The sequence below is a fragment of the Haliotis cracherodii genome, unplaced genomic scaffold, assembly GCF_022045235.1.
Source record: "Haliotis cracherodii isolate W230 unplaced genomic scaffold, xgHalCrac1.p SCAF_5, whole genome shotgun sequence".
Lineage (NCBI taxonomy): Eukaryota > Metazoa > Mollusca > Gastropoda > Lepetellida > Haliotidae > Haliotis > Haliotis cracherodii.
In genome coordinates, this window is record NW_027266308.1 from 29,260,792 (window position 1) to 29,332,880 (window position 72,089).

General features: G+C 39.7%; 4 protein-coding genes across 4 annotated transcripts in view; 3 read left to right on the forward strand and 1 right to left on the reverse strand.

The window, feature by feature from the left end:
• The first annotated feature begins 3,450 nt into the window (after positions 1–3,450).
• LOC139443089 (uncharacterized) lies at positions 3,451–19,497 on the forward strand. The gene is made up of 6 exons (XM_071224020.1): positions 3,451–3,539; positions 6,101–6,331; positions 9,635–9,774; positions 10,711–10,826; positions 13,130–13,362; positions 14,775–19,497. Exons 2-6 carry the CDS (start codon positions 6,145–6,147, stop codon positions 15,608–15,610), a joined length of 1,512 nt encoding a protein of 503 aa, XP_071080121.1. The 5' UTR covers positions 3,451–3,539; positions 6,101–6,144; the 3' UTR covers positions 15,611–19,497.
• Positions 19,498–26,242: 6,745 nt separating this feature from the next.
• On the reverse strand, positions 26,243–44,770 carry LOC139444287 (leucine-rich repeat-containing protein 74A-like). The gene is made up of 14 exons (XM_071225220.1): positions 44,284–44,770; positions 39,408–39,619; positions 38,276–38,383; positions 37,619–37,712; positions 36,738–36,787; positions 35,544–35,625; positions 34,575–34,660; positions 34,225–34,419; positions 33,378–33,470; positions 32,631–32,748; positions 32,048–32,059; positions 30,564–30,700; positions 27,656–27,741; positions 26,243–26,742 (listed from the first exon to the last, which is right to left on the reverse strand). Exons 1-14 carry the CDS (start codon positions 44,768–44,770, stop codon positions 26,256–26,258), a joined length of 2,247 nt encoding a protein of 748 aa, XP_071081321.1. The 3' UTR covers positions 26,243–26,255.
• Positions 44,771–55,066: 10,296 nt separating this feature from the next.
• On the forward strand, positions 55,067–55,921 carry LOC139442007 (uncharacterized). Its single transcript, XM_071222761.1, has one exon. It carries the CDS (start codon positions 55,067–55,069, stop codon positions 55,919–55,921), a length of 855 nt encoding a protein of 284 aa, XP_071078862.1.
• An 11,582-nt stretch (positions 55,922–67,503) lies between these two features.
• Positions 67,504–72,089, forward strand: part of LOC139442777 (N-acetylgalactosaminyltransferase 7-like) — a 22,342-nt gene continuing 17,756 nt past the window's right edge. Inside the window, exon 1 of the mRNA XM_071223669.1 lies at positions 67,504–67,666. The gene's annotated coding sequence lies outside the window, so the exon portion shown is untranslated. The remainder of the gene's footprint in view (positions 67,667–72,089) is intronic.

The window sequence follows — 72,089 nt, forward strand, 5'->3', positions numbered from 1 at the left end:
GCTTTCCTCTGGCATTAAGCACGCTGTGATATACCATGAAAACTGTTCAAAGGGTGTTAAACCTCTGTAAGCAACCCTGCCTTGGAGCATTTTTTTATTATAAGATTTTATTTGAAACTTTATTGTGAAAACTGGAATTGACTCCTAGCTGGTATATCTTTGTTTATTTGTTGTTTAACGCCGCTCTCAGCAATATTCCAGCTATATGACGGCTGTCTGTAAATAATCGAGTCTGGACCAGACATTCCAGTGATTGACATCATGAGCATCGATCCACGCAATTGGGAAACGATGACATGCATTAAGCAAGTCAGCGAGCCTGACCACCCGATCCCGTTAGTCGCCCCTTACAACAAGCATAGTCTTTACGGCAAGCATGGGTTACTGAAGACCTATCCCACCCCAGATCTTCACGGGTCGCTGGTATATGTTCTAGGTGTCGTAAGGGGTCACGCAGATAAGAGATAACAGTATTTAAAAACGTTCAATTTCAACTTCCAAGAGTGCAGTTCAGTCGCAGCTGGAATGAACCATTTAATAACCACTTTGACTGTTACCATCCATGTGTTGCGCGGACATAGGCTAAACCACTGCTTGCGTTCAGGCGTGTGTTTTGGGTAGCTCTTTCCATAACCTTCAGTCTTTTCATTGCTTTTAATAGTTCTCTATGTTTTCCAGTTTCATAAAACATCCAATCAGAAGTGGAGTTAACTGACTATTAATCTCATTAAAATCAGATCTTAGTTCTCGCTATGCTGAACAAAGATCTGAGGACATCCCATTAAGGGTTACGTCAGAACGACCTTTCATCCAGCCACTCAGAGCGTCGCTTACCAGATCATGAAAGTGACAGTCGGAATGTGTTTTTTAATCATGCAACCACGAAATTTTTAACACGGTGTATTCCGACCGACTGTTACGGGTTTTATGATTATATCCATACAATCTAGTCAATCTATGAGCCATTCCAGAATGATCTTGCCAGTTTTATGTTTTTTTTAATCGAGAATACGTCAGAATATGTTTCGAAGCGTAGTCGCCAGTTAGTGTCGTAAAGCTCGAGAAAGCTGCCTTCTGATTGGCTAATGTCGATTTCTTGTCAGTCATTTCATTACTTGGTTAAAATTCGCGAAAGGGCGTTCTGACGTGACCCGTAATGGGATGTCCTCAAATCTTTGTTCAGCGGTAGCGAAAACTAAGAACTGATTTTAATGAGATTGACTGACTATAAACTGGACTTTTATAGTCCGTTAACACTCTTGCCTCGGGATGATGGTGTGACATACCAACATGTTCTTTAACTATTAATCACATTGTCAACATACTCAGCCCTATTGACGGCATATGTTCTTGTTTGACACCCTGCATACCTCGGTGACCCTTCAATAATGACGCGGAGTATAGTATAAAGTCAAAATTCCATACCCAGCTTTGGTTCGGATCAAGTTTTGGCAAATAGAATCTGTTATCTGTTTTTATCTACATGTTATCGCGTGCCATATGTGTGCGAGTACACTGGATCACATCTTATATCAGGGGACATGAAGTTCAATGACCAATAGGGCATTCGGTTTGTATATGTTCCTGCTTAGTATGATTTGTGTAAAGAAACTACTGGTGGAACACTTTTAAAACAAATAACACAACCAAAGCCTTCACATTGTCAGAGAAATTGAAGAGTAATTTATTAGAGGCAGGACTCTGCAATACCAGGGCGGCCTTAATAAACGAGTCCCGATCAGACAAATCAGTTGTTTATATTATGAGCCACGGGGTAGGATGTGACACGCATTCAATCGAATCACTGAGCCTGACGGGGTGGTGGGGTAGCAAAGTGTTTAAAGCGTTCGCTCGTCACGCCGAAAGCCCGGTTCGATTCCCACATGAGTACAATGCGTGAAACCCATATCTGGTATCCCCCGCAGTGCTGTTGTGGGAATATTGATAAAAACGGCGTAAAACTTTACTCACTCACTGAGCCAGACCATGGTTGGACGAGTAGTAGAGTGTCCGGTACAAATTCTAAAAAGCGTGTTTCCGCATGGCCAAGTGGAAGAAAAGCACTGCCCTGTACGGTATATCGCAACATACAAGTTGAGATGAAATTCTCCATTTATCCGACAATACAAACTCTACGTGTTATTTCAGCATGTTGCAATGACACTATGGTGTTCAGACTATGATTACTAAGCGAATACATAAGAACTACATAACAGTTGGCTTTACTGCTCATAAAACCTGTTAACCTGATCTGACGACTTGATAAAGAGTAGTTAGCGAGTGAGTATGGTTTTACGCCACTTTTAGCAATATTCTAGCAATATCACGGCGGGGCACACCAGAAATAGGCTTCAGACATTGTACCCTTGTCGGGAATCGAACCCGGGTCTTCGGCGTGACGAGCGAACGCGCTAACCACTAGGCTACCCGATCGCCCTGATACATAGTAAAACTGGTAAAGATTTTACTATATATTTAAAAAAAGTTTTGATCAATAGTAAAACTAGTAAACGTTATGTCATAGCTAAACTGTACACGGGTAAAGTTGAATGCTACTTTAATTGACTGCTTCAGATAATTGCACTCGTTTACATGTTCAGTCAGCCCTCGACAAACAATGTTGGCAATTCCAAATTATCATTGTCGACCTAAGCCTCATCATTAATCGACCGGAGCGGTATTACTTTTATAAAGATCTATGTTAAAGTATGGGAATTACGACTGCTCCATTACGAAAGGGGACCACTGGTAGAAAAAAAAGTTACTATTCATAAGAAAAATACCTTTAAGGTCCTTAGTTGGAATTTGTTTTTCACCAATCCTGAGTTGTTTAAAAGTTGCCATGTTTCACAATAGACAACGTAAACACGTTAACACGAAAACGGGGTATTCCGAACGACAGTTACGGCCCGTACGACTGGTTCCTTCAAAATTATCGTCTATCTCTCGCTTCCTTGGGATAAACATTGGAACGGAGGAAGCGAGTTGCACAGTATTTGGAAAGCACTGCCATACAATCACAACCTTATACTGGACATTCTGGAATGTTCGTTTGTTCCGTTTTCAAAACTTGTAATCGAGAACTGTGTCCAGGGACACGTTCCACAAAGCAATCTCAGCACTAAGTCGATCGTAACTCCCATTCTTTAACACTGACCTACGACAGTCGTAGCGCTAAGATCGCTTTGTGGAACGGGTCCCAGCTGTGTAAAGCTCGACGAGGCACAAAAGAATGGACCCACACAACGTGCTCATGTTGGGAAACAGAACCGCTTTAACCATTTTAACAATTAGGATACCCCATCACCCCTTAGTGCGGATTCAAGAGATTTCATGTCCCTGAAGACATGAGTAAGTCTAGAAAGCAACTTGATGGCAAGAGTTGTTTCCCTTAGTTCTCCAACAGGTGGCAGTTTCTACATCCGTGCATTGCTACTTCCTGTATGTTGAGAGCTGCTAAAGTAAACATGGAATGGAGCTGTGTATTCGGAGGCAATTATATGTGAAATATGTTAAGTTAGTGATTACGTGGAATGCAGGTAACGTTAACTATTGATGTGTGTGTATGGATAACTGGAAATGTTGCAAGAAATCCATTTGTAGGAAAGGAAAACCAGTTGTAGTTCAAGCATTAATTCGTGGTGTAAGACTATTCACTTTCAACATTTGTTATTTCATCATGTTCATGCTTACTGAAATCAGGTTCAGAGGTTCTCTCTTAAGTGAAATCCATATGTTAATTTTATAAAACATGCATAAGATCACCTGTTTCACCCACTGACAAGCACACTTCAGGCGACTGACAGCTTGGTGGCACATCACAGAGCTGTCACTTGTCAGTAAAACACTCAAAGTAGAAAATCATGGATGCAGTTTAATTCTAAACAAAACAAATTTGAACGCACAAATTTCAGTGAATAAGGACCAAAATCATTACATATGCATTATCATGATAATAAACAGACATCCTGCAAACATTGAAATGACCTTATAAGGAATACATGTATTTGTAGAAAGCTCCAAATTAGCTCATTTGGAGATAAACACACTGTGTTTTCAAAGCAGAACTAGGTTATTTGTATCTTTTTAACTCTCTTAATTTAAATTTTGAATTGAACATATTTCAAATAGTAAATTTATCATGTTTAAATCTACAGGTCCCAAGCTCTACATAGAAACACAGTATGTTAATCTCCATTCTACCATGACAAAATTAAATGTTAACTCTTTGGTGTAAGCTAAGATATTGAGTGAAGCAGCATGGGTCAGGTCCAATGTTTTCTGTGGATTGCCTATCTGAACTAAGGAAACACTGATATTAAATAACCTGAAAAAAATGTTTTGTTCTCTCATTCGATTTCTATTATCAGATTATGTTTTCTGTCCAAAATAAATTCTCACGCATGCATACTTTAAATATTGCAGTAATTGCAACCTTGCATTTTTCAACCTGTAATTGTACATATAATTATTTTAAAATGCCAACTGACACTGGCTGAGAAAGAAGTATTTTTCTATAATTATTAGCTTCAGCTGTGAACCGGCCATCCTATTGCCTGCTCAGTCAGAGATATGTTTGTGATTGGATGCCTCTGACTAATAAGTAATGAAAACTTACTTTATAACTTATGCACATTTTAATCAAACTTGATCTGATGATAAGTTTGCATCAGAACAATTGTATGCACTGAAAATCGGCTGCTGTTTGTAAACTTCCTGTCTGTAATTTCATGTGACTGATGATGTTGTGCATCTATATTTAACTTGACTGTCATGGACGGGCTTGAAATCAGGTGATGGTAACAAGATGGCCCTGATTGACTCATCTCGCTTATTATTGCCCAATTAGCTGTATCAGCATGATTAGAGTATATATGAATGTTACACAGCAGCTGTGTGTGTGAATGAATACATATAGCTTATGCATATGCTACTTTGGATAACTACTTACTGTATTTCCCTGCAAAAATACCCAAATACATTAGTCATTCTTGGCCATCTTCCCGAGCCAAGGGAGTTAACTGACTCTAAAAGTCCAATTTCCACCCTTGCCGAACTATGCTGGAAGTTCAGGGCTTGATCAATGTGCCACCAGTGGCTATTATGAGTTATGTCCTTTCTATGCCCCTCCTTTTGACCAATCAGATCCCACCTCTCATATCACTTGCATTTGCTTCAAACAAAATGGCGGCTCCCAGTCAAGACTATCTGATCCATGGTCAAAACATATATTGTGTAATAAAACAGGTCTTACTTCAAGAAGAGCATCAAATCATGTGAGTGTCTTGATTATAAACATGAAAAGATTTGGAAAATATCTGTTGAAGTCCAGTTGGCTGTACACATCTTTTGCAAATCCTGCAGTTGATCGAAATCTGCACATTGAAATCCATGTTAAACCTGATGTTGATTTTGTTACGCGGTTTTGATTGCACCATGCATAGACTCATTAGTCCAGCCAAAATATAACTCTATAATTACAGCCTATTTCGGCAAGCATGGAAACTGGACTTTTGCAATCAGTTAACTAACTTGACAGGGGTAGAAACTAACATTTTTAGTCCACTAGTCCTTATGATGATAACATACAGGAAAACCCTTAAAAATGGCAAATTTCTACTAGTCCTTAGGATACCTTAACTATTGGGCAGTTTGGCAAGGAATACAGGACTAGTGTCAATTTCTACCGCTGCTTGACTAGTCCCAGTGAAATGTTTTTTAGCCTCAGGGTAAACAGCATAGTCTAGGTGCAGCACACTGTAGAGATTCACTGTCCCCATGGTCCCTGCAGACCTGTTTAATATTGTTCAATCCAAAGGAACACCCATGAAGACTATGTTAGGCGACTAAAGGGATCAGGTGGTCAGGTTGCTGACTTGGTTGATGCATGTTATTGTATCCCTATCGTATTGATGCTCATGATGTCAATCACTGGATTGTCTGGTTCAGACTTGATTACTTACAGCCCACTGTCATATCGTTGGATTATTGCTGAGTGCTGTGTTAAACAACAAACAAACAAACAATCACATAGGAAAGAAGATATAAAAGTTTAGCTATGTTCCACTTACATGTTCCTTATCCTCTTGTCATGTTGCAGTCTGAGACCACCTTGGTGTAGAATGTTACCCCTCTGACTCACCGATGAGCACCATGTTCCATTCGTCTCACATCCACGTGCCTCGCAGCCGGCGACCAAATGCACTTCGGACATTCGTCACATCCTCATCATTTGGGCCCACTGAGACCAAGGAGCCACTGAGGCGGGGGATTATGTTCACAACGGTCGCCAGTGTTCTCCTACTTGTGGGGAGCATCCTCACATGGCTGGGTAAGACATTACACATCGCACACTGGTGCAGCAGGGTAGGCTAATGTTTGAGGTGTTGAGTCAGTACGTCAAAGTCCAGTTTTGATTCCCCATCTGTTTACAATGTGTGAAATCCATGATGTTCAGTGCTTTCATATGGCTGTATGAATGCTAAAAGTGACAAAAAGTGAGCTAATTCTCAAATCTTTGAGAGGATGAGAATTCATTTAGTACTAGATCCACCCCAGTAACCTTCGTAACTAGCATTTTTCCGTCTCTCAATATATAGCTATGCCACAAGTTAAAATCTCTCCTTTCCCCTGCCATGAGTTGAGAGAAACATATTTCACTCGACACATAAATTATCCTATTTATTATATACTTTGTAGTGTATTTGTCTACCGGAAAATCTAGTTATATCATTGCAGATGTAAAACCTTGAAACGTAAATTCTCCCTACCTCATACACAGGAACGGTTCACCAACCCTTGTATTTTGCGACTAAAAGGTAGGTTCGTGTTTGCAAAATCTTCAAAAATATTAACAAAAGTAACAAAAATATTTAGGGTCACAAAAATTCTGTATCCTACATATAGATATGATTATATGCAAAACCAACTTTAGCCAAAAATATTCTTGAAAATTTCGAGATCACTGTTGGAAGCGAAAGAATACATGCTGGTCAAGTAACCAAAATGACCTGTGCGAAATGAACGGTCTTGATTGACGAGAAATTTACTGTGTATAAAGAAACATTTTCAAGAGAATAACAAACGGCATGAAGCTATATTAACTCCAGAAATGACCATTTGTCATTATTTTGCCTTGTCAATGTGGACATGGTGGAACTTATGTTAAAAGGAAGTCAACAGATTGTGTACGGGCCAGAGACTCAGGAGATAGGGAGACAATTTAAGGGGAGGTCATTCTTGTATGACAATAGTTCAGTTAAAGTGTTATGTTCGCTGCAGTAAAATATCATGTGTTATGCTCACTGCAATGACAATATCTCTCTTCCTAACTTTGGAAAACTCAAGTCTTTCACACTGAAGTATGTAATAAATACATTACACAGAGGAAGGGTAAATTGTCAGGACCCTTGCTGTGTCAGCACCATATCTTTTCTCCTTGGTTTCACTTTCACCAAGCTTTACAGTATTTGCCCTGTGTAACTGACAAGTTGTTTCTCCTACATAAACATGATAGAGCTGAAACAGTTATGGCTAGACCTTTTTGGGTCATCTCCTGAAATACTTTGTGAACTTATGTTATTGTAAGTTGTCCACAAAGCATTCGTAGCATTACGATCATCGTAACTGTATAGTTTGTCATAGGCTTATGAACGTCGTAGCGCTACAAACTCTTTCACCCAGAGCTGAAATTTTGTGTGGGTGTTTGTTACTTTAACATGTTTAAGGTGGTTCAAGTTTGTTTGAGGATTCAAAATTGAATTTTTAACATGGCCTCAGGTAGGCAGCCATCTTTGATGTAATGATTTATGGAACATATATTCAAAATCTTCTCGAAAACGTAACAATGCTTAAAAGGGCTAAAGTGTGAATCTTGGTAGGTGAGACTGTCACCATGGTCACCATATGTAGTTCCAAGCTTGTTACCTGCTCACCTCTCTGTGTGCATATGATGTCTTCGTATTGGTTTGAAGACCCTCCTATGGATGTTGTGGATCATTCCTCTTCTACACGATTTCATTATGTTACATCCGACTACTGTAAGGCATGTAAAGGGGTCCCATCGCCTATTATGGTGTTTTTACTAGGGCTGGGACCTGTCCAAATTTACTACCCGGGTACCCACGGTAGGTCTCAAGAGTTGAGTATAAAATGTCTGATTGGGAATAGTTTAACTGTAGCCCTGACAAAATGTATTTAGATACACCTAAAAACGATCTGGTCATCCATACACTTTGACTGAAGTTTTATCTTTATTTAAACCTTTTAAGGTCTCAAGTCAGAAAGAAATACCAACATTAGTGACTTGTAGTGTAATCATAGAGTTCTAGATAATTTTTGTCATGAAACTATATATCATGTGACAAACCTCGGGTCCGGGTAGTCCTGTGGGTACCCGGGTCCTTCTCAGTACAGACCCTACCCGAGCACCCGAGTTACCTGTCCCAGCCCTAGCTTTACCCATATACAAGTTCATGTCATTATGACACTAGGCAGTGTTATAGCTTATTGTTTATATAACTGTTTAGCACCAGCTTTCTTCATTCATCACCACTCGCCCCTTTCCGTAACATGCAGGAATACTCGTCCCCCTATCAATGAATGTTATGTACGAAAATACGACAAACCAATCAGAATGCGCGTATGATTTCAAGTTCTTTGTCAAAGAATCCCTCAGAAATAATTTCTGTTTTTACATATGTCTTGCATCTAAAAATATAACCAAGACACAGTTAAATGTGTTCAATCATGCTGTATAATTTCGCATGTCATGACGTGCTTTGAATTGCATCTGAAATATAAATAATATATCTGGATATATATGGCAATGAGTTGACAATTGTTTAGGTATGCCCGTTTGCGCTAAGACGGAACCTGGTTGCAAAAATGGCCACAAGAGGGGCAACGAGTTGCTATTTGGCTTGTGCGGGAATAACATGAGTTGGTCATGAATGCAGCTTTCTTGTGTATATCTCAGGGTTGTAGTCTACGCAGGCCAGGGTACCTGTGCTCCACATGGTGGAATAAATGCATAGTGTCAGATAGGATAAGTTTAAACATTTTTAAGTTTTACATGAAATTGTATATTGATACACTTGTCCTATCTCACATGCCATATCATCATGCCCTCCCAGTCATCCCCGCATCACAGCTCTTCTACCCTGTCAATGAAAGAGATTGATGTGGCCGGGGTAGTCAGGTGAGATCACACGCATGGGATTACAGTGTGTTACCCATTTATTAGGGCAGTGACCATGGTGATGCTGGGATGTGTTCAGGTGATATGTTTTTAGAAGCTGGAAACTTTGTTCGAGCACGTTTCCACTTAAGGATCAAAAGAAAAAGGAAGAAATTGTGTGACATAGGATTAGTATATAAACATGATAAATATACAATTTGATGTAACATTCACAACTTTAATTTGTTACCAGCGCTATATATTTCTATTCTGTTACAGTACAGTTTAGTTGATGCCAAAATTTTTAAGATTATATCAATTATCAAAATGAGTATTTTCTGTCAGTGGCATTAAAAACTTGCAACAATACCTATTTTTTTATTTTTAAGGTTGGCAGATTTTGTGAACAGAGACCATAATACTGGATGGAATGCTATTTGATATTTGTTCTTTCAGGGTTCAGTGATGTGTTTGGTGACAAGGTGTCAATGACAGGACCACTGCTGATAGCGTTGGCTCTCCTACTTCTTCTGTTGTCTATGAGGCAGTTTGTTATAGCTCGGAAACGGAATAATTCCACCAGGAATGGACTACAGGTCTGTGCAAACAAAGAACTAACTATTCACATGGTTATCAGAATGAAAGATTGTGTCTCCAATGAGTTCATTAACATAGTCAGGAGTGTATTACCGATAGTCTTTTTACTTTGTAAGAAGATGAAAAAACTAAAGTTTTCTGGTCACATTAAGCAATGATAAGAGACATTAGAGAAGTTATTCTATTGTGGGTTGACTTTACCCAGTACATCAGCTTAAAAAAATGAAAGAATTGGTTCTCAGACAATGACTTTTCAAAATATAGTGTGGGTGGGCGGTGATTTTTTTTTGGGGGGGGGGCTTGTTCAAATTGGTATGTAACCAATTAACTGTTACTAATCAGTTGTGTACCATCAACCTGGGAAAGGGCCTCCCTACATAAACAAGCATACAAACTCCTATTGCGTCATGACCATAACACAAGATGCACAATGAACATGGTTAACATGGTTAAGCTGTGCTCATGTAAAGGGGAAGTAACTGTGCTATATTGGATTGCATTGTTTTTAAGTATTAGGTATTTTTATACAATTTGAAAATGGAAATAAAAACTAAATGGCAGTGGACTTTATGATAATGCTGGTGGAGCCTGAGAACCAAGACTAATATTTTTTTAGCCTAATATCTTCAAATCCTGATTTGTTCTGATTATGTATCTTGTTTTTTTGGAACCGTACCTGTGTTTGTGCTTGTGGGTTTCACCTTAGTGGTAAACAACTAAACATGCATGAATGCTAGACCTACATCACTTTGGGCTTTCCTCCCACATCAAGCTGATATGCCATGATATTGCTGAAATACGGTTCAGAACGGCGTTAAACATGGTAAACCCACTCACGCACTTAGATTCTTGCTTTGTATACTTAGTCAGCAATGGTACATTTTTTCAAGAGTAATACAGTTATTGATGATTTAATCAGCTATTATTTCCACCAGCTGGGACAGATGGGGCGTGGCACGGTAACAGCAGTGGTAGTGGATCGTAATGATGGCCTGGGTGCTGTCACTGTCATCATGGATGCTCTGAATGTCACCCCTGACACCCAAATGAGGTAGGATTTGTTAGCTCATTAGCCAGGTCAGAATAGGTACCCAGTACCCATTATTGCATTATCTTTTACATTATTACATCAGGAAGGTCAGCATATATATATAGTGTAGGGTAACATTCACTCTTTTTCACTCAGCCTAACACCAAAATCCCTACATAGAGACAGTGTCACATTTCACTTGCAAGTCACACATTACAAGGTCTAGTGGCATTGGACTATTTTGCATCATACCTCTTTAACATTGTTAGGATCATCATGTTGTGAGGCATCGTCCCAGGGCAAGCGTGTCCACTAGCCTATATCAAAGCCTAGTTTATACCCTTGCCACATCAAGTTGACTTTTCTTGTCTCGACCCTGGTGCCACTTCACATGGATCCCGAGTTGTGCCCCTTGTAATGAAAACGCCATATCCAATCAGCTCGCTGTTCTTATCTTGTATAGCTTCACAAAGATGGTGACTACTATAGGCGATCAGATAACAAAAATTTCACAATTTCATCCCCGACACAAAAACATAGGCAATTTTTGGGTGGTTTAAGGATGAAAGATTTGTGTCAGCAAAGACAGGAGCGGTAAAATCACTTTCATACGAAGGTGTACCAGTCGTGGATGTTGATTTTGCGAAACATTCTCTGATTGGATTATTGATATGTGCGATAGTCCAATCATATTTAGCGCAGGAAAGTGGGCTTAATGTGGCAAGGGTGGAAACGACTTTGATAAAAAGGCCAGCGGACGCTCTTGCCTCAGGAATATAGTTGTGAGGCTACACTGAAGGGTGTAGTAATATGACAGACATCATACTTATTTCTTTATTTATTGTTTTACTGTTAATTAGATCTTTTAACAATGTTTAAGTTGTAGTGTCATATCAAATAGGTGTAATGAGGTTCCGTTTACCCAACATGATGGTTTATCACTGATGGAAGCATCTGTAAAATCATATACTGTGGACCTATTTAAAAAGGTATCAAAATTTGCATGAAGTATTTTCTGTCTGCATCCATTAAAAACTGATATAATGTCTTAACACTCAGTTGTTAAATGATAACATATAGGGAATCTATCAGTTACCACACAGGTAAAACATGTTTTTGCTTAACATAATCAATACAATACTTAACAAGCTTAAAACATAAGAAAATCAACAAATGTGATGACCAACCATGAGATGACGGACCTAAACGTTGAAAGCTCACATTTTGACTTCCTCACATATCTTGAATTGAAACTACAGTATATGTATGTTAGGACCATTAAAATACAATTCACAAGCTTCAGTTCATCTGTATTACTTAGACGGGCATCGGTGGCCCAGTCGTCTGAGGCGCCACGATTCGCTGTTCAGAGTTGCGTCCCTTGGGCAAGCCAGAAACCTATGATTGTGGGTTCGAATCCCGGTTCGCCCCAATTATGTTTCTAGGTTTGTCAGCACCATACCCATGCTCGTGGGTTTCACCGAAGTGATAAAGGTCTGAGACCTGCATCACTTCGGGCTCTCCTCCCACATTAAGCTGACATGCCGTGATATAACTGGAATAATGTTAAAAGCGGCGTTAAACCCAACTCACTCACTCACTCACTCACTCACTGACTCACTCACTCACTCACTCACTCACTCACTGACTCACTCACTCACTCACTCACTCACTCACTCACTCACTCACTCACTTACTTACTTACTTAGATGCATCTTGATGCATGTCATTTAACATTTGGACTCATTTTCAGAATTCTAACCAGAAAGTAGGTTGACATCAAACATCTTCCTTTATGATACCACAGCACAATTATATTCTTGCACCCATAAGGTCCCCTTCTCCTGGTGGGTCACACATAAAGAAACATGCTTGCCATGCTTAGGCCTATGACAGTTTCATAGTTTAAGTTGCCTTGAACATTTGCCTTGAACATAGACCAAAACCATTGCAACACATCACAGTGCATTTCAGATTGATAAATTTTGTTAAAGTGTCCAGTATTTGATTTTTTTAAAAACATATTAACCACATTGACATTGGATATTGATACTACCACCATTGAAAGAAACATAGACACAATACCTTTGACATGAGCATGATTACGATAATTCTTGGCTAGTAGGCAAGAGCTGTGTAAGTTTTTCCCTAAGAATGGCTAGGTGTAATTATGACTCATGACTGGGGTTCGATTCTCCACACCAGTACAATCTGTGAAGCCCTGTGAACCGAGACACTGTTTAAAGTGGTGTTAAACGCACTCACTATTGAATGAAAAAGGCTTCTAATGGTCATTATACTCACATTGTTCCTCTATGTTGCAGAAGCTATGCATCGTCCACAGGGGAAGACTGTGCACCTCCATCATATAGTGAGGTTACACAGGAAAATACCAGTACAATCCCCCCTGGCCACCATCACCCGGATCAGGATGAACCACCACCTCCATACGAGGAGGCTGTTGGGGTAGAATTGTCCTCATCCACACTCAATCGCTCTTCTCTTCACAATCACACTGACGAAACTACACTGCCAGCTTATACATCATGGACACCAGGTAGGCTATATTGCTTGTATACATCATGGACACCAGGTAGGCTATATTGCTTGTATACATCATGGACACCAGGTAGGCTATATATCTTGTATACATCATGGGCACCAGGTAGGCTATATATCTTGTATACATCATGGGCACCAGGTAGGCTATATTACTTGTATACATCATGGACACCAGGTAGGCTATATTACTTGTATACATCATGAACACCAGGTAGGCTATATATCTTGTATACATCATGGACACCAGGTAGGCTGTATTGCTTGTTAACATCATGGACACCAGGTAGGCTATATATCTTGTATACATCATGAGCACCAGGTAGGCTATATTTCTTGTATACATCATGGACACCAGGTAGGCTATATTGCTTGTATACATCATGGACACCAGGCAGGCTGTATTGCTTGTATACATCATAGGCACCAGGTAGACTATATATCTTGTATACATCATGGGCACCAGGTAGACCATATATCTTGTATAGATCATGGGCACCAGGTAGGCTATTGCTTGTATACATCATAGGCACCAGGTAGACCATATATCTTGTATTCATCATGGGCACCAGGTAGGCTCTATTGCTTGTATACAACATAGGCACCAGGTAGACCATATATCTTGTATTCATCATGGGCACCAGGTAGGCTATATTGACTGTATACATCATGGGCACCAGGTAGGCTATATTGCCTGTATACATCATGGGACCAGTTAGGCAGTATTGTCTGTATACATCATGGGCACCAGGTAGGCTATATATCTTGTATACATCATGGGCACCAGTTTAGCTATATTGTCTGTATACATCATGGGCACCAGGTAGGCTATATATCTTGCATACATCATGGGCACCAGGTAGGCTATATATCATGTATACACCATGGGCACCAGGTAGGCTGTATTGTTTGTATACATCATGGGCACCGGGTAGACCATATATCTTGTATACATCATAGGCCCCAGGTAGGCTATATATCTTGTATACATCATGGGCACCAGGTAGGCTATATATCTTGCATACATCATGGGCACCAGGTAGGCTATATATCTTGTATACATCCTGGGCACCAGGTAGGCTGTATTGTTTGTATACATCATGGGCACCAGGCAGACCATATATCTTGTATACATCATAGGCCCCAGGTAGGCTATATATCTTGTATACATCAAAGGGACAAGATAGGCCAAATATCTCACTGCTATACAGGGTATAGAGAGTACTTTGCTATGTAGCCCTTTGTACAAATTATGCAACACTTTCAGCGTCAAAAATTTATCCTGCATCAACTACTTTATCACAATGAGCCACTAATTACTTATGTTCCAGTTTGATTACACTTTCTTGCTGTAGGATTGCTAACTGTGACATTAAACCCAATTAACAAACATTTTTGGTTCCCCAACAGGCTGTAATGTAGACACCCCCAGCAATACACTGACTATCCCAGGGCAGGTGGCCCAGTGTTACCGTCGCTGCACATTCCCTACACAGCCCGGAATAGAAACCAGTGGTGGAGGACACCAGCTCACATCTCTCGCAACAGGCCAGACACTTACTACAGCAGAGCTCACTCAGGGCGCTAATGGACCTTGGTCTTCTTCAGGAAGGTTTTTTCTAATTCCACATTTTCTAGGAGTTTTAGCCAATAGGAGAGGAGACCCTGCAGCGAGTATGACCGGGGAGCTACCCCCAGCCTACCAGGCAGTGGACACAACTGGTAGCTCCCCTCTCACCTACCTTCAAGCCATGAGTGTAGGCAACCAGCATGGGCCCCCACAAGATCACCTAGGGGTACAGAGTCCCCATGAGTCCCGCTCTCTTGCTCATCCAATGGTACCAGACCACCCTGTCGATACCTACCATCTGCCTCCTATGGAGAGCAACCAACAGGGAGTGGTCCCAAACTCCAGCTTCCCGAACTCCAGTCTCACCACCTGCAGTCTCCCTGGCTCTGCTGAGACACCATCAAGTCAAGTCTGCTGCGTGACGTCATCCAGTCTGCCCAACTCCAGCATGGCGGCCTCCAGTCTGACGGGTATTGGTGTCACAGGTTCGAATATGAAGACCTCCACCACACCCATGCCTAGTATTGCGGGCTGCAATTCTCCTCCCAGGGTTCATCACGGAGGAGTGAGCAGCCATCCCAGCAGCACCACCAGCCCCTCTGCTGCAGCACGCTTCCTGCAGGCTCCACGCAACCCCAACTCTCCCATCATAGATGAACTAGAAGAGGTGGTATAGTCGTAGGGCACAGCTGCATTGCACATGTATGCTAGTTATGTTATGATACAGGAGGTATGATGTTGTATTGCAGTACACAGCTACTCATGTCAAACATTGATTAGTTGGGGTTGAGTTGTGATACAAATGATACGTAAAAATAATTTTTATCTTTTTTACTGAATGTATATCCAGGCAAGACCAATATAATTACTTGTTTTGATGACCTATTATAAAAAAATACCTAAAGCAGGAGGGAAAAAAATATGGAAAAATTCCCATTTTTTATTAAAAATATCAGACTAAATTTGATACCAAATGGTGACTATATTGTGCCTATTGCCTATGGTTACATATAATTTACTGCAGTGTAAATAGGAGTTTTGAGATAAAGAAGTTACTGACACAATTGTTTTCTTTATGGACATTTTGGGGAAATAGCTAAAAGGTCACACAGGTCTGTAAACCAAGTAATTAAGTTGGTCTTGCTTTATTATGTGGAATTTGTTTTATAAAATAATATCAAACTGATATGAACAAATATCCTGCTTTAATTACTTTGGAATTTTGGACAGCCAGATAATGTGCATGAAACAGAAAATAGTCACCCATTCAAACAAATTTACAAGAGTAATTCAAAGAGCAATTCAAATTCAAAAGTAATTTTGTAAACCCTTAAATATCTATATATGTATTGTGACATATATATCATAAATAATTTAAGAATATCGTATATTTCGTATGGCGCCCCATGTAGTTTCACATCACGGATGTATACACTCAGAATACGGTCAGTACGAGTCATAGCCAACTCTTGCATTTTATAGGGTTGGAGGTTTGGGACATGTAAATTGTATTTCTACATCTTCCCAAGTTCTGTTTCCGCCCTGGCATTACTAGGCTGCAATGATGGAGTTATTTTGGTTGTACTAACGATGCATAGTCCAATCAAAATCGCGTAATGCAATCAACATCCGGTTCATAGTCTGCCATGCAGATTTCGGTCGTTTGAAGGATTTGCAATGCATGTGTACCGTCTACTTACAGATATTTTCAAAATTTTCATGTTTTAATCAAGGTGCTCACAAGATTTGATGCACTTCATGAAGTAAGACCCGTTTCATTACATCATAGGTTTTGATTATCTATCTGATCGTCTTGACTGCGCACGGCCATTTTGTTTGAAGCAATAGCATGTGATGTCAGAAGTGAATCTGATTGGTCAATAGGAGGAACATAGAAGGGACATAACTCGTAATAGCCACTGGTGCTGCTACAATCAATCCCAGAAATTCCAGCCTAGTTAGGCAAGGGTGGTAACTGGACTTTTTGAATGCTCGATTTAGTCCCAACCTTATGAAGATAAGTGACCCTTAGGGTATTTTCCTAGCATGTTCTTGATACATCCTCAGCAAGCTCAGTTATTGCTTCCCACAGTGACTTTGTGCCCATGTTTTCCTACTGAGATAAATGCTGTAGACAGCTGGTTTCTTTTGGACATTGGAGAGTTGTAATCAAATTCAGCACCAATTCACACACAAGGGCGGATCCAAGATTTTGACAAAGGGGAATGCACATTGTACCCAAGTCACAAAGTGACTTGTCCGAAGGAGCAGATAACATGTACTGGAATGCCAGAATAAGCTGAATTGTGACCGACAATTAACCCTGTATGACTATGTATGAGGTCCTTCCACTAGCGCGTACCATTGTGAAGAAAGGGTCATGAGCGATAATTTCTGCCCTGATAGAGCATAGATACAGACCAGTGGCAATGCTATCTTCTGACAATGCTTGAGATTTATTTTTACATTCGTTATCCATGTAATTTATGACGTTAAAGGCCAATTTCCGAGCCTGATAATGTATGATTTAATCATGCTTACCTAGCTGTGACATGTATAATTGTTTCTAAGTAACTTCTATCAAACGACTTTTAGGGAATTCTGGTATCAGTTTTGTCACACCGACCTCTTAGTAGTCTCGTGTGTCCATGGGAGCATTGTCAATTTCATTGTAATGACCTGCACGTGCACAACATTAACCTTCTCTACCTGTAACAGACCAAATATGTTTGCCAAAATTCTGCTCTCTGCTATTTGTTTGAACACGTTTTGTGAGTTGGTTCAACTTATCCTGGATTACCAGTAAGGTGTCTGAAAAAAGCTGGAACCGCCAGTGACACAACCTTTGACATGGCATTCTAACAAGCACTTTTGTATGATTAGAGCAATTTGGGTGCCAGGTATGTTGACTATGTAACCTGTTGTATGTGAGGTGTAGTAACTTTGGTCATCAGAAATGTGAATAACACCATGGAAATGCATCACCAACATATTCTGTATCTAGCACAGAAGCATCATAAGAACTGCTTCAGGGCACCTTCAAAGGGAAGTAACTCCAAATTATTGTCTTCATCAGCAGTTTGTCTGAGGTTTGGTTAGGCGCCAATGAGATAAAATTTTGTTAATTTTCAGTAAATGTATCTGCCCTAATGCTAAGCAGTATGTAAAATAGGTTCCATTAACTAGAATTTTTTACTATTTGCCATTTGAAATCTTTCAACAATTTTGAAAAATGGCCTTTGAACTTACTGTTTACATCATTTGTCATGATCAAGTCTAGATCAAGTGTCAGCAGTTACAGGCGGACAACACTAGGGTTTCTGTCACTTTTTGGTTCTCAGTCAAAACATGATCAGAAAATTAGAAGTTTAAGGCTCATGACACTGAAGACGAATTCTTAGGGCTACGACAGATTGATTGTGTACAATGTTGGGACCAGACGTAGGTTGATTGTGGAGAAATATACCATGGTTATTGTTACGAGATAGAACCCGGTAATATTTTCTGTGTGTTTCAGCACTTCCTCAGAGGAGAAGTTTTATTTCAGACACAGCTTTTGGCTAGCTACCATGCCTAATTGCTGTGGCAAAACAGCCAAAATGAATCACTTGCTTTTACCTGTCAAGTCGGTTTTGCAGTAATTTCATAAGAAGACATTCATGGGTAACTTGAAATGTATGCTGAGTTCTTCGTGGCTCGTTTCTTGACAATGAATTTGCATGTTACACTACACTGAAAAATGTGTTATTGGGTCATAAGATCTGAAGATCGAACTAACATCTAGTTCAAACTGAACCCGGTTGTCGCACAGTTGGAAAGGAAGATGCTGTATGTTGCCTATGATTATGCAGCATATTGTTACCATGGTAACACAATATGGTCGTCACACTTACACATTTTACCATTATGGGGTATTAAGGCTGATATCAAGGTTGCACAGTGCTATTTTGTGATAATGTATCTGCTTTTGATATTACTGGTGTGTGATTTTGCAGGTCTGTGAGCAGTGGATGTGTGAAAGATGTATGACAGATGGTCGAGACAATTTGTATATTTGGGTCATGGATGATGACTGATTACCTCAGCTTGAGTTCACTGAAACTTCCTACATCAAATGGCGACCTCAGCGTGTGTCACATTGATAAAATGGCATATTGTTCTGGGATACTTTCATACTGAGGCTCAAGGTTTCATAATTTTGAAATATACAACTCAAAATAAGTTAGGGACCACTTGATTCTTTCATATTAATGTTGTGATATGAATAAATTGGGTGGTCTTTGAATTCTTGTGCTAAGAATATATACTATATACAGATATACACGAGAACACCCTGATATGAGATTTTATATTGTGTACATTAGGGCCAAATTCGTATTTGGATTCACTGTATTTGAAATCTCAAATTCAATACATATTTGATGGTATTATACAACATTGGTTGTTTCAGATCGGTTATAGTCACACATTTTTACAATTATTGGCTGTTTGGTTAAACTTTTGCACAATCTCATTAAAATCAGATCTGAGTTCTCACTGCTGCTGAACAAAGATCTGAGGACATCACATTACGGGTCACGTCAGAACGACCTTTTGCGAACTTTGACTGACTACTGAAATGACTAACAAGAGGTCCATTTCAGCCAATTAGAAAGCAGTTTTCTCTAGCTTTATGGCACTCGTTTCAACCTGGCGACTTCCATTTCAGACTACGCTTGAAAAATATGTCGTCATAGTTCTCGATTAAAATTTTGAAAACTGAACAAACGAACATTCCGGAATGTCTAATATATGGTTGAGATGTATGGCAGTGCTTCCCACGTACTTTGCAACACCTCCTCCGTTGAAATGTTTATCCCACGGTAGCGAGAGACAGACAATAATTTTGACGGAATCAGTCTCACGGGCCTTAACTGTTGTTCGGAATACCCTGTGTTAACGCTTTTGTGGTTGCAAAATTAGGAAATACATTCTGACTGTCACTTTCACGATCTGGTAAGCGACACTTTGATTGGTCAGATCAAACGTTGTCTGACGTGACCCATAATGGCATGTCCTCAGATCTCTGTTTAGCAGTAGTGAGAACTAAGATCTGATTTAAATGAGATTGAACTTTTGCAGTGGATTGCACATTATTTTTGCAGCATGTGGATTCTTTGAAAAGAAAACACTTTTTACAATGACATCCCCATGTCTCATAAATTGCTCAATGATTTTGATATGAATTGTTTTTGTTTTGCATTTTTGTCAATGTTATTTCATGATATTGCATCTGGCTGTTTTGTCAATGTGTTTATGATTTGTTGTCATATGTTCACAGTTTACAGTTAGTTTTGCTGAAAAATTGGCAGATTATATATTAGCTTTTTTAGCATGTTATGTATGACTTTTTATATCTTTTGTTTTGTTATAACCATTCACACTTGAATAAAGGCTTGTAGTAATCCAGCTTTGTCCCTAGCTGACTTAATAATATTTTGAATTGTCTTTGGCCAGTAAATTGTCCACTATTACATAGAAAAATAATTTTTATTCAGAATAAAACATCATGAAAGTTTTTTTTATCTTTCCAGACAAAAATTGAAAAATATGGCCCCCATGTATCACATATTTTGTAAAATGTAACAGCAGACATGAATATTTTTCAAAAGTTTTTGTCACTATACCTTTTTAATGCTTTTACCATTTTGTCAGCAGTTTAAGAGAGCACCTTTCCCAGTTAATTATTAGCATTTGTTTTGGCAATTGCTGCCATTTGTTAAAAGATTTGGAAATCTAGTTTGTTTTTGTTTTGAGTAGATATTATGAGGTATACACACGCCCTTATGTTTCTCGTATCTTTCAGTTACCATGGTTACAGCTCAGTATTTATTTCCACCATCATGTATTAGTGAAAACATTAGTACTAGACTATAATGTATGTCAGTATCTGGTGCCATTGGCCCTTCTTGTTCATATGATCCGGTTCTTACAGCAAAAAACTGAATGGAAGCATGTATAATCGGGACATCTGTCTGTTTCGTGAAATATCTCTGAGGGTTACTATCAATATGTGTGATATGTTAACAATAAGAATATCTTATGCCAAAAATTGTCACTTTGTGAAGAAGTGTATATCAGGTATGACATTTAGGGACTGATATAATTGGTGTGAATGAAAATAAGCAAACAATAACTGAATGTGAAATATATATGATCACTGTTGTATGTACATGGTGAGTGTTCTGTTACATGAATTGTGTACATGTATCTGATATAGTGTGGTTGTTGGGTCCGAATGCTCTGTGATCTGTGTTGGTGTAACCAATAGCATTTTTGTATTATTTCATATACATATAAATACTTAAGAATATTTAATTATTTCCTATGAATGACATTGTCGATTGGATTTCTTTACACTTTTGAGAAGAATCAGTTTAAAAGTATTGTGATATTTTATTATTTATTTATATAAAATATGAATTTGTAAGTAATGATTAAATGGTATGCTGTACATGAATAATACATTCTTCAAATGTTTAGATTTACGAAAAGACCTCTTGTATCATTTTTTCTGTTTTTTATTTGTAAATTACAAATACAGCTAATGAATAAATATTTTTCCTGTTAATATGAATTGATCAGCTATTGTTCTTGGAGAAACAGTCAAATCCAGATATTATGTGTCCGAAAAACTTCCATACCATGTAGTATATTAATTTCATTAGACTTGTTTTCTAATGATGGAATTCAACACTGTTGATATTCTCTAATTTCTTCTGAAGTTTGGACATTTGTACATGAGAAATAATTTTTGTAATTGTGCTTTTGAATGATCCCATATTAATGGGATACATTTCAGTGTGAATGTGATCATCTGTGAATCTCAAGAGTAGTATTTGAAGAGGTTTTTTTAATATACTTTGTGCTTTGTGAGAATGTTCAATTCTTAATGACTCAGTTTTGATCTTGGTACATATGGTGAGATGTGTGGATGGGAAAGTGATATTTATATACACACACTTTTAATTGTAGTGACAGAGGTCTTGTGCCAAAATTCTCCCAATTTTACAAATTAATGTTTTGAGTACTGTGAGATGACACATGATTTTATATGCATAAATTTTGATAAAATAACAACAATATTACTGTGACTAAAGCTTGTAGCCTAAGGTGTTGTAGTGGTTGCTTTTGAATACTAGTCATGTTAATAACCTCCAGTTGTGACATGTGACAAGGACAGACTCATCAGCTTGTAGGTTTCAGAAGATATTCTAACAGTGAAAAAGGTTATTTCACTAAAATATTATCAGATTTTTTATTTGGCCAGACCATTTTAAATACTTGTTTTAAGCTTTTACCATTTAAAAAAACATATATTAAATGCGAAAACGTGTATCAGGAAGTATTAAATTTGTTGTTAATATTGAAAAGGTTGTTAGATTGATAGTTTGACAATGTTAGTTCTCTGCCACTTGCTAGAACAAAGATTTCACCTTTAGACAATCGACAGCATTTTCACCCTAAAATATTGGTGGTATTACACATAAAATACTGTAATAGGCACAATGAATTAAGGTATGCTATTATCAGTTTTCTTATTTTTTGAAGGAGATTGTTTTCCCTTCCTGTTTTCAGGTATTTTGGGCAAAAAGATCCAGAAGAGAAAAACAGTTTGGCCTGGTCTTAACAAAGATATGTTAGGGTATGGCTTAAGTCTTTTGTATTCAGTACCAGTTTGTAATGTCATTCAAATATCTTAATTGTTCATGGTAGAACATATCATAAAGTTTTCACCTTTTTTTGGTTTTAATTAGTGAATTTGTTTCACAGTAATGGAAGAAAAAATCTCTGCTTTCACAATGAATTTTTAGCAATAATTAATATTGAATTATTTGTATCATATTCGAGCTTTGAATATCCTAATACAGACCATACATATATTTACTAAGCTGTATCCCACTGCTAAAATATATGCTGGAAATATGTCACTATACAACTACACGACACAGAGGTGTTTGAATCGGCCACAATCACTTAGTGTTTTGAGTAGCGTGGTGTATTTGAAGGGCAGTTAGGCTTGTCCTTGTCACATGTTCAATAATGAGGTCATTTGGAACCTCCCTTTATGCACACTGTTCTGTGATTGGTTGATTTGTTGTTAATGTCAAGGTCAAGGCCACCTCCCTGACCATTATGTCATGGTCAAGGCCAGGTCACTGACTGTAAGTCAGCAGTATAGGTCTTGGAGCAAGTGTATGTTATGCTTTGCATATTGGATAATGGAAGCACTTTGTTCACAATAAAGTCTTATAATTGTGTTAATCTCTTTGACAATTTTGGAATATAAATGCTTCTAAATAAAACAACCACTTCCTGTTAATTACTGTTGTTTATAATTATGTTGAAATGACTATCAAGTTAACTCTGTTGTGATCATGACAATATGACATTTTTGAATATTTTATTATTTGTTTTGTTGATGCTCATTATTGTTGTAGGAAACGACATTCTAACATGCATATTAGGCCAGAAAAATATTTTACTCAGCTCATTGATAAGCCAGCCAAAATATTACACAAGTAAAATAATAATAATACTGGTAAATGAAATGCTCTTTTAACTTTAATTTCAAGTGGAAAATAAGCTTTAAGTTTAGTCTGACAACTTACTGGCGTTCACTTTCTTTCATAAATGAACAGGAAAAACTGGAAAGACAATGGGTCGAAGAAATTTGGGATAGGTCCAGACCTTGGTTTAAAGATTTTTTTGTTAAATTATCCTAATCAGTAGGTTTAGACAAAAGTGAAAAAATCGAAACTTTCTATATAGATCAGTCCTATTGGTGGGGAACTGGTGCCTTTTGATGATTTGGGCTTTTTTGGGGGGCATGACAAGATGGACTTAAACTGAAAATGAGGGAAGTGCTCGTTTCTGGAGCAGAACTCCAAAACCATTCAACAATTCCAGACGAAACTTGCTACATAGATCAGTCTAGCGGTGGACTGGTGTCTTTTTCATGATTTGGGATGTAAATTGTATATATATTTTTTATGTTTTCATGATAATAAGTTGGACTTTAAATGAGGGTAGTGCTTCTTTCCTGAGCAGAACTCCAAACCCGTGGCTGAAACTTGCTATACAGATAGGCCTAGTGGTGAACTGGTGCCTTTTGATGATTTTGGATTTAGAAAAATACTGAACAGCATTATATTTTTCTTCACTGAACTGATGGTATCCAATGGCAATGAACCAAAAGTGGGGTAGCCAAAAAAGTAGCCAAACTCCATTTCTGAATTGCACCAGACCTGGAAGATATATCATCTCCTGATGACTATTGTTTCAAAAAACGTGATCTGCCTCTGACACAGCAACATTGTTTTTTAGTTCACGATGAGAGAAAACTGTCGGAAGAATTCAAATAATAAGTTCTGTGATCTTTGATAACATTAAGTGATAATTGAAGAAAGTTTAAGTTTTTATTGGTCTGGAGATGTGAATGAGAATAGACGGTAAAACATTACCACAGTTTTGCACGGTTTAGACTCGAGTTTAGGAAGAGTGTTTACACTTGTAATCAGTTGTAATATTTTCTAGCATTGCTGGCAACAATGTTTCAGATGACCTTGGAAGTGTAGGCTTTAGAAAGCTGTTTCTTACATGTATACAGACAAGTTGTGAAAGAGATTATATATTTAAAACACTGTCAATGTTGTGTTTTTGTGAAGTATATGTTGAGATGGAAATATTTATTTTTAAACCCAAATTGTCTATTTATAACATGTTTGACACTTATGTTCTTGTGGTATTTGTAGCTGGACTTGTCAAGCAAGTTGGATGATACTTGCAATGCAATAAATTGATGTTTATCGTACATTGCCTTGGTGTGTTTGTAAGCCCCATTGAGACACAGGGGCTGAGTGATCAGTTAGTAGCCCACTCTTGTCTCAAGATCGACCGCCTCCGTGGTCTAATGGTAGAGCGGTCGCCCAGAGAGCAGAAGGTCCGGGGTTCGATCCCCAGCCGCATCATACCAAAAGACGTTAAAAGATGGTACTTGTTGTTACCCTGTCTGGCGCTCAGCATTAACATGATTAAGGGGCTAAAACAAGGATTGGTCAGCTCGGAGTCAGTATACTGTGTCTGAGTGGGGTATCTCAGTGTGCTAGCACTATCAATCGACATCAGTCCGGACTAGTACAAGCAGCAACACACACACACATACACGTGCATGCACGTCGCTATATAAGTGCAATAATCTTGGACGCAACGTTAAACCCCATTTACCTCACCTCACACCTTGTCTCAAGATCCAAGTAATAAGGATTGGATGAGTAAGATGTGGGACTGGGTGCTTGCGTGTCTGTGATTGCAGACGCTTGTTTGTCTGTGATTGCAACAGCTTGTGTGTCTGTGATTGCAGATCTTGGCTCATGCTGTCGACCAACGGTTTGCTTTGTCTAGACTTGATAAGTTACTTGCCTTTGTTGATTTATTCAAAGAATACTGTGTTTGAGTGGCATGTACAATACATGTTAAAATGCGGAATGGTGTCTCAGTGGGCTAGCACTTAATATGTGAATTAGTCTGGACTAGTAACACCCCCCAGCAACCCCCCCCCCCCCCCCAAACACTATGATTATGAGTGCAATAAACAAGCCCTTAAACCACAATTTCACCTCACCTACACTGTGTTAATCCCAATCCTGGAAAGGTGACCTAAACTCATACTTAAAATGATAGTTCACCCTTATTTAGTTAAAACGATAGATGGTATCTCATTGAATAAGAGTGTCTGGTCCAGACTTGATTATTAACAGGCCACTGTCAAAGAGGTGCACTACTGCTGAGTGCCCTGCTTAATAACAAACAAACATCACTGAATATACTCTTAAAACTATAAAAAAAACCATGAACAGTTTCTGTTGAACAATTTTTTTAATATGAGTATCACATATACAGTTCATAACCTCTCCTTAGTCAAAAGAAGTTTATTAATGCTGATCACAGACAGGAATCGAAAATCTAAACATCAAAGTCCTTGTGGTATTCATGTTTCTATCTTTGCCACATATCTAAATAGAGTCACATATTGATGAAGCCCCAAACCCAGGAATCTTTGTCCACAAACAATGACACCAGGTGTCTGCGAAAAATGGAGAGCTCATCTTGCTTTACCGGAAGCACCTGAACTGAGTCAGATCAAGGTCTGTACAGTTGAACAAAAACTGTTCTAGTTCACCCCAGACGGAATATCCGATGACAGAGGCGATAGCTGGGAGGGTTCAGTGTTGATCAGGTTGTTCTCAAAGACTCTTGGTCCAGTGGCAGGTACCAGACATTCAGGGACTATCATGTCTGAGATTGAGACTAGACAATGGCGGCAGGTATCCACCACCACTACTTCCACTCATTTCTGACTTGGTTGATTTCTGACTTGTCACCGACTTCGACCGGGTCCTCTTTTTCTTGTTTATCCTCATTGTCTCGGCAGGTGTTTGGCGGAGGGATTCGGTCTCGCTCACAGCGATCAGACTTCGAGGACTTTCCGAGTAGATTTTGGGCAAGAAGCTTCCAGGAGTTGTAACGTTGGCAAAGGAGTTCTGTCTGCTGAGGCTGGAAGTGCCCTCCGTAGGGCGTCCAATAAACCGCGTGCCATAGATGTTGTACATTGAAGGGAAGTAGTAGCCAGACTCAGGCGCAGAAATGATGGCATCTGACTGTAAGATGCGCCGTCGTTCATCACGGCGTTTCCGTTCCAACGCTTCCTGTCTCATATCTTCCTTTCGCTCGTCACGAATGTGCTTCCTTACACCTGCAGCGAGTAACCTTCAACAGACAGACAGGTGAGTAAGTGATTGGTTAATTCATGTTTCACGCCGCAGTACTAAAAAATCCAGCTATATCACCGCGGCCTGTAAATAATAAATCAGGCAAACCAACAGAAATAGCCGCAATCAAACTTGATAAAACTGCCAATTGACCTGAGCCAATGTCCCTTTAAAGGAAGACTATAGGCTCTGCGGTGAGGTGCCCTACCCAGACATGTCAAGGGGCATCGGTCGCCCAGTTGTCTGAGGCGCGGCAATTCTCTGTGTACAGCAGCGTCCCCCCGATTATCTTTCCAGGTTTGTCAGCACAATACCCGTAGTTTTCACCATAGTGGTAAACGTCTGAGACCTGCATCACTTCAGGCGTTCATCCCACATTAAGCTGACACGCCGTGATGTAACTTGAATACTGTTAAAAGTGGTGTTAAACCGAACTCACTGTTGTAATAAGTACTACTTGCACTACTACTACTACTACTACTACTACTACTACTACTACTACTACCACTACTACTACTACCACTACCACTACTACTACTATTACCACAGATCCGGGGTAGAATAGGTCTGCAGCAACCTGTCCTTGCCGTAATGGCGACTATACTTGTCATAAGAGGCGACCTACGGGATCGGGTGGTCAGGCTCGCATGGTTGATGCATGTCATCGTATCCCAATTGCATGGATCGACTGGAATATTGCTGAGAGCGGCGTTTAACAACAAACTAACTACTACTACGACTACTACTACTACTGAATTTATGTAGCTCCTAATAACCATCAATAGGTACTAAGTAGCGCTGTAATTATAATAAACACATGTTAAAAGTCAGATTACGTTGTCAAATGCTTGGTGGAACCGATGGGTTTTTAGTCGTGTCTTAAACTGGGACTCAGATGACGATGTACGTACTGGTAGTTTATCTGCCCTCCCTTGCTCATCCCGATCCTCTTCACAACTGCCTGCATTTCTTCTTCGTCTAAGGGCGCTCGTACACGCTGCAATATAATAGTCAACCTGTGTTGTGTTGTCTGATTTCAACCACTGTATAATGGCTGGATACAAATACACTTTCTCGAGTAATAATGAACTGTCCAGCGATTTTGTTGATACCACACGAACCATCAACGCTCATCCTGGCAAGACGTAGTGAGAAGCTCTTTGTTGCAAGGTGTGCGGAACAGACACATTGTACAGAAACAGAAATCCGATGCCACCACCCATCCCTTCAACTTGTAATCGAGCTATTACCTAGTGTGTCAGAAATCGAAGACAAACTCATAAACTTTTGCGATTGATCTACATATGTTTCAGCCATGACCATGTTTAGTGGCATGAATGTAACTCATTTCCCCCAATTGAACAGAACGTAAAACCTGAGTATGATAATGATGATGATGGTGATGATGATGATGATGATGATGATGATGATGATGATTTATAAGCCGAATAGTCACCATCTAGGTAAAACGCTATTCAATGACTATGTTACGTCTATAGGGAATAGACAGTAGAACTTCAATACACATGTACCAACTGTATATAACGGTATCCAGTGATTATGCAACATACTTAAAACGCTTCATAGAAACGATAGAACAATCCAAATAGATCGGCATGTGTATAAATGTATCTTTGCCCAATTCATTTGTTACGCAACACAATTCTTACTGAAAGTCTGTCTTGGTGCTGTCCTATTCCCTAGAAAGAACATAAAGCAAAACTAGACTACGGGCTCTTACTTGATGTAACAAAGTCCAATACAAACTGACCGCCTCCGTGGTCTTGTGGTAGAGCGTCCGCCCAGAGAGCCCCGGCCGCGTCATACCAAAAGACGTTAAAAGATGGTACTTGTTGTTGCCCTGTCTGGCGCTCGGCATTAAGGGGCTAAAACAAGGACTGCTCGGCTCGGAGTCAGTATACTGTGTCTGAGTGGGGTATTCATGTTAAACTGCTGCATGGTATCTCAGTGTGCTAGCACTATAAATCGGCATCAGTCCGGACCAGTACAAGCAGCCACACACACACGTGCATGCACGTCGCTATATAAGTGCAATAATCTTGGATGCGACGTTAAACCCAATTTCACCTCACCTCACCAATACAAACTATACAACATATTCGCCAGGCTTTTTGAAAGGTCGTGTAAACCTGATTACGTTTACTATCTTGGTATAATGAATCCCAATTTTTGTGCAACCTCGTTACTAGAACTATGCTTTCAAGAATAGAGGACCGCCCCCAATCTCCCGGATAGAGCGGAAGGTCGGTAGTTCGATCCCCGGCCGCGGTCATGCCAAAAGACGTTAAAATATGGTACTTGTTACCGTGCCTGGCGCTCGGCAGTAAGGGGCTTAAACGAGGATTTGTCGGCTCGGATTCAGTATACTGAGTGTGGTATTAATGTTGAACTGAGGCATGGTATGTCAGTGGGCTAGCACTTAAAACGGGCTTTAGTCTGGACTATTGCTGAGTGCCCTGCTAAACAACAATGGGGTATCCATGTTAAACCGCGGCATAGTATCTCAATTGGCTATCATCACAAAATCGGAATTAGTCAGGGCAAGTACAAGCAGCTGCAGCTACACATACGTGCATGCACGTCGCCATTTCAGTCCAATAATCTTGAACGTGACGTTAAACCCAATTTTACCTCATCTTCAAGAATACCAACTAGATCTTTTGACACCCAATTATTGTGCACCATCTATACTATGCTTTTCCAAAAACGTCAACTAATAGTATTACGAATGTTAAGAGACTTTTCAAATCAACTGAATGTTAAAAATGGCGAGTGAGTTGGGTTTAACGCCTCTTTCAACAGTTTTTCTGTTATATCACAGCGTGTCAGCTTCATGTGGGAGGAAAACCCGAAGTGATGCAGGTCTCAGACGTTTACCACTCTGGTGAAACCCACGAGCACGGTATGGTGCTGACAAATCTAGAAACATAATTGGGGTAAACAGAAATTCGAACCCACAATCATAGGTTTCTGGCGTGTCCATGGGACGCAACTCTGCACAGCGAATTGCGGCGCCTTACACGACTGGGCCACTCGTGCCTGCAGGAACATCAACGACTGTTTTAGGGTAAAGTTGATTTAAGTTTCTTGGGCCTAATAAGATCTTCTCACATGTTAACTTGACTACTCTGCGTTCACGGAAACTTGGGACGTGTCACGTTATATTTTACCCTTTCCCCCAAATGCATTCCAGAACACACTGAATAGAAACTGATCTTTGTCAGGGATTCTATATGTAGATGGTGTTAGAGGATGTTCACCCAGGAGAGGAGGTTTTAGACTTTTGTAGAATTTTTTCTGATATGTTTTGTATCTAAAGACACATAGGGAAGGTCCTATTCGTCTTTCAATTTTATCGTTTATCATTGAGCAAGATGTTTATGAAAAATTTGCTTTTTGTAGGAAATACATTATCGAATCTCACTAACCTAACACCTCCTGTTACATTTAAATGGCAACACGTTTTTAAAATGTCAAAACCTTTTTTGTTACTGCTACAAGATGTTTGTATTTTGATGATTTTAATAAAAAAAGTAGACATCAAAGATTGTACTAGGCAGCCAATCAAAATTTATATAAAAAATACTTCAACGAAAATATTAGAAAATAACGTATACTATCTCCCGGGGAATCCAGTTTTACAATTAAATGGGGTTCACGTAGTCCATTTTTTGTCAATATATGCCTTTGACAAACTTAACTGTGTTAACAACAGTATGTGAAGTTAGAATACCCACTGTATTAGACTACTTCCCTATATTTTAGTCATGAAAGAATGCAGTGAAACAACGCGCTTACCTTAAGCCCTCGGATAAACTTTTCTTTCGACACGTAAAACCTATTTTCCGTATCGAACATTCGAAACAGATCGACGACTCGGATCCCAATTGTGCCTAAATATCTTGTGAGCAGCGACATGGGGTCTTGGCGCTTCACTGAAAGGCAGTCAGTATTACAATTTAGAAATTTACAAGCATTAAATGATTTCACACAAGATTTTACGGGAAAAAAACCAAGCATTTGAACAACAACCAAAACAGCGCCAAAGAAAAATAAATGCATTCCCATGCCAAAAACACTGCACTCGAGATAAAATAGGGGATAAAATCACAAGTGACAACCAAGCATTCCTTCACTGCCTTCAGTTGTGTGGAAAACAGCATCGCAGTTATTTGGTACGTATATAAATGTATACCATGCCATATGCTAAGCGCAGTTTTACGTTTTGCCTTAGATGACAGTTTGCAATTCAACGTTTTTTATACATCAAAGATTATTTTTGTAGTGTACATAGTAGTGACATTTCTTTTCTTAAATATGAAATTGAAAACTCAAAACACTTGATTTATCTCCTTTAAAAAAACAATTAAATCTAATAATTCATTTAATTTAAATAAATTACAACAAGTTTTTGATAGACAATAGGTTTTTGTTGTCATATTTATCAATGATTCTACCTTTCCACATCCTTTAAAACGTCCCGTTTCCGTGCCGGAATATATTGCTGAGTTCGGTGTGAAACCATACTCTCTCTGACTTATCAACTCGACTTATGGGGTAGTCTAGTTGTTCAAGTATAGGCTCGTCACGCCGGAGGTCCGAGTTTGATACATGATACGTGAAGCCTATTGCTGGTGTTCCAACAGTCATATTGAGGGATTATTTCTTAGAACGGCGTGAAACCATACTCACTCACTCACAACATGATGTGAACATGTAATTCTTTATTCCTGTTTGATCATCACAAACTACTCGATCACAGAATCCTTAAAATCATGCAATTTATTTTCATAAGCATCGCCTTGCCATAATATTGTTAAAGTCTCTTCATAAACTTTGATACCGCCTCTGCGGTCTAGTGGTGGAGCGTCTGCCTGGAGGCTGGGGGTTCGATCCCCTTTTGTCATAAGCATCGCCTTGCCGTAATATTGTTACGGAGTCTTCATAAACTTTTAGACCGCCTCCCTGGTCTAATGATAGTGCGTCCGCCTGGAGAGCGGAAGGTCGGGGGTTCGAACCCCGGCCGCGTCATACCAAAAAACGTTAAAAGATGGTACTTGTTGTTACCTAGCCTGGCGCTCGGCATTAAGGGGCTAAAACAAGGACTTGTCGCCTCGGAGTCAGTATACTGTGGAGTATTCATGTATGTCAGTGGGCTAGCACTATAAAATCGGGAGTAGTTCGGTCTAGTACAAGCAGCCACACACACTCACAATTCATAATAATATTAATATAAATAATATCATTCCTGTCACATCTATTGTTAACAAATCCAAACGTACCTTCCTTCAGGTCTTTTTGTAGTAGGAAAGAAGACATTATCAATATTGGACATAAAAATAATTGTTTTGCAGTTAAGTATTAATCGGTTCATGTAACACACACTCATTACAGCCAATATAGAAACCTTCTGTATCAGTGACATTTTCCATTTGTAGATTAACAATGTGGAGCCTTCACAAAGCCATTTAAAATATATTCCACCTCACCCAACCCCACCACGCTTAATGTGTCCATGGCCTTATAAGAAGTGTAGGTCTCTCTGTTGTGCGCTATATACCAGCTCGTAGCAATGATAATGCTTGTTAATGGATCCGACATGTATTCATCTTTGTTAACAAACTGATATCATTAGTCATAGATTAGATTTTTAAAATGAGACAAAATGTTGATCATAACTCATTTACAGTAACATTTTTGTTATTCTTGTGCAGTTTTAACAATTTATCAGTACTGTAAGAATAATTCTAATGTTAAAATTTCTAACCTTATGGCGAACGATAAATATGTCAAAGGAAAGGGTTCACAAATACGTGATAAATGGCTCTATTTGAGCGTAACGATGACGGTGGCAACAACCCTCACCTCTCTGAATGCCGATGATGTCGTGAGTGCTGAGGATGCCCCCGTGATGAAGAGTGAACTTCCGGGTGCGGGAGATCTCCGTTGCACTGAAGGCAACCTTGGAGTTGATTGGTATGTTCTGAAAACAACGGCAACGACTATAATAGCTACATTTTCTTTAAAAGAGCCCCTCTATCATATCGGGTAACTTATCGGAATTTTCTTTTTCTTCTAAGCTTTGGATAGAATAAGATGACTCAAACGTTGCCAGCTGACAAGTTTATGTTTTGTCTTACACCAGATTATGGTGTACGGCTTGCCAGCAGGTCTAAGGAGCCGAATTTCGCGGTGCAGAGTTGCTTCCCTTAGACGTGCGTGACTGTTAGGATCCGTTAGTAGTGGGTTCGAATCCAATCTTCGCTGTGATTATGATCCCTTTTATGTAAGTCCTATGGCTGCGATCGTGGATATCACAAAGGAGTATTATAACGGTCTATACCAGCGTCACTTTAGGCGTCTCCCGATTTCACCGACATCCGGTGATATTAAGTAAATACTGATCAAAGTGGCGTTAAACCCAACTGACTCACTCGATGAGACCCTGGTTAAGGACCTGATGTACTCATTGTATTGGCAGGTTGCCTGATTATGTCATTGTTAAAAGGCTGTGAAATGTATTCACAAGTGTACATGCGAAGATTATATGTGTTCTTTGGTGAAGCTTCATTCAGACTTACGTACGATTATTTGACAGAAGAACGTATTTACCTCTAATCCTAGATGTCTGAGACAACAGGTTGGTTTCGCTATTGCATCTAGGAGCTCGTCACACCCCTCCATCGACAGCGGGTTATGGCCGAGCTGGAACAACGATCGTACACTCATGACCTTGCTGGCTGCAATAGTCTTAAAAATCTGCCCTATGAAAACTTCATCCAGATGTCTGAACTCTGAAATTTGATGATTGAGGCACATTCTTGACCAAATTCTCTTAATCAAGCTTCACGCATTTCCTGATACTAGCACCACAACGTGACAATTGCAGCATATGCTTGACCCCGTTCTCGTCCTCATGCCATGCCATAAATGTAGGTTTTTGTAATAATTAACTAATCTTAATAGTGAAACTAAGTTCTTTCTTCCTTTATTTACTTGAGACACTGTTTCACTCTTAACAATACTGACACGACAAAACGATGACTGGAGCATATGATTGACCCAGTACTGTCCATCACGTTTGACAGTTGTCTAATACTGACACAGCAAGACTATGTATATGGGGCACATGATTGGCCCAACCTCGACAGCAAGACGGTGATTAAGTGTGATTGACTATTCCTCTCCAAGTCCATGACTTTATCAGATTTATCGTACACAGCGCAGTAGTCTTAACTTAGCACAGCGAACAGATACATACAAAATATTATCATTGCCGTAGTTTTACTTGTCATTCTTAGCAAGATACGGCTATTGCAGCACAACACGGCAGTTATTGAGGCATCCTGTTACTCCCCATTGTCATTAACGAGTTGTCTTACACCTACACAGCAAAACCAGAATTGAACATCGGATTTATTTTCTTTGAAGTGATCTTGTGCAACAGGAGTCTACTCACGTCAAGCACCTCGAGACACCTGTTTGCTCGGATCCCCCTGCCGATGTAAGGCACACAGTCCCAGTTGATCCTGTTGTTAGCCATATCCAGCACCTTCAGGGTTCTGTTCATCTTCAGGGATTCCCCAATGGCCAGACTGCCTTCAAATCCAAAACCATTCCACGATACGTCCAGTTTCCGAATAGTGTGATTTTTCTGCTCAAACATTGGTTACATATTTTTGTGAACACTATGTGAATCAACAGGAATAGATAGACAACACTGGCGTGATGGCATACAAAGGATATATTATAGAGAGGATTATCACTGATGGAACGTTGATGAAGTCGTTCGTGAAGACGATGGCGTACCTGCAGACTCTTACAGACGGACACGGCGCCGCTTGCTCTGATCTGGTTCCAGCTGACGTCAACATACTCCAGGTAGTTGTTCACACCTGGTAATCAAAAGAATATTTGATTAAGGTAAGATTGGCTGGACGTGTTTGAATTCCACTCTCTGAGTGTTGGAATGTACTGGTCATTTACAAGTAGTCGGAATGTTCGATGTGGTCATCACAAAGTCGTATTAAAACACTTACAGGCAGATGTTTGTTTAATCACGATTCAGGAATTATATTCCCAACAGCGTATCACAAATTGTATTTTTCTCTCAATTAGATTAATTTGATGGATCGTGGCGTCGTTATAAATGTTTAATCATTCTGACCGCCCCGACATTTCCAATGAGTTTTAGAGTTTCAACTTTCATCATCCATCATGATTTACAGTATGTCAATGTTACCTTGCTATATTCAGGTATACGTGTCACTTTACCCGTGAAGATCCGGGTTAGGATAGGTCTTCGGCAACCCATTCTTGCCGTAAAAGGCGACTATGCGTGTCGTAAGAAGCGACTAACGGGATCGGGTGGTCAGGCTCCCTGACTTGGTTGATGCATGTCATTGTATCCCATTTGCCTAGATCGATGCTCATGATGTCAATCACTGAGATCGATGCTCATGATATCAATCACTGGATTGTCTGGTCAAGACTCGAATATTACAGACCGCCGTCATATAGCTGGAATATTGCTGGAGTGCGGCGTTAAACAACACACAAACAAAACAAAAACATGTCTGTTCTCTCAATGAACCTGAAGGGAACCTTATTCAGGCCAGTGTTAGGTTAGCTTACATCATGTTTATTTACCAGCCTTTTGATATGCATAAGTGTGAAACAGAGAAATTGATTACGGCGAATGTATTCCACCACGAACAATGAACTTCAATGTTTTCATACATGTTTTTGCGTGTCATCTATCTGGTCTTCCATACATACCCAACGCTCTTCCAAGTTGAACACCTCCAAGGATGCCGATCTTGTTGTGACTCAAAGACAGCCAGTTCATACTCTCGTTGTTCTGAAATTGATAAAAAAAACACCATCGTATACCATGGAACATACAGCCACTTAATACACTCGTTGTTCTAAAATGAAAACACCACACCAAACAACATAATACATTCAGCCATCTGTACTTAACCATAACTCCGAAGTAATTTTTATATTTACAGCATGATCCAATTTATTGAACGTCTATGGTGAGTGAGTTAATGTTGTTTTACGACGCATCAGCAATGTTCCGTCTATATCACGGCGACCTGTAGAGTGAAGGCAAACCAGTATGACCAATGGATCAATGACGCAGATTTCATTGCAGCCACCCTATCATAATATTAGTCGACCCTTACACGACTATTCATTGCGCTACTACACTGTCTCATCACAACCGCCTCCGTGGTCTAGTGGTAGAGCGTCCGCCCGGAGAGCGGAAGGTCCGGGGTTTGATCCCCGGCCGCGTCATACCAAAAGACGTTAAAAGATGGTACTTGTTGTTACCCTGTCTGGCGCTCGGCATTAAGGGGCTAAAACAAGGACTGGTCGGCCCGGAGTCCGTATACTGTGTCTGAGTGAGGTATTCATGTTAAACTGCGGCATGGTATCTCAGTGAGCAGCCACATAAACACACTCACGTACATGCACGTCGCTATATAAGTGCAAAAATCTTGGACGCGACGTTAAACCCCATTTCACCTCACCTGTCTCATCACAATGTCGCTCAGTATTAAGGTAGGGGATAAGGCAGTGACTGGGACCTCACGTCAATCAGGCGTTAAAAGACGTAAACGTCACCCCGTATGCTCAAAAGGCTACATTATCAGTGTGCACTCGAATTTCATTCTCGCTAGTGAGTATACAATCCTATCTGCCTTCTGGGACGCAATAAATTAACAGTCACATCTCATCTAATTCTATCGGGTACCCATTCACTGCTGGGTTAACAGAGGCATATTGCGAGGGCATGTCTAAGGTGACACCACCGAATCCCTATAAGCTCCCAGGAGTCAAACTTGCGAAACACAGTCACCCATCCACCTACTCTCCGCGACCAACTCTGCCTTAACTTCGCCTGATTTATGACCTGTGCCACATGGGTCCAACGTGGACATGGGACCACGTGTCATCACTTACCTGTATGCCTGTTGCCAGGTGGAGTATCTCGTGGTCACCTATCTGACAACCTGTGGATAGCAAAGAATACATACTAGCAGAGACCGTGAGCAGTCATCCTCTCGCATGACCTTTCGTTGAGTTAGCATGTTGGAAGGGAACACAATTCAATCAGTTTATAGACGTTTATTTACCACTTTGCTGAAACCCATGGCCACCAGACCTAGTTTGAGTTGGTTTGATTGTTTATTGTTTTACGCCGCACTCAGCAATATTTCAGCTATATGACGGCGGTCTGTAAATAATCGAGTCTGGACCAGATAATCAAGTTATTGAGCATCGTTCCACGCAATTGGGAAACGGTGACATGCATCAACCAAGTCAGCGAATCTGGCCACCCGATCACATTAGTCGCCTCTTACGACAAGCATAGTCGCTTTTACGGCAGGGATGGGTCTCTGAAGACCTATTCTACCCCGGACCTTCACGGGTCACCTAGTTTGGTACGACAAACCAAGAACCACAGTCAGTATGAATATTGGATTCGAACTCACAAAGAACGCGGGTCCGGGCTAATCTAACACACGCAATTGTGCATTAACATGACATGGGATTAAGATTTGAATGAGTGATGCGGACATCATGAATTTTATAAATGATATTTTTCGTAAGTCCACTGAGAACGTGCAACAGCTGAACACCTTTGTGTCGAAATGTGATGAGTCAATTTTCGGTAATGTCGAACTGATTGCTAGGTCCCGGCGAATTCCACCAATGGTTATTTGACTTCAAATTGTCGGTTGTCTCGTACTTCATGTGTTGTCCCAAATGACAAATTAAAACACAAAATTGCCCTTTGTAGGAAAGAATACTGAAATATATAGCATGAACTATTTACTTACTGTGCAAGTTAAGCTGTGTGATGGTAGTGGTCAACTGCAGCAGATCTGAAAGCGCCACTGAACCCTTGTTCTCCAGTGTGTTGGCCTTCAGACTCTGGGAAACACAACACCCCATGCTAGTTGAGATGAACAGGCTCTTTGTATCAGGATATCAAGGCGTGGACAGTATTAAGCAATGTTATTTTTTACGGTTCTTTGTTGTACTTTCGTGACAGAGAAACAGTATCACAATGTCGGTTTGACATCCAGATCTATAATTTCAACAGTGTAAATATTATGATCATACAATAACAATATTGCTTAAATTACCCATATGATAATTTTTTTTCTGTTCAAACGAATTGAAATTATACAGATTTTGTTTAATACAAAACCTTTCTTTAACATACTGAAGATACGGGTCAACGTCAATGATTTCAAATCTGTTCAGTACATGTTTGAGGGTCGGTCGGGTAGCCTAGTGGTTAAAATGTTCGTTAGTCACGCCGAAGACCCCGTTCGAATCCCGACATGGGTACAATGTGTGAAACCCATTTGTGGTGTCCTCCGCCGTGATATTGCTGGAATATTGCTAAAAGTGGCGCAAAACCATACTCACTCACTCACTGTACATGTTTGAACATTGTAACAGGGCTGAAACTGAGTCCTCTGTCTCACCAATCGGGAGATGAACGTGTTCTTTTTCAGGAGGTCCGAGATGAGAGCGACGCCCGAGCCGTCCATACCATTACCTTCAAGGTCAAGGTCCTCTACTTTTGTGTTTTCCTGGATGGAAGAGGATGAGTTTGTGTCAAATAGGCACCCAGAGTACATTATAAGTTGTAGCAGGATCACCCGGGGTACATTGGGTTTTGTGCGTCCCTCGTTAGGTTTTATACCACTCGCCTCCGACACATAAAATCGCGTGTACCTCGAGTGATTCCGCTACAACGAATTTATCTTACCGACATGTTTTAAAGTGACATTCTAAAAGAAATAAAACAAATTCAAAATTGAAAGAAAACTGCTGTTCGATTGAGCTGAGGTTAACTTGTGCTATGTCACGTGACTTTCATTGACTTGAAACAAGCGTGAGGCTTTTTTCTTCAAAGCGGGGTATAAGGGATTTAACTGCCACTCAGAAGACCACGCGCAGCTTGTCTTGTTCGTGGCAGGGTATAAGGGATTTATTCTCCCGCTGAGAAATTTATTTCGGGATACATAGTATTTTATCAAGATCAAGTGTACCAATCAGATGTCACCATTCTGACATGGAGGTATGATAAATAAATATGTAGACATATATCTTGTACCATTGTTATATCATCATGTAGCTGTTAAACATGTGAAAATGTAGCACCCATCACGTTAAGTACATAGATCCGTTGACACTTTTCGCTTCTAATTTATCTGGTTACAGCACGGACATATATACAAGTCCGTGGTTACAGCCAGCTCCAAATATCACCAAAAAGCCCACAAATGAATTTGCTATCCCCGAAATGTTTTTAACACAGGCGTTTTGTTTCAATTACTGGATGTGGAATAGGGTCGGGAATTGTCAGTTGATGTAGGTTCGTAAAACGTTATTCACTCTCTAAAGTAGGGAGCCATGGTCCCCCGAAGTTACAGCATCAGTAAACCGCGAGAAGCTCATCCGAGGTAATCCCCGCCGTGGTAAGGCGGGACACATTGCTAAAAGCACATAAATACTCATTAACCAACTCTTTATTATCAATGTTTATAAACGCATAAACCTGTTTAGCCAAATCTTGTTAAAACTTGGAGTCCTTAACCGTTAACACCTTACCACGAGTCCCGCGCATATGGCCTTGACCTGTTTGACGTTTAGTCCCACGTGCTGCAGTTGCATTTTCGTAAGCCATAGCTGTGACACGACCCTCCTGAGGGGCGTGGCCCCATGAGTCTTGCATGCTTCCTCGTATGACAGGTGGCCGATGTCTGTGTTCTCTCGACAGATCAGGAGCTGTTGTTCCAACTCCTTGTGGCGGAACTCGTCCTCTAAAAGAGGGAGATAAATCAATCAACTCTCTTGAGCCGCTGAAGCTGATTGTTCTTCGCGACTGCTGTTTCTGTTTACAAGACAATTCAATGTGTTTATAAAGCTTGACACCAGCAGTGTGGTATCTCCTCCTTACAAGTCAATGCTCGAGAACAGGACGCTGATTCATAGGTCAACATCATATGACCCTCTTGTGCCATACAAATGACATTGCTGCTATGATCAAGCATTAGGTTATGGCTAGAACAACGGAAAGAACTGGGAGCAAATTAATATACTCTAACAGGTATTGATGTTAAATATCTTTCTAATACAATGCATGGTTTAATTTGTAAATACATTGTAATTTTGGAAAATGTTTTTAATTCACTTAACCAAGTTTGCTGATTTATATCTATACATCTTTGCCTTAAACAAACAATAAACTTATTTACATTTGAAACATCTTGATTACACCAGACAGCACCAAAACCATATGATGATAATAATTGTTTTACATGAAAAGCCCAACATTCATAGTTTTAATAAAACAATATGTGATTTGCAGTCGTAGCTAAAAAGATGCAAATACCATTAAGAACCTCCATCCTCCGAATATCGGTTCCTTACTTCAATCCTCACATGCTCATTATGCCTTGTTTTACTGATTATATTGATTTCTTTTATTTGTTTCTCTATCTACTTCAATCCCCGACCACGTCATACCGAAAGACGCTAAACGATGCTACTTGTTGTTATCCTGCCTGAAGCTCGGCATTAAGGGACTTAAACAAGGACCGGTCGGCTCGGGATTCGATCCCCGGCTGCGTAATACAAAAAGATGTTACCCTGGTTGTAAGGGACAAAAAACAAGGACTGGTCGGCTCGTAGTCAGTATACTGTGTCTGGGTGGGGTATGCATGTTAAACTGCGGCATTGTATCTCAGTGGGTTAGCACCATAAAGTCGGCATCAGTCCGGACGTTCAACCCCTTTCACCTCACCTCTCTCAGAAGCACATAAATGGAAACTCCTCGTCGAAGTGACAGGTGTTTAATCAGGCTGAAGGTAATGCCAATAAGCTTTGTAAAGATTTGTTTGCACAAGTTAAGGAGAATTATCTCCTTAATCCCCTTAATGCCGCTTCGAATTGGTCTTCAGCAACTCATGTCGGCTAGACTGACATTTAGTCCCAGAATTTTTTTTTATCTTATTAAATATGTATATCTAATAAAGAGAATAAAATTCAAATGGAGCCCAGAACAATCCTTAATTCCTAGAGCTGAGGCAAATTAGATTCTAGACTTGATTTGAAATCCTTAATTTGTTCTCTTGGGTCTGGGAGTGAGAACACGAAGGGGCCACTAACGGGGTTGAATGGTCAGGCTCGCTGACTATTCAGTGCTGGGTGTTTCCCCGGGGAAAGAACATCTGAACTCATCAAACCTCCACACAAGAAAGGCTCACGTGATGACGTATAGAGGTAGTCCTTTGATAGACATACCTGTCAAAATAATTCACCTTCAACTTAAATAATACTATTGACAACATATTTGTACAAAGCCTTGCGCAGAAATATCTCTCTTAAAGAATGGCAGTGTTTGTTGTTAATTCGTCGATTTTCGGAAAGCTTTTTATTGTATAAACAAGCAACTTTTATGGTTCATAATAATGAAAATGGGCGATCATGACAAATTCTTTAATATTTTTCAAGGACTTAATTGAAACTTGAAAGCTGCTGTGGAGCTTTCAAATACAACCACGACTGACTATTTCAACACTGTTAGTGGAGTTAGGCAAGGATGTTCTTAAAGTCCTCTGTTGTTCTCATTATTTATTGTACAGCTAGAAGTTTAGACAGTGTTATATGCCTACAACGGAGGCTCGACATTGTGAAGACATTATGTCCTAAATGGGGACTAGAAATCAACTTATACAAGACGTAAATACTAGTTTCACAGGGGGCATCGTGAAAAGAACGGAAAAATGGAAATACGGCGACATTAACATGAAGGTTTTCACTTATTGCACTGATTTAGATGTTTTATTCTCGCCGCGACTATCAAAGCTGTCAACTTTATAGCATTGAAGGCAAACAATCTTCATGATTAAATCGTGACAAAGAAGCTTCAAGAACATCCAGCCAAACATACTAATTAAGATATTCAATGTACAGATAAAACCAATCCTATAGTACGATCAGAGATAAGGCGGGCTCAGAAAAGACCAATCACCGAACAGTTTCAATCTAAATCTGTAAATTTGTTTCATCTGCAGGATGTAACAGGTCTTAACAGAATAGATACATGACGGTGGGAACGACTCCCTTATGCAAGAAGATTATGGGTGTCATGGGTGTAATTGAAACTGAATATCACTTCCTACTTCTTAACGCAATTCAAGAAGTGGATACTTTCCACTGTACCTTTGTTGCATTGATACTGCTAAAGAAATAGAACAATTTGCTTGTCACTATCAACTTCGTTCTACAAAATAACTGTGCTAAATTAATTGAGACGTCATTTTATCAAAGAAAAATGTTACTGAATGGTTTAATACTGTTTCCCAATTGTCATAATAATCGCTAACCTTTACACCGAAGTTAACCATTACTATGTAATGTTAGCGACATCCAAGCAACACTGCAGATACAAATAGGTATAGGTAGAAAACAGCAAATTATATATATTTACTTCCAATTATGTCTTCTTCAAATTCATTTCCAAGTCTATAATGTGGTGTGGGTACATGGTGTGATTAGCTTCTTGTTCAGTCACATCACGCACTAATTAACTTTTAAGTAAGCAAGTTAATCAGAAAACGCTAACCAGGCTCATTCATTATTAATGACACAGTCGTGGGTTTAGTAGCACAAGGGCTTCCAGTTTCAACACCGCATTGGAATAAATGGAGGGTTGGGCAGGGCGTCAAGGCTACCAGAGACCGGATTTCGAGTCCCAGGGAGCAGGGGCAGGAGGAAACTGTACTGGAATTATGTTCACCTCCTTGATCAGAACATGTTGAGAACTTGCAAAATTCTGCAAAATCATTATTAAGACATTTAAGTGATATATGAAATGCTCTTTCCCACCTATAATTATATATAGGTGAGGTGAAATGGGGTTTAACGTCGCGTCCAAGATTATTGCACTTATATAGCGACGTGCATGTACGTGTGTGTGTGTGTGTTTGTGTGGCTGCTTGTACTAGTCCGGACTGATGTCGATTAATAGTGCAAGCCCACTGAGATACCATGCCGCAATTTAACATAAATACCCCACTCAGACACAGTGTACTGACTCCGAGCCGACCAGTCCTTGTTTTAGCCCCTTAATGCCGAGCGCCAGACAGGGTAACAACAAGTGCTATCTTTTAACGTCTTTTGGTATGACGCGGCCGGGGATCGAACCCCGGACCTTCCGCTCTCCGGGCGGACGCTCTACCACTAGACCACGGAGGCGGTCCTATGATTGTATATAATAAGCATAGATCACCATTGTACTTATAATGTAGTAATGTTCTCTGTTAACCTCAGTTTGCTATGTTATGTAGCCCTGAGTGTAAATAAAGTTCATTTCGGTTCAGAACATGACCGGTTACATTTCACACCGGCGTGTGAGGTGAAATATATTGAATTGAGAGCGTTTGGAGCAACAAAGAATAACAGTTCAAAGAGTACCAGGGAGTACGTTTCATATTTAATGTGATGGTTTCATATATAATGTGATGATAAAACATCGTGTCAACGTGTAAAATTTCATTGATTGCATATGCATCCCGCCGTGAAGATCCGAGTTGGAATAGGTCTTCAGCAACCCCTGCTTGTCGTAAAAGGCGGGGAGGTGACGAACGGGATCGGGTGATCAGGCTCACTGACTTGGTTGATGCATGTCATCGTATCCCAATTGCCTAGATCCATGCTCATGATGGATTGTCTTGTCAAGACTCGATTATTTACAGACCGGCGTCATATAACTGGAATATTGCTAAGTGCAGTGTTAAACAACAAACAAACATAGGTATGCAAGCTGTTCAATCTCAATGGAACATGTCAGTGAAAGCGAACACCATTTCCATATTCATGGGTGAGGTGAAGTGAAATGGGGTTTAACGTCGCGTCCAAAATTATTGCACTGGCAATATAGCGATGTGCATGCACGTGTGAGTGTGTGTGTGGCTGCTTGTACAAGTCTGCGGACCAATGCCGATTTTATACTGCTAGCCCGCTGAGATACCATGCCACAGTTTAACATGAATACCCCACTAAGACACAGTATACTGACTCCGAGCCGACCAGTCCTTAATTAAACCTCTTAATGCCGAGCGCCAGACAGGGCGGACGCTCTTCAACAAGACAACGGAGGGAGTCTTCCAAAATCATAAGAAACATTTTCTGACTACATTGTACGATTCCGACTATATCAAATAATGATGACACAAGGTGTATCCTGCCCCACCGGTGGCACCCGTCACAAACACATGCAAAGGCAAGTCTATTGTTCACCCAAAACACAGGAAGATATGATACAACACAGCAGATAAACGAATATCAAATTTGCTGGAAATCTGGTTTGGATTTTTGTAACGCGTCAGTATGAAAAGTGGCGTTAATCTCCATTCATTCAGCCATTCCTTCACTCACCCACTCTCTCACTCACTCACCCACTCTCTCACTCCGTACTTACTGTCCCCCAGATCCGTGTCGTAGCCGTCATCCTCGTTGACTGAGGTGTGTCCTGCCGTTGATGGCACCGATATGTACACGTCATCAGACGGTTCCTCTTGATCAACAACCTTTCCTTTTTTGGGGTCACCCATCCCACCAAACCCCACATCGGGATCAGATGCCCGGCCCACATTCGGTCTCTTGGTCACATTCTTTCCTTCGATATGCGGAAACTCAGTTTGATCATTTGTCATTCCATCCGGGTCCTGAGTTAAATCCGGACTCCTTAAATGAACCCGTGAACTCTTTTTCCGAACTTTTGCACTCTTTTTATGTCCATCTGGGCTGATGAAGATACCTGCCTCTTTCCTGATGTCTGGGATGGTTGAGAGGATCTTGAGTTGCCCCTCTCCCTCGTCTCCCTCGTCGCTTTGATAAAACTCCTCCCCCACATCATCAGATAAGTCGAGGGGTGGGACTCTCGGGTCTTCATACCCCGTTTCCATGCTGCATCAAAGGCTGTGAAAAGTAGATACAGCCGATATTCGTATTATCCTATGTCAATATTAACATATATAGAATCGTTGAATAACGTACTCAAAGGACGTTTCAAACTTATTTACAACCAAACTACAACAGCATTAGTCTCTCACTGTAGCTTTAATTACAAAACAAACACATTCGGCAGTAATTGTGTTATGATATACAACAATCCTGGCAATAAATGTACCAGACAAAGCTGATCGGAATTTTTATTAGCTTGCTGTACAATGACCACCACAAACAAACACTGATTACTTTTTATACGGGAATGTTCAGTTTATGTTGTTCTCGAGCAAGGCCTTCTGTGCACGTGGACACGGGCAACTGTTCTGCGGTACAATAACGGTATTGACTGACTCATTAAATATAACAATAAAACATGCATGGTATATACTGTACAAACAAGTCAGGGATCATGAATATTTTTTTCATAATCCCTGACTTGTTTTGTACAGTATACACCATGCATGTTTTTTAGTCTCTTGTTCAGGACATTTAACGTCACAAAAGTAAATTACTTGCTCGTCGGATTCAAATTCAAGTAAAATTTAGAACTGGTGACTATATCCTGTGAGAATATTATATTCAGAAGCAAAGGTTCATCTCATTGAAACGAACTAAACAAAACTACTATAATTAATAAATTAACACTACAAACTTCACATAATGTAAACAGTAACATGTTTTGTGCGTTTATGTATATTTCTTGTCAATCTTAGTGTTTATGAACTGATCGTGAACCATACACATGTGTATATAGATGGAGTGAGTGAGTGATGGAGTGTGGTTTTACGCCGTTTTTAGCAATATTCCAGCAATATCACGGCGGGGGACACCAGAAATGGGCTTCACACATTGTACCCATGTCGGGAATCGAACCCGGGTCTTCGGCGTGACAAGCGAACGCTTTAACCACTAGGTTACCCGACCGCCCCGTATAAAGATGGTAACATATAGAAAAAAAGAACTTGTGTATTTCAAAAAGACAAAATTAAAACCGATGAAAACCCCAACAAATGCCAGAATAAAATGTTAATACAAAATAATTATGCTTGTGTTATGTTTATTATATGCTTAATTATGCTTACGTGCATACTTGAAATGTCTGTTTTCAACATTTAATTTCAGATATGTATTCAAACGGAAAATAATGTTGTACTAAAATTCATAACCAAACCAACAAAAAAACGTTTTTTTGTGAAATAAGGAAACAGCACAGTTTCTAACCTGTCAGATGTAGACGGTCAAATTGGACCTTCATCCATGTCGACTTCTTGATGCGATGTGTGAGGCTTTTCCTCCCCTTGTTGCAGGGCAATGTTTGTGTGTGTCCAGGCAATATCGCATATTTACCTGTTGTTTCTACCCTGCTTGTGATGATACGGCTTGCGTGGGTAACCAAATTAGATCAAAACTCACCTTAATATTTAATGCAATTACGGGAGGGGAGACGAGCCCGACCCATGATAGTTACCTATGCCGCGTAATTAACAGCCCCAGCCTGGCTTATGTCAAGTTACGAAGTTTAAGGCAATGTCGACTAAGACAATAGATTAACAACAAATATAACAATAAATTAACAAATGCAATACGACAACGAACACAACAACGAAAACAACTAATGCACAATAAACACAACGAATTTAACAATTACAGTTGATATATAAATAGATTACTCTGACGGTAACCTTTCAGAAATAAACATTCTATGTTTCGCAATGTTAATCTAGTGGTGTAGTTAAAGCGTTCGCTCGTCACGTCGAAGACCCGGGTTCGATTCCACACTTGGGTATATAGTGTGAAGCCCATTTGTGTCCCCCCAAAGTGTGTCCATCGCCTACATATTGATGGAATATTGCTAAAAGCGCCGTAAAATCAAACTCACTCACTCACTCTTCATCAGAAATGGTTTGTTTTACAATGTACCCATGTGGGGAATCGAAGTTTGGTCTTGACGGGCGAAGGCTCACCGCTAATCTTCCCGACCGCCCCAACCCAATGTGTATTACGGAGTTTAATTAAGGTAATATGATCAGCAATTAGAAAGACGCATTTCTTTTAAATCGTGGCCGAACTAAAATCAATTGTTTACCGGTTTTGGTACTTCATTATTTAACTCATTAACGAAACAAGAAAACAGCAGTGAACGCAACACACAGCAGTGTTTTATATCTGCTTGGCATTCAAAATAAGCAATCTATTCATCATTGTGGCACATATATGCTTCAACATTTGAGTAAATTTAGATTGATAGAAAGTTATTGAGAATTTGTCATACCATGTTTGTCATCAGTGTTTACCATATCAACTTAGTTTATACACACTGTCGTTTTTGAGCGCCTTGACAACTGCACCAAAAAGAAGTACTTTCGAAAGGATAGTGTTTTTAAAGCCAAATCTTTTTATAAAGCATGTCTCGGTTTTCGATTGAATTGATCGATATTTCCATATCGAACTGATAATAGAAAGAAAGACAAATCGTTTTAAATCATGACCCAAGCATACTTTATAGATTGGGTGACCAAAATAACGCGACCTCCTATGGTTTTTTTGTTAGATTTTCTCAGAGGTATCGATCGGAGTTTTATCTGAATTTAATGAGATTGGATATTTCTCCAACAATTAATATACTACGCCAAAAAAGTAGGGGATAGTGGGAATCATCCAGACATATCTTCTGATATGTGAGGTACTGGCAAATTGAAATGATACTCGTATGATTATATCTGATTGGGAGTATGGGGATAAGATCTAATGGGTTCTAATGTTTGGAGGGGAGGTCGGGTAGCCCAGTGGTTTAAGCGTTCGGTCGTCACGCCGAAGACCCGGGTTCGATTCCCAACATGGGTACAATGTGCTTAGTCCATTTCCACCGTCGTTAATATCGGGAAAACCACCACTGTTCTGATGAGTCCACCAATGTCAGCTTGACTCATGTTGTTCCACTCATCAGCAACACCAAGTTCATTGAGAATAGTGGGTGGATTTTGACGTTGTCGTACGCGTCTGCCAGTGTCGTCCCAGACCTGCTCAATTGGGGAAAGTGAGTGAGTGAGTGAGTTGGGTTTAACGCCGCTTTTAACACTATTACAGTTATATCACGGCGTGTCAGCTTAATGTGGGAGGAAAGCCCGAAGTGATTAAGGTCTCAGACGCTTACCACTTCGGTGAAACCCACGAGCACGGGTATGGTGCTGACAAACCTAGAAACATAATCGGGGCGAACCGGGATTCGAACCCACAATCATAGGTTTCTGGCGTGCCCAAGGGACGCAACTCTGCACCACGAATCGCGGCGCCGTAGACGACTGGGCCACCCGTGCCCCCTCAATTGGGGAAAGACCAGGACTGAGTGTTGGCTATGTATGAGATGGATGTTTTACTGTGGGCGAAACTGATCATGACTCACAATCCTGACACGAAGTGCACGCTTTCTTAATGCCATGGCTGGGACTAATCTGTCCTGGGCTGGAGTTATTACCTTTGGCTGTCCAAAGCGGCGTCGGTCATCGACGTTATGTGTTTATTGGTGTCGGGTCCATGTCGGAAACATGTAGTGTTTGATCAGCAATATTCTGACGTGTGCCCACCTGCAACATGCTTATGGCACGTGACGTTGAGCACGTTGCAAGCGTCGCATGATCAGCGTCGCATGATCAGTGTTGTTGCTACCTTAATGATTTTAAAGTGTCTAAGTTGGGCGTTTGGTTCCAAGAAAACAATATGCGTCTGTTCACAACCGTGTCTGAGTGACAACTGTAACTCTAGCATTCAACCCCTTGCACGTGCTGTCCGACAGTGCTTCATGACAGTCACAATGTTGTGTTTGGGCGCTTGATTTCTTCGGAAATGTTCTTGCCACATAAATCACTTCTCTGTAGTTTCACCCCACAATGAAAATATTCCAAACTTTTTTGCATGGTATATGTGTACAATACATAATTTTAGGATGGCGTGCACACTCGTTATCTTTCGGCCCTTCCGTCATCTGCAATCGGCTTGTCCCGCAATGATACGAGTCGTCACGAATGCTGAGCAGCTGTTGAATCTCACGTGTATCAGTGAATGGGGGTTTAACGTTACGTTCTACATAATTGCGCCTATATAGCGATGTGCATGAACACGTGCGTGCGTGCGTGCGTGCGTGCGTGCGTGCGTGTGCTTGCACCGGTCCGTAATGAGATACCATGCCGCAGTTTAACATTAATACTCCACTAACACACAGACTCCGAGTCAACTAATTGTTTTAGCCCCTTAACCCCGAGCGTCAGACAGGATGACAACATGTACCATCTTTTAACGTCTTTTGGTATGACGCGACCTGGGATTGACGCTCTATCCACGAGACCACGTGTATCAGAAGTATGCGCATGTCTATGTGTTATCTTGTGTATATTACATCAAACTGATAAACATGCATGTCTTGATGATCCGCCGAAACAGAGTCCATTGAGCGAAAAGGGCAAAATAGCTGAGAAAATTATATGAACGGACCACTGAAAAACAGTGTTGACACCATCCCATGCGAAGAGTGAGTGTGTATGGTTTTACGCCGCTTTTAGCAATATTCATGCAATATCACGGCGGGGACATCAGAAATGGGCTTCACACATTGTACCCATGTCGGGAATCGAACCCGGGTCTTTGGCATGACGAGCGAACGTTTTAACCACTAGGCTACCCGACCGCCCCCAATGCGAAGAAGAATTGACTATACCGACACCATCGTCGACCTCGTTCGCGGGTAGCCTGACGATAACACAGAAGATGAAGTATCACACAACCAGCAACCATCAAGGCTCCTCTCGCTCAAGATGCATTCTCGTTGAAAACAACTTGTGTGTATTTTGTGTTACGGACTTGGACTTTATTGCGAAAATGCAGTCATCGTTGAGAAATATATCATAAAAAAAACTGAGAAACAGAAACGAACTGAAAGACTGTTTTCAGTAAATGACGTGTCAATAACAGCAAGACACGTAGTTAGTCGTCAAGACAATAGTACTTCCGTGTACATGTATAAACACGTGTTGTTGATGTGATGAACTCGTAGTAAGTAATGTCTCTATTGTTACGTAAAAATGTAAAAATTATGTGTATTTTTGCAATGTCATTAATCATTAATTAAGGAATGAATGAATGAACAAAATAACAATGACTGTGAATATTTCGTTTAAAAAAAATAAATTATTACAAGGTATACATATGTACTTATGGTTCTTCTCCAGCGTGAAGATGTCCGATTTTCGATCACAAACGTTGATAATACCTAATTTCGTTTATCCGACATACATCGTTGATGGGACATAATCACATCCAACCAACCACGCCGGATTAACGAGACTTGACGGTACTATCAACTTCATCGACTGAATGCACTGCCTCAAGTTGCTAAATTGTAAATTATGAATGTTTATTAGTCATTCATCACTTAAAATCCAATACATATGACCACCGTGACAACATATTAATATATATGTTATGTATACAATACAGCGCGATAATATACATGTTCAGATATCAGATTAATACCATATGTCTTAGCTTGTTTTTTGCATCAACACTTCCTTGTCCTGTACACGTCTACGCATGTCTGCTTTAGGTGTGTTTCAATTGATATGGTATGTTCTCATCAATGTCCTGATATATAATCTTTCATTTATCGATTTAGTTGCCGTTTTAATTGGTGGAAATCGCTATTCTTTAAGTTCTATTCAACAACAATAAATGAACGATTGCCTAAAGGGGTAGATCTCCAATTGCTGCCTCTTACAGTTATAATACCCCGATCATCTCAAGACAAGGACCCCTTGGGTTCTGGTGTTTGTCGTAAGAGGAAGAAGAAGAAAGTTTATTGCTGTCTCACTTGTTTTACATGGGCATATACCACAGTGTATACATACCCATTATGTAACATGTAAAACAACCAATCGCTCAGCGATTTATGAGACATTAATTGTAACATACAAAATGTGCGAAAAAGTACATATGTACATATATAAAAGTCAGCAAAGTTTAACAGGATAAAATGCCTCTGCGTTTAGTTAAAATGTCATGGCAGGTTCTAGCAGTGTGAAAGTTAAGATCATGGTGGGCTAAATACAGTTAAATATTACTCTGTTTGTTAAAATGTCAAAATCTGGCCACACTTCCCTGCTAACCTTGATGAGATCCCTGCGCTGATCTGTATAAAGAGGACATGTTAAGAGCACGTGGTTCACATCTTCAATGGTATTCATACAGATAAAACACAGTCTGTTCTCTATAGGAATGTTTCCATATCGTCCGGTTTTCAATTCGGAGGGGTGCCACTCCACGTCTCAACTTGCCCACAGCGCTTCTATGTGCTTTTGGTAGAGGACAGCTGAAATAACTCATAGTTGTGTAATAAGAGGCGTGTGGATCGGGTGTCAGGTTCGGTGACAGCGGTTGACTGTGTGTCTTCGTACCCCAACAGCGTGGGACTTTACTCATGATATTAACCACTAGTTTACTGATTTGCTCCAGACCGCCGACATAAAGCTGGCATATTTTCGTAAAACAAAGAAAGAAACCTCCAAAATTAGGAGGATGTCTTAAACAACAGACCCGTGGGGATTCCTGGTAATAATATAGGTCCCGAGCAACCCATGCTTCTCGTAAGAGGCGATCATATGGAATGGGTGGTAGGCTCGGTGACTTGTTTGATCATGTAATCGTATCCCAATTGCATGGATCGATGCTCATGATGTCAATCACTGCATTGCCTAGTCTTGATTATTTACAGACGGTCCTATAGAAGGAATATTGCGGCGTTGAACAAGAAAAAAACAAAACAAAACAAAACTAGGACACCATACACGATCTTTATCCTAAGTATCTGGATCAACTGGAAACCAACAGTCAAAATTAGTCCTCCAGTTCAATAAACCTACACCTCTTAGACATATTATTTAACTGATCTCAGCAACGTTGAACCAAGGCATAACACCAATTGTATGTGGATAAAAGCGCAAATATTATGTAAAGTGTTTGTAATCATTCACATCATTAAGTGAAAACTAGTTAATGGTTAACTTAAGTTGAGAGTTAAGTCTATCTGACAGCACATTTCCACAAGCACCCCCAAGGCGTGACTACAACAAAGCACCCTCGCCAGTAACGAGCAAAACATCCCTTTAACAACGACCCTGACGTATCAATACAACACAACATATGGTGAATGGTGATGTTTGATTTCATATTCCGATAGTTGAAATCAATGTTATATTGAATGACCATGCGAACATGCTCCGTCCGTGCGTGTACACACCGCAAGGGTCCTTTTACTAGGTCATGCATCGTCTAGTAACCAGTGAATAAACCAAGCACGCCCTACCCCGCTAGCCTTGGGCTACAGCTAGGGGATTAACACATTAACTACTGGAATCTTTAAACCAGACTAATAGCATTAGGGCATGACGAAATGCAAGTTGAAGTAATCCGAACAATATGTTATGATTGTTCGTATTGCAGAAACGTCGCCCGAAGCTGTTAGAGCGTTATTGTTAAGATGTTTGCCGTATAATATGGCCAGATCCGACTCTTCATGAGAGGAATGCTGTGAAGGAAATCTGATTAACGCTTAGTTTCCCCCACAGGGGTAAATCCCCGGCGAACATGTGCAAGGGGAAGTCACGTACTCCGCCTCTAGTGACGCACGGATTTGTATTTTTGAAGTTTGTTGGACGTCTTCCTGCTAGGATGGTTATGTACTGAGCTGTCACGTAAGTTGGATGTACATGTATATCTGGATCTATGGGTGTATTTAAAGAGGGGCTATGATTCACAAGTTGGTACCCATTTGCAGTCTAGTTAGGCATTTGTGAAACTGATACATTATGATCGTGATTATTTTAAAATTAACGTTTTGATTATATGTAAGAAATTTTGAATTAAAGACTAAATTTTACAGACTAAATTAAAGACTAAATAAAGATTAAATTTCAATCAAACTTGCTAGTAATGCCACAATGGCCCTAGTAGCCCTTGTGGATCGAATATTTCAGAGCAAACTACTAGTTACACTACTAGTTACTACACAGCCGGGCAAAAGAAGGCACACATCCATGTTTGATGGTGGTAAAACATGGAACGAACACAAGAAATGATTATTCGATGGCGATGTTTTTGATAGGCGATATTACAAGCATCATATCAATGAGTATTCTAGAACAGGTGATGTGCACAAGACGTCTCAAGGAAAATGGGGGTCGCAATTTCATTTTTTATGCCATAAAGTTGAGCAGACCAATGTTGAACTTAGATCTTGACATTTATTTATCAATATGTTATGTATAACGTGATTATGAGACATTATACATTGGAGGAAATACTATGAAATTATACTTTATATTTTGTCTCATTAACATGTATATTCCAAAGTAATAAGGAAATATCCAAGCAACAAACCTTAAACACGGGGTTCATTTTCGCAAAATATTCTCAGCGCTAGGACTGTTATACGTATGTGTTGGTATAAGTATGACGATGTCACTTCATTTCCAGGGAAGAAATATGAAGATTTATTGGATTAAAATGTAAATCACCTGAAAAGTGTCTTTTGTCGGATGGAACACGTGCAAATATTTTTGCAGGTTCTCGTTAATTAACATTTGAAACACTGTTAAAAGCAACCTTAATACCAGGGGTAGGGTGGCCCAGTGGTTAAAACGTTGACTTGTCAAGCAGGAGACTGATTTCGAATCCCAACATGGGAACACTATGAAACCTTGAGAAGAATATATGCCTGGAAAAGTTTTAAATGAGGCGTAATACCTATCTGAACTCACCCGGTACCTATCTGAACTCATTTGATACCTATGTGAACCCATTTGATACCTATCTGAACTCACTCGGTACCTATTTGAACTCATTTGATACCTTTCTGAACTCACCCGATACCTATCTGAACTCACTCGATACCTATCTGAACTCATTTGATACCTATCTGAACTCACTTGATACCTATCTGAACTCATTCGATACCTATCTGAAATCATTTTATAGTTATCTGAACTCACTTGATACCTATCTGAACTCAGTTGATACCTATGTGAACCCAATTGATACCTATCTGATATCATTTGCTACCTATCTGAACTCACTTGATACCTATCTGAACCCAATTGATACCTGTCTGAACTTACTTGATACCTGTCTGAACTCACTTGATATCTGAACTCATTTGATACCTATCAGAACTCACTTGATACCTATCTGAACTCACTCGATACCCATTGGATCTCACTCGATACCAATTTGTACCAGACATATATTTTGTATGTGTTGTATTGTAAGGATTCGGTTATATTGTGATGTTTCTCTGGGTAAATAAGCTAAATAAGGCCCTTAAGTGAACACAATATATCCTATGGTCATCGAAATTGCTTGAAAATATGATTATGTTTCAGACCGGTGAATGTGTTATCTCTGCCACCACAAAGACATTGTTTCAGGGTGCTTTTCAAGTTGCTTTTCAAGTTGCTTTTTGGGAATTGTTTATCTCTGTCAGATATGTGGTGGCGAGGGTCGGATTAATTGATAGCTCTGGTCAGTTTGATTAAAGTAATTCAAAACCCAACTTGTGGGCAGTAAGCTTAAAAATGTATTGGGTATGTCAGTTAACGGGTACCCTAATTACACAGTGACAAAGTCTCAGTTTGACACATGGCACGAGGTCTAGATCTAGGTTGGCAATGAGCTCGGGGCTATGCAGCGTAGCTCCCCTTTAACAACCAGTTACCGGACGACGATGTCGATGTAAACTGCCCGGCAAAAGAATGTGTACACTTGAACATTGGATTTGACCTAAAATTACAAGCCTTACTAAGCTAAAAACAGTCGTCGAAACACTCTAAACTTAACGCAAGAAAGAGAACTACGATACCCGTATCAAATGCTTCACCATCGGTTAAACATTCCTTGTCTGTTTCAAGTTTTAGCGACGATGGTACAAAAGGATGTACTGTATATAATTTATCTTTTTCTTTCTGTGCACATGTTGCAGGGAATACATAGGAAAGACACATAGAATTCTAATATTTTACATAACATGATTATTTTTTCAAAAGGATTTCCACTGGTTTTGTTACTATTGACACTGTACTCAATTATTCTGTTTATGCATCTACATGTGTTTATTCATGTAATGGCTGAGCTTTCTTTTGTGAGTTCACTGCCTCAATGGTATGATCTGTTCTCTATGTTACAGGAATTCAAATCATTTGCATATCTCAGAAATGGACAATGAATTCGAAAAGAAATCCATTCGTGAAAACTTTCTCGAAAGACGAAGATGTGCAATGCAGGTGTCTACTCTCAACGCTGCCAGCAAAGTCGTCGCCGCGGACATGCGCAAAGGACAGAATGAAATGCGACGTCGCCTCCAGAAATACAGAGACAGACAAAGGGAGATAAGCGAGAAGAAAGACGGTCCACTGACGATCACAATGGAAGAATTTCTCGAAAGACAAATGAGACTACAGAAATTAAAAACTTCAATCACCTGTCGTCCACTTTCATCACCCCTAATTCAGCGCATGAGCAAATTAATAAATGAAGCAGAATTGGAAAAAGACGACGAACAATTCAACATGGATGCTTTTACAGACAGACGTCGGACCAAAATTGACCTTCGACCCAGTACTGCGGTCACGTGTCCGTCTAGGCTGAGCATCCGCCAGCAATCGAAGCGTGGGGCGAGCATATCAACGGGTCAGAAAGAAGTTCGCTATTACGAAGATGAAGAAATCCGGGATCGAGCAACCTTTTATTCACAGCTACTGCACCTTCGGAAAAAGCAAGAACAAGACCGTTTCCAAGATATATCAAATAAGGTTGACACGTTCTGTGGAAAACATCCCCACACTGAAGGCGAGGAAACATGGCGCCCTATGGGCGAGGCTTTGTATATGAATACTAAATACAACAAATCATGGGTGAAACCCATATCCCGACCCCCTGGGTCTCGACCCTTATCTGGTAGTAACATTGGTATCCAGCGGCCACGAAGGGTCAGCACTGCCCCTACCACGCGGACAGCATGGACTGACCATTACACGATACCCGAGCTGCGGTCAGTGTATGATGACTAGAATCTGTAAGGGTGGGATGAAAACTGATTGAGTGTTTTGAGAATATATGTTACGACATGTCTACGAATAATTAGGCAATATTTTTTGCCAAATGTACGATATGGCAATATGGGATATGATTTTTTTAGAGTCCGAATGGGTGGTATGAACATTGATGACGTGCTTTGAGAATATATGCATGTCAACGAATAATTGTTTGCAATATTATTTGCCAAATGTACATGGTAATAATCTCTTGGTGTCCGTCCGAAGGTTTCCGCATATATATATTGGACTAATGTATCAATGAAGCTATTGAATGAATATTTTTTATATATTTCTCGAGTTGATAATTATTGGATATGGAAATAAAAGCGACTCAACCCTTTCCATTGTGATAGGAAATCTCTGCTGAAACCAGAGTTGATTGTACGATTCCGACTTTATCATAAGCATGTGTTTATAAATCACTTTCAAATAGTGATGATACCAGCGTTTGCGAAATGTTGGGCGTAACCTGCCCAATTGGTGCCACCCGCCACAAGCACATGCAAAGGCAAGTCAACTGTTCCCTTGAACAAAAGCATGGGAATAGTTGTTAGAAGTCAAAAAGAAATTTCATCGGACGTATTTTTCGTCACTGATGCGTCAAATGATGCATACTTACATTGTATGTATTTTTATGTTATGGTTATGTTTAAATTTAATACATTCACATTAGTACGCTACTGTACATATACATATCCGCATGTACTATGTAGAAAATGTTCTTACAGATATACTCAATAATGCTAACGCAAGTTTTTGTGTCTAGACGAAACTGCTGTCGGCATTCTTAAGGAATATTAGCTTGTGCCGACTAAATTTGGCTTCAGTAAACAAAGACGGATCAGATCATTTTTAAAATGGACAATCCAGTAGGAAATTATGTTCATCTTTCATTCTAACTTATCAGCTAATGTACAGAGGCAATTCAGAGGCAATTAGGTTGTGGTATATATGCGAGTTTGCAGGGACGGTCGGGGAACCTAGTGCTTAAAGCGTTCGCTTATCACGCCGAAGACCCGGGTTCGATTCCCGACATGGGTTCAAAGTGTGCAGACCATTTCTGTCGCCGCGATATTGCTGGAATATTGCTAAAAGCGGCGTAAAGCAAAACTCACGCACTCCTCGATTTGCAACCATCTGCTGTTCAGGGTGGGTGCAGTCAGGCGTGCTGAGTAGAACAAAAGAGGTCGACTGGAACAGTATCAGGTTGTTTAAATGATTTATTATAAACATACATTTCAGACATGCATGTACATTGGACGCAATTGGCTTGAACGTTTATTTTCAGTAAACAGCATTTTGGTAAACAAGCACACCATACTTATATTAATACTGCTCCAGCAACAAAACAATTACACACTTGGTTACAAAATGAAAATCGGCAATGTAGAACTGGTCTTTTAATATATTTGTGCAAGGCCACCGCACATTACTTTGCATCATTGGAAATATCTTAAATCAAATTCGTTGAAGTTGTAAAGGTCCAAATTCGAACACGGCCCATGATTTTTATTTTTCAATTTGATCTGAAACTTTTTAAGAAATGTCCTTTAATGTGAAACGTCAGTCTAGATTATTTGCAGAAACATTGGGCGTAAAAGACATAATAGTAGCGAACATTTTGTGAATAGATCACTGAAAATCATTATCATGAAACGAATTTAGACAGAAAATTAGGGTGTTCACTCGTTTCCTTCACACTTTGGAAGACATCATTGTTTGTTTCCGTAAATAAACTCTTCTTCCACAAACGGACCAATGGGTGGCAGAATGTTGTTATATTTCTTCAATAATTGTACAGCCAGTTCCAGAGCGTGTGTGGCGTTGTCTGTAATCACTGCGTTAGCCAGACCACGTGTCCATGTGTTGTGATATGACGACAACTTCTGGTATGAGTTGTCAATCAACACGTGAGGTATGTCCAGTAAAGTGCAGAGAATATGTCCGTGTAATCTGTCCGTGATGACAACACGACCACGTTGGAGAAAGATCAGTCCATTGTTGGCCATCAGGAAAGCTGTCTCCATACTTGTAGAACCTTTAGGTGTTGGCCAGGCCCGCCAATCAGCACAGTGCATAGTAACCTCTAGCGGAGCGTCCGGCACCACATAGCCTGGAGCCTCCTCGTCTTCACGTTTTAGCCAAAGAATGTCAAAAACTGGCGACATAAATCTTTGGATTGCCCCTATTTGAAACGACATATCAGGCATTAGGATGAACCGACTCGGACCCTTGAAATTGTCCAGCGCATATCTGAGTGAAAGACGATCCCTGAGTATCATGGTAAAATCTGACTTCTTCCCATACACACTTTGGCAAAACTGCAAATGCTTTTCTTGACCTTTTCTCAGGAGGATGCTTTGTGGAAACAATACTTTGTGGTATTCAGGGAATCTTTTGAGAACAGTTTTTCTGAGATAATCATTGTAAGCATACCCGACAAGATTTCCTCCACCACTCATCAAAATCACCACTTTATTTTTGGAATGAAGTGATGCGAGTTTCTTGGCATATTGAAAATCAATATCCTGACATAATCCTGTTAGACAATAATGTAAAACAGTAATGCCCAGCCTACGTAAAAGATACATTTCCCCTGCACTAATTGCCGGGTCTCCTTTGTTTTCATATACAGCCACGTCAAATAATATGGCATATCTATAGGTTGCTAGGAGATCAGAGAATATGTTAAATTGTATTCGTTGTGATTCCTTTATGATATCAACAGAAGTAGTTAAATGTGGTGAGAGTATGTTTGTCTTTAGAGAGTTGTTGTACAATCGCAATTTTAAGAACTCATGACGAAATTGAACCATATTGTCAGGCACATTTGGTGTTAGGTCGGTATCTCGAATGTACATTGAAAAGGGAGTTTCATCAAATGATTTCCCAACAAACATTTCCTTTGTGTTCCTTTTTAGTTGACGGTTGTAAAAAGACGTTGTAATATCTCTTGTTTCCACTGGCCGGTGAATCATTTGAACCGCAATAAAGGTGCTGCTTAAAATCATGGCTACCCAAAGTGCCCCTGAAGACACCATTGTACCTGGAAGTAAGGACGTTACATTAAACAATATAATTATTTTAATTTGTTTTGTGTTTTGATGTAGAACTATTTAGGAATGCAAAAATCATAGCACTGATATCAACCTTAATACTAATACTAATACTAATACTACTACTACTAATAATAGCTTTTTGCTCAACAAAGAGGAAGGTTAACAACCGGCACCTCCTCAGCACAAATTACCAGCACCCCTTACTCACCTCCTTTACACGGATGACCTTGTCGAGTCCTTTTCTAATGATATCGGCATGTCCTTTGGATTCGACAACATTCAAAATGCAACATTCTACATCTGAAACATGGCAAGCTAGAAGACGGAGGATCAGTCAGTTTACATGGGGGAGGAGATATTGACCATCTCGTGGAAGGTCAGGCCTACACGTACTTAGGGATGCAGATTAGGGTCAAGCTCCAGAATGCCCATATCAAGGAAAACTGGGGAATGCCTTGTTTTCATCATGAGTCTTGACATGCTTCACAATAGGATCATCAGACAAATAAACGTGTGCAAAAGTGCACAATACAATTCTATCATGAAGAGCCTACACGTTAATTAAACCACGCCCTCCCATTTTGACTGAGGGGAGAGTGAGGGTGGTGGGATCTATTGTCAGACATGATTCTTCGTGTGAGGGTGTCAACGCCCTGCATTTCTTGTTTCGTCCAATCAAAGCGTCAAAACACCAAAAAGAATTTGAAAGGACGGGTACAACATAAGTATTTGTGGCTTTGATTTTCTTAAGTCTACACTTGTACTCTCCCGAGGGCCTTGATAGGGTATTTCGGAGTTTGTTCCTAACCTGCATTCCCAAGTACGTATAGGCCTGACCTTCCACGAGATGGTCAATAATTCCATCACAAGTAAATCCTGATCCCCCCTTTTCTACCTTGCCAAGTTTCAGATGAGAAATGTCGAATCCAAAGGACATGCCGACATCGTTAGAAAATGACTCGACAAGGAGAATATGTTTGTTTATTGCGGATCCTCCATTGTCAATAAGTTCAAGGTCACATCATTATTATTATCATTAAAGAATTCATGTCTGTATACTTACGAGGTCCCGTCTGTGCAACAGCATTATTGCTTAAAACATACACCAACAATCCTAGGGCACAAACAGCCAATCCTCCAAAATTAGACAGATTTACATCTCTATGTCCCACCAAGTAGAGCAACAACACAACGAGGACTCTCTTTACGATGTTGACGACGGAGTGGCTGACCACAGACATGAAGAGCAGCACTACGTTGGTGGAGATGTAGGAGTAGATGACGTGGAAGACACTGGAGCATAATACCGCTATAAGCAGGAAGGAGACCGATGGAGGCAACACTTTCTGTATAGTAAGGAACTCTGCCACAGCCACCAGGACAACACAAGATCCAAGAACCAGAATGATTGCGATCGTTTCCCTCAGTTTAATAAATCTTACTGAGGTATCAGCCTGTTCTAGTTTAATTGCTACGTTTCTGAAGGCTAATATTATAGTGGACAATAAGGCCATACCAAAACCAACAGCCGATATTAACCAGCTGAACGATATTCCACAGAAGATCATTGCGCCGCCTATGATGAAAGGTAGGCTGAACATAGCCGAAGGTGCCAGCGACGTTCCCAGAACCACACGTTGAACCACGCCGCTTGTGGCAGGTTCCAGGAGCTTTATGGCAAAGGTAGACGATGCATCTATTAAGGTCATACTATAGTTTGTTGCCATGGTAGCTAGCACGTGACAGGTGATCTTTATCCAGAAATGTTTCTTTGAGCATCCAGAGGGAGATTTACCTCGATGGATATCAGTCAGTAAGAAACACATAGTCATCTGGCATACTGTTATGACGACAGCCCACAGTAACCCGTTATTGAAGAAAGTGTTGGATGTCTTCAGAAATACCTGGGTGGACTGGTGGCACAGGAAGGATGTGACAGTCCAACCGAGGAATGCAGAAAGTCCGAAATGCAGCATTATCTGTAAAAAGAAAATGAGAAAATATAATGTGAAAAACTAAAAGGTAAGTCAACTGTTCGCATGAAAAAACAACCCCCGGGAAAACATGGTACGAAACCGTTTTGATGTACACAAGAAATATCTGCCAAAGGCAGAGTCCATTATAGAATTCCGACTATATTCCGACTATGAGCGTGTGTTTATGAATAATTATCAAATGGTGATGTTACCAGGTGAAGTGTTCGGGAAAAGGTGAGCGTATCATGCCCTGCCTGTGGCACCCAACACAAACACACGCAAAGGCAAATCCTTTTGTTCACCTAAAAACAACTACACGGGAACATTTCAAACTATCAAACTAGGGAATTGCATCAGACAAATTTTTGTCAGCGATGCGTAATGTCATAATGTCGGATGACGCTCTTTGAAATCCTCGTAGAAAGAGCATGCTCGAGTGTACATCAAACGTTGTGAAATGAATCAATAAGTAAGCAGTTCTCCTGTGTATTTGTTTCCACTGTAACCATCTTTGTCATTATCGATCTTTGTTTATAATTTATGCGTGATGAATAGGAAAACATATCTAAAGCCATGCAAAAATGGTTGACAATCTCTAAATAGTGCCATTGGTTAAACATTTTGCATTTCAAAGATTGTCTTCACCTTCCAAGACATTACATTTATGAAATCGGGACCAAATATTCTCACACAAACACGCACACGCACGCACGCACGCACGCACGCACGCACGCACGCACACGTTCCTGTGACACAGTTCTACCTATCTAAAATAAGACCTTAACAAAATTCACCTTAAACATAATTTAGGTGAATATAATCTATGATGCAATCTAATTAATTCAAATATTCATCTTCAATGTATTTCAGAAGGAAAAATGTATTTTTGTAAATTCATCTTCTAACACCTGACAATGGCGTTGAAGTCATAGCATGTTCAGATTTATACCAACCCACACATAAAATGTTGGGTCCATAATCTCTTCCTTGCGGCTTTACTGTAGATTGTGCAAGTGACGGGTGACGAGTTTTTCCACTTTTATCAACTCGTGTTCATATATTTGATATAAAAAGACACTCGGGTGAGATTCTGTATATACATGTTTTAATCAATGAGTAAATTGAGACAAAATTAAATCAAACTCAAAATTTCAAATTGAAGTTACAATTTTTGTGTGTTTTGCACAAGTTAATGAAAAGTTTGGCTCTTTCCATAACCCATGAGATGTGTGCAGAAATTTGAAAAAGGAAAGAAAATTTGAGATTTGACTTTCCTGGTATCCTTAATATGCATTTATACCCTACCAAGTTGGATAGTATCAGCACTTAGTATAACTGTATACTCCAAAATGATAGTCAATATAGTCCAGTCATCATTTGCAGTTGTCAGTTAATTGGTATGACAGCTTCCTTTGTCTTTGAGTGTATGGTCATTTATCTAAATACGATACTCCACCATAACGCCTATATTTGGTTATAAACAATTTCAATATTGCTAGTGGACCTAGGCAAATGTGTGAATCCCATTGACATCACTCAGCTGTCTGACATCTACCTCTTTACGCCTTGGATTCTTCCAGTCAGTCTGAATCAAGGGAGAGACACGTAGAAATAACTATCAGTATTGATAATCGTTATATATTGACTGTATATGGGGACTACCAGATCTGTGTCCTGCTGTACCTTCAGTCACATGTAGTGACTTCAGTTATCCAGGGTTATTTATTTTGATTTTAGTGTTTTATTGCATTCGTGACTCCCCTAGTCCTTTAGAGAGTTTTTTGTCACTCTGAATCTTTATGCTTTAATCTACATATGAAGCAGATGAGGCGGCTTCGTTGCTCTCTTTTGGATCAGGTGTGTAAGTCTGCAAGGGAATTGGCTATTTGAGAAGTATTGAATGATATCAGACCATCGATGTATCTGAATTATAAATGAAACTTCTTGTTTTTGATGTTGCAAATACGAGAATGAAGGTATTCTAACTCGTATGCTGAAAGAAACAGATCACAAAGGAGGGAATCACAATTGATGCCCATGTGGACGCAAACTTCTTGCCTAATTGTCCTCTCCCCCAATTTCAAATAGATGTTATCTGTGAACAAGTCCAACATTTCACATTTTCCCAGATGACATTTGCTTTCATTACTGAATAAGTGTCCTGAATCTAAAAAGATAGAGATGCAACCGTATCCTTGGTCACCACATTTAGTGAGAAATGCCCCATTGATCACTGAGTTTTTATGTTGAGTTTGTCGTGTACGATTGTGGTGTACAAAGTTGCAAAATAAAATGACATGATTGAACTTCTTTTCTGAGACTGCAAAAGGTCCTTTGAGATTTTGAGAATCCACATGGTATAAATATCACTTGTCTCAAATACTCTCTGGAAATATATGGATTGTATTAAGGATTATGTTTAATATTTGTGACAGGGATTATTAGGTGGCACATTTGCTTGGCCGATCAATGTATCTCATTTTGTACGAATTTTGATGGAGCTTTGGAATCGAGTCCAAAAGAGCAATGGACATGTCTTCAGGCTTTAGAGGCAATCATAGAGTTAATAGTATCGATGTATGGTTTGGGCAGATTTCTTTCTCAGTTAACAGGCTGACCTTAAATGCGGCGTTACTTGTTCTTTGGTGAAACAATTAATGTAGTGATGCTTACATATAATGATTATGTTATTTGAGGCCTTGTTTATTCTAATCTTGTTTCCTCTATTTCCGTTTATACATTCTAGAAATGACAACACCACACACTAACCCAAAACATCAACCCACTCTGAAAGACATTTAACAGGTTGAAATTCGCTTCTGGACCATGTTTTAAAATTGTGTGGTACATTTAGGGAAACAAAATTTTGTCTGAGAAGCTGAAAGAATCAATTACCTTGAGTGAAAGGTGCGGTCTTCAATGCAAGGTCAAGAACTATACTCTCTTGACAATACTGTTTATAAACCCAACCATCCTGGATACCAGATTTCTTTCACTGACACAGACAATAGTCATATTCTTACCTTGTGTAGTGGCAACGGTTCTTAAAGGATGGGAAAATAATCTTTCAAATCAATGGTATCATTTGTCCCTTGTCCTTTGTTCTTTCTTGTGACCATGGACACGACTTTGCAATACATTGACGTTTTCAGTTCGTTGGTTAGAAACACTGCGAACGTCTTTAATTTTTCATTTGATCCATTTGATCCAACAGTCACATTTATTGATTGACTCTTGACGCCCTATGAGGTTGTCTGCATTTAAGACTATTAGACGGAGAGTAAATGTTCTATATTATTCTAACTTTCATGCAAGTTTTCAGAACTGAAATGTTGGGGGACACAAATTGGAACATTTGGATGCCCAATCTCGGTGGACTGTTAAACCATGTCTTGTGGGAATATGGACCTACGTCGGTGAGACGCACTAGACCTTTTCTTTCCTTATCGTAAAGAAACATCAAAAGTTACAGATGACTTGTTTCACCACACAATAGTGGTGTTTTGTTCACAAGATGTGTTGCAGACAGCGTCCCATTCCATCTGTATGTAGACCCACGCAAGGCGCCAAGCCAAGCGCTATCGACATTGGGCATCAAAGTATCTATTGATTCGCCAATTCCGGAGACAAGGACAATGTTTTTTTTTTTGTGAGTATATATCTACGATGTGTTAAGCAGTCATTCGACAGTCTACAAACCTCTTTTGGTACATACTGACACTTTGAATGCTCAAAGGATTTATATTTATTGAAACTAAGGAGTTGAGTATATCCGGGAATCATCCATATGATACTGTACAGTTACGCAATGGAGTTCATGAACTGGTTTGATGAGTTTTGTTCCTGAACCGCAGTCACCGTCAAACATGCTTCTTTCACTGCCGTTTCTGCTCTGTGGTGAAACTGGTGTTGTGTCTGAAATAGTAATCATATTAAGATTAGTTTTTTGTTGCTTTTTCATGGTCACGACGCGTAGACTGACAGCATACCGATATCCCTAGCTATTTTACCTGGTCGAGAGATATGAAAGAGTCTTCATACTTTCATTTCCGTAGTTGATACTTTCATAAACGTAGATGATACTTTCAGCTACGTAGATGATACTTACACTTACGTAGATGATACTATAATCTACGTTTATGATGCTTTCATCTACGTAGATGAAACTTACACTCACGTAGATGATACTTTCATCTACGTATATGATACTTTCATCTACGTAGATGATACTTTCATTTATGAAGATGATACTATAATCTGCGTATATGATACTTTCATCTACGTAGATGATACTTACACTTGCGTAGATGATACTATAATATACGTATGTGATGCTTTCATCTACGTAGATGATACTATAATTTACGTAGATGATACTTTCATCTACGTAGATGATATTTTCATTTATGTAGATGATACTTCTATCTACGTATATAATGCTATCATCTACGTAGATTATACTTACACTTAGGTAGATGATACTATAATCTACGTATATGATGCTTTCATCTACATAGATGATATTTACACTTACGTCGATGATACTTTCATCTACGTAGATGATACTTTCATCTACGTAGATGATACTTTAAACTACGTATATGATACTTTCATCTACGTTTATGATACTTACACTTACGTAGTTGATACTATAATCTACGTATATGATACTTTCATCTACGTAGATGATACTTACACTTACGAAGATGATACTATAATCTACGTATATGATGCTTTCATCTACGTAGATGATACTTACACTTACGTAGATGATACTATAATCTACGTAAATGATTCTTTAATCTATGTACATGATGTTTTCATCTACGTAAATGATACTTACACTTACGTAGATGATACTTTAATCTACGTATATGATACTTTCATCTACGTAGATGATACTGCTCACATCTACGTAGAAGATACTTTCATCTAGGTATCAATATTTTCTCAAGTAATCGAACCTATACGTACGATTATAAGTATCAGTATCATCTACGTAGATGTAAGTATTATGTACGTAGATGGTGGCATTTTTTCAGACTGTCACTAAAACGCTTCCATAGTGGGAAAATACCTTAACATAGCAATATATGAAATTAGCGAGGGATAATCTTCATCCCCAGATCCACCTTTATGTCCTATATATGTTTATATATTCTTGTCATGATATGTCCCGCATATGCTAATATTCGTTCAAAATATTTAATTTTTCAATGTCCATACTTATGCTAATTCAAGGGATAGTTTTATGACACTAATACATTCCTCTGATGTAAGCATTCTGAATCATTTAGCAAATTACATTACATATGCCATCAATTTGCTGTTGCCATCATATTAAAAATACTTTCATCGCATTAATTGTACTTGGGCATGGGGACATAATTCTGAATTGATTGATTGATTGGTTGGTTGGTGAGTAGGTGGGTGGGTTGGTTGATTGATTAACATTAAGAACTCTCCACATGGATGCACTCTGTACGCAATTTGGCCAATACCCTTCGTATTTATTTTATGCGCCACAAAAGGTTGTTTAGCTTACATTCTGAACATTTTGTCCTGACATATACGTGTGTGGCATGTAATGCATATCTGTGATTTTTGTATTAATATTCGGATTTTTATATCTGATATCTGGCGTTGAAGTTTTACGTTTATATAATACCCGTGAAAATCCGGGTTAGAATAGTTCTTCGGCAACCCATGCTTCCTGTAAAAGAGGACTATGCTTGTCGTAAGAGGCGACTAACGGGATCGGGTGTTCAAGCTCGCTGATTTGGTTGATGCATGTTGCCGTATACCAATTATGTGGTTTGATGCTCATGATATCAATCACTGGATTGTCTGTTCCAGACTCTATTATTTACAGACCGCCATCATATAGCTGGAATATTGCTGAGTGTGGCGTTAAACAACAAACAAACATAACATTTATATAAACAACAACTAAGTTTCATAAATAATGTCATGATTGTAATAGTGGTGCTATACTTCACCTCTTAGTTTCAACTTCCTTGGTCTTATGGATCCTCAGAAGAGGATTCTTACACATTTTGATATATTCTGATGTCGTTCAATAATGGTAGAAATGTCGATTCGCTTCCACTTATTTAACCACCAGAGTGAGTGAGTGAGTGAGTGAGTGAGTGTGGTTTTACGCTGCTGTCAGCAATATTCCCGCAATATCACGGCGAGCGACACTAGAAATGGGCTTCACACAGTGTACCCGTTAACCACCTGCGATAGAAATGAAAGAGACGAGGGTCACGGCGACACGACATCAGGCAAGTAATGGACTATTTGATCCATTACGCCACCTCTAGGGACCAACATAGGTAGTTGGGCATATATACTGAACAAGTGAGCTGCTCTGAATACGTTATGTATTTAAACCGCTCATCATGCCCAACCTAGACCCTAGTTCACTGTTATAAACAATCTGTACTTCCGTTACTCAATAATGTCAATTGAACTTTTCGTCAACGATAGCCTCAGCCTGTCACTGGAAAGCTGGAAGGTCGATGGGCAACAGTTGGCGGTTATTCGACCAGTTATAGAACGTTGTTGTGGAGGGCTATGCCGAATGTTCAATAATGATAATACTGACAGCCTTTGAAGAGAGTATAAGGCTTATAACGCATACATGGTGCACCGCGCCGGGCAACCTTGCGACTAAGACGGTAAGAATATTTATACATTGACAATAGATTGTTTCGTTTCTACAACGTCAAAAGCGTTCACATTTTGCAAGTCTTTTTGATTTTCACCTCATTTTTATACTTTAATATTGTCGTCCGAATACAGTATTCTTCTAGACTGACAGGGAATTCAGTGCCACTTTCTTGTTTTGGAATTGCACTACAGTCAAATACCTTTGTGTCGAACTTGGATGTATCGAACTTCGGTTGTCTTTAAGTTAAAGCATGGTCCCTGAGTGTTACTCAATAACTCGAAGTATTTATGTTTGTCTCTTCAACTGCGACACAACGGTGTTAGACTGTATTTCAAATTATCAGCTACAGTAGGAACACTTAGTAATATAACGAACTGAATCCGTGACGTGGAATATCTGCCAGAACAGGTCGGTGTTTCGAACCCCTCGTCGCTTCTTACCAAAAGACGTTAAATGATGGTAATTGATGTCACTCCGCCTGACGCTCGGCATTAACGGGATAAAGTACTGGCAGACTCGAAGTCAGTTTGATGTGTATAAAACATGGTATCACAATGGCTAGCAATACAATACTGGTATAAGTACGGACTAGGGCAAGCAGCCAGACACACACAAGGTGCATGCTGTATCAGAACCTCATTGGTTAGAACTTAGTTGCAATTGTGTGTAGTTAGAGGAAACTCATTTGGATCGGGAGGTCAGAATGGCGACAGACTGTTGTCGGGCCGCGCTGCCGTAGGACATTGTTCACATTATCATCCACAGGTTTGTCTGAGGGACCCGTAGCCGGAACATTGCTGGCTGTTGATTAAAAATATCTTACATTCAACCAAGTACACATTCAGCTGTTAGGGAGGTATTGTATTTCATAGGTCTTCTGTGTAAACGTGTTAATCAATATGAGTAAACATCTGTGCAAACATGTCTCATACCATATTGCTGGTAGTGATCGATAAGCGCTATGCAAAGTCATCTTTTAGACTGAACCTTGTAGAACATGCATGTGAATATCAATAGTAGGTGAGTGAGTTTAGTTTCATGCAGTTTAAACATAATTTTAATTTATCACGCGTTTAAGATTAATGCTCGAAGCGGAGCTGCTTGACACGTTGAGTTACTGAAAATATAGAACGTCAACGCCATAGACGATTATCCGCCAAACAAACTTCATTGGGTATTAAAGGCAAATTTGCGGTGAAAATTATATGCATGGAACACAGAAATGCGAAAAGGTAAGTATGTCCTGCCCTACCGGTAGCATCGCAACACGCAATTTGCATAAAACTCAGGAGGACGGGTATAGAGCTCATGAATGGTAATCTGGACCCCGTTCCACAAAGCGATCGTAGCGCTAAGACAATCGTAACTCCAATACTTTAACATAAACATACGGCAGTCTTAGCACTACGATCGCTTTGTGGAACGGGCCCCATGGCGGATAATGGTATATCTCTTTCTGGTTGGTGTTCCTGATGTGAAAAACTAATCCGATAAACTTGGTATCACGATCCGACAAATATGCAAATGAGGTCACCTATCAGGAACTAGTTTCAAGTTCCATACATCACGCAATGCATTATATATCTTTTAACATAAAAAAAAAAAAAAATATACCACAGGTAACTGCCAACACTGCAAACAACTAGAAGTCCCAGAACACGCACTCATCCACTGCACAGACTACCTAACACATCGAACCGCAATACAAACCACCCTCAATCTTAACAAGGCTCTCACTCTAGAAGCAATTCTAAACCCACAAAATAAACTAGAAAACTTCAAGGCCATAGGCGTATTCTTAATCAAAACGGAACTAATAAAACGCATCTATAAACACTATAATCTACCAAATCAAAATTACATAAACACACAAACATCCACCATACCCAGCCCCCTTAGTTCTCCTCCCCTACCCCATCGGCATCTATTCCAAATCTCAAAATTTCCAAATTCTATATAAGCAACCCCTAAAGCCCCCTCTTGGGTTGCACACACTACTTTCGCCCCTTTCGGAAACACATTAAATAGCCTGGCCGGGCCAATGTGCGAAATACGCATCAGTCGGAAAGCGCACGTTAAATCTCCAAAGTAAGTAAGTAAGTTTCAATTAACTATCAACTATCATACTCAGCATGCGTAGATGTGGCCCCTTCTGTGCGTCGGCATGTTTTTGTAGAAATGCATGGCTGCACGATACTGGCACTTTATGTGGTTCTCTCAAAGATTGTATTCATGCTCGGCTTCTTAATAACCGGATTTATTGACGATTTATACCGATGTGAATACCTGCTATACATGTATTGATTTTACGCACACATGTAAGTCAAAAGGTAATAAATTTATTGATTCTCTAGCTATGGGTCGCACTAATCGTTTCCAGATGTTGTAACATTTAATATATAACATCAACTATTTTGAAAATATCGTGCGTGAGACGACGACGATTACCGAACGTCTTTCCTAACCTCCATAAAAATATGTTTCTCAATTTTTGATATGCCGATTTTGAGATATACATGTATATGTATTACCATTTGTCATGGTAACAAGGGAATTGCTGTAATAGAAGGATACCGAAATATACTTAGTCTTTCTCTCAAGACATTACGTTAACAATATATCACATCATAATAATAAAACCATTCCCATAATCATAAAAAATATCTGCTAAAAGTAGATTCCACTATTCCAACTTTATCATAAGCATGTGTTTACGAATCAAAGGCTCGCATAATGTCGTCGTTTCCTTATTTTCATCATCTTTACAAAATGGAAACGCGGCTAATAATCTCTATTTGTGACACATGATCAGAGACAACCAGAAATATTACCCAAATAAACACTGCATAGCGAAGGGCGGCCCAATAGCCTCCCGTTTTTTTCACACTAATGAGGTGAAGAATTGATTTGCCTTTGCATGTGTGTGTCACGGGTGCCACCTGTGAGGCCTGGTATCAACACTGTTTCATAGTGATTTTATAAACACATGCTCACGATATGGTCGGAAGCGTACAACCGACTGTGTATTTTGGAAGGGGTTTGTCGCGTATATTTATGAAATGACTGCGATTAAACATACTCCTTAAATATAGAATACTAAACGTGCTCCCGTGTAATTTTATGAAACGAGTGAATAGTTGTGGTATCTGACGAGCGAAAGCGAGTCAGATACCACACCGTTTCACGAGTTTCATAAAATTGGTTTTACACGGGAGCGAGTTTAGTATTTTATTTATTACTTGCCATTCATAACATTTTTAGAATTATACTGTTGAGTTTGTATAGGCTGACACCTACACGATCCACGACATAGTCCAATTGAGTTTAACAGAATAATACTTCAAACACGTCAAAAGTTGAAACGTATGAATTTAATACCATACAACGGTCCACCTTTAGAATTCACAACATTATCGTAGTTCCACGACTATCGCAACTCACATACTTTAACAGACTAACCACTGTCGTTGCGCTACAATACGATCGCCTTGTGGAACGGGCCTTGCACCTCAAAGTTTACAATAACGTCACCATACCCGATGACGTAATTTGTGGAATTTTGTTTCAAGATCCATCGGCGAAACAATGCCATGTGACGTCAGCCTAGCAACAAGTGTGCATAAGCTCCTCTCAGTGATCTATTATCTCCACACGCACTGTCGTTGAATAAGCCAAGGGATGTTGAGAGCTTTCAATATTTGTTCGTGAAATGTGTTCCGAGAGTACATAAGCACGCGTTTTGGTATTTCACATGTGTGATACAGCTGTATGTTTACTAAACAGGTGATCTCTTCACGGGCAAGTAACAATACAACTTTCTATAGAGTCACAGAAAGTATTTTAGAAACGTGGCATTATTACCATGTGGATCTTAAAAAAACTCAAATGATTTGTTTGAATGTTTGCAATTTCACTAAAGAACCAAGTTCAATTTGTCAAAACCATTTGATTTTTTTAACTTTGTACACGGCCCTCTAAAAAACTTAATTCCATGATCCATGGGTCTTTTGTCAACTTACCCTTTTCGCGAACACCTGGTGCCATCATTGATATTCATTCATCCATTCATATAATTTCCCCCACTATTTTGCCCTTAAGCAAAGCGGAATCTGTTTCCGCAGATACTCGAAACTGATTATTCTCTTGCATTGACGTTATAGATTCAAACGTGGTGAACAGAAATAATAGTTACATCTCATCTTCAAAGGTTCTGGACAATTTATAAAACATTAAATCAAATTTCAACTGAAGTAATCTGAATGAACAATATGTGAAATACTGGACACCCTGATAGATAACATCGACGTTAGATTTCGGTGTAAGTGGTCCCCTCCAGATCCTTGTTAATCTGTTTTTTTTATGCATATGAATATGAATTTCTCCTATTGGCAATATAAAAATTATTACCAAGAAACTTAAGTCAAGCTTCA

Bases quoted from the DNA above. Each gene is read 5' to 3' on its own strand.
- LOC139443089 (XM_071224020.1), top strand. From the start codon at position 6,145: ATGAGCACCATGTTCCATTCGTCTCACATCCACGTGCCTCGCAGCCGG. The intron at 9,775-10,710 runs GTCTGTGCAAAC...TATTTCCACCAG, and splicing joins CCACCAGGAATGGACTACAG to CTGGGACAGATGGGGCGTGG. The intron at 10,827-13,129 runs GTAGGATTTGTT...TCTATGTTGCAG, and splicing joins ACCCCTGACACCCAAATGAG to AAGCTATGCATCGTCCACAG.
- LOC139444287 (XM_071225220.1), bottom strand. From the start codon at position 44,770: ATGGAAACGGGGTATGAAGACCCGAGAGTCCCACCCCTCGACTTATCT. The intron at 37,713-38,275 runs GTGAGACAGAGG...TGTGTTTCCCAG, and splicing joins ACACGTTCATCTCCCGATTG to AGTCTGAAGGCCAACACACT. The intron at 36,788-37,618 runs GTAAGTAAATAG...TGCTATCCACAG, and splicing joins CACACAGCTTAACTTGCACA to GTTGTCAGATAGGTGACCAC.
- LOC139442007 (XM_071222761.1), top strand. From the start codon at position 55,067: ATGGACAATGAATTCGAAAAGAAATCCATTCGTGAAAACTTTCTCGAA.